Genomic DNA, 67,850 nt, shown 5'->3' on the forward strand with positions numbered 1-67,850 from the left:
GGACTTGATGTGTCTTGAGGCCGTGCGAAGCCTCGTTCTCTCCATTCTTGGTGCAGCCGGGCCCGTGTTCCGGAGCAGATTCCTGGTGCCCACCCCGCTGCTCATCCTGAGGGGGGGCTGTGGATGGGGCTCTGGGAGCCCCGCAGGAGCAGGTGTAGGGGCAGGTGTGGGGCCAGGGGCCGGGCCGGGCCAGGAGCCGGGCCAGGAGCACGGCCCGGCCCAATGCAAGAGCGGACACAGGGGCAGGAGCGGGAGCCAGGGGAGGGACAGAGTGGCAGGAGCGGCCGGTGCAGGATGCAGGGCTGGAGCTGGGTCAGGGACAGGAGCGGGAGTGCAGGCAGGGGCAGGGGAAAGGGCAGGAGCAAGGGGCAGGAGCTGGGTGTGGGGCAGGAACAGGGGCCCAGGCAGAGGCAGGGGAAGAGCCAGGGGCCCTGCGAGGGGCCAAGGGAGGGGCAGCGGTCCTCCTCGCAGAGGCAGGGGAAGGGGCTGGGGCTGGGTCTGGACCAGGAACAGGGGCCCAGGGAGGGACAGGGAAGACATAGTGGCCCTGGGATGGGCAAGGGAAGGGCCATTGGTCCTTGGAGGGGCAGGGGCAGGAGCAGGGGGAGGACATGGGTGTGGGGCAGGAACAAGGGCCCAGGCAGGGGCAGGGGCGGGGGCAGGATCCGGAGAAGAGCGGGAGCAGGAGCAGGGCCTGGGGCGGGCGCAGGCACCAGCTCTTCCTGGGCAGCGTCAGGCTCTCCGTGGCCCGGGTCCTGGTCGCCTGCTGGCTGCCGGTCCCCTGCTGAGGTGGCGGCAGCCACCGTCCCCCAATGCCCAGCTCCTGCTGACTTCGGGGCCAGCCCGAGCTCCTTGGATGGAGCAGCTGTGAGAGGAGAGAAGGTCACCCGAGGGCCTGCCTCTGCGTGTGCCTTGGCGCAGACGGGACCCAGCCCGGGGCCTCCCCGAGAAGCCGCAGCCGGGAAGGAAGCCTCAGCGGGACACCCCCCGCTGGGTGCTCTGAGCCCGGTCCTTGCTCCTGGCCCCACACCAGCCTGTGGGGCTCGTCCCCACACACCCCCAGGCCCCCAGCCCCGGCCTTCTCACCCTTGGGCTCGGCTTCCGCAGGTAGCCTGGGAGGTTCGGAAGCCTTTCCTGGGACTGCGGACTCCTGGGTCAGAGAGGAGGTCATGTCCGCCTGCCTCTTCTCCGCATCCGTGGCCTTCTGGGAAGACAGGGACCGGTCGCCGGCCCGGACGCATCACGGCCCTGCCCGGCCGACCCTGCTGTGCTCTTGCCCAGTCCCCTTGCTGCCCCCACATCAGACACAGACCTGTGTGTGCACAGCCTTGCACCCGGGACCCACACCTGCAGGGCTCTCGGGATCAACCCTGGCCAGGAGCTCGCATTCCCTACACCCCGTCCCACCCAGCCAGCCTTGACCTTGAACAGGACCTGCCCACCGGGCACCTGACCCCTCACCCACCTGCTCCTGCTCGGGAAGGCCCCACCCCATGTGAGCCCTCCTTCCACACACAAGCATGCACACGAACGTTCCCCCCACCACACACACACCGGCACACACTCACACACGCACACAAACACAGGGGATTAGGGGACCCGGGGCTGCGCCCGTCGATGAGAGCGTGCAGGGCTGGGTGGCCGGCTCTGGCCTCCTGGTGTCACCTTTCTCTCCTTTCGGCCGAATGGCCAGAGGCATCGGCAGCCCTGAAACGACCTCCCGAGCGAGGGGAAGTGTTGGCCGGGCGCGCAGTCCTCTGTCTCCAGCGTCCCGCGTTGGGGATGCAACATGCGAACATGTTGTTGGTTGGACGATGTCCAAAGCAATGAGCTGCGCAGGGGGGCGTCCCTGGATGTGGGGGCCTGGTGACGCGGGTTCCAATTCTGTTGGGCTCAGTGGTCAGGGAAGTGAGGTCACCACTTCCTGGGGACCCCTTCCCCGACTTCCTCTTCCCGGCAGAGCCCCCGAGGGCCCCCTCCCCCAGCTGCTCGGTGCTCACCCTCCACCCCATGCCCCGTCCATACAGTGGCACCCACACAGCCCTCCCACAGCCCCCAAAGACCTGGGTAAAGCCACTGGCCCTGCTGTGAGAACAGAGCTGGGTTCAGTCCGGGTTCCTGCTTCTGCCCGGGACTGTGACCCCGGACAGACCCTGTGCCTCCCAGGGCCTCCCCTGGCTCTCTCTCTGCGCAGTGGGGTTTTCTGTCTTCTACTTCTCGGGACGCCATCCGGGGAAGGACTCTACACACGTTCCGCTATCGCAGGAGCCTGGTGCACACATTTGGCAATGTGAGGGGGAGCGGGGGCTGGGCGGGGCATGGAACACAGCTCAGAGGGGTCCGGGTCTGCTCTGGGGTCCAGGCAAAGCCACTCCCCTGCTGCCTGTGTCCCAGCCCCTGTAGGAAGGCTGCCATTTACTTTCTGACCTAGTCCCCTGGTGTGTCTCTGTCTTTCCCAGGAGCAGAATTGGGAGTTCTTGGGGCGATGTGGCAAACCTCAGATGCCTCCCTTGTTCCCGTTTCCCTCTCCTGTGCTGGTGTTTGGTTCCCTCCTAAGGCCTCCTCACCCTGAGCAGAGCACAGAGTCTGGAACCCCTTCCGAATGGGGCCTCTGAGGCTGCAACATCAAGGGGCTGACCTTGGTTCCCAGACCAGTGGCTAAGTGCTTTGCTACTTACTTTCTAGAAGCCCACGTCCTCAGCCCCCCAAGCCCCCAGGCTGCCCTCTGGTCAGAAGCACCTTGAGGGAGTACCAAGCATTTTCCCAGGCCTGGGAGCACGGTGGGTCCTTGATGGAGATCCAAGGCCAACAGTCTCTTCTACAAGCCTGTGGGTCCCTAGGGACACCCCATCTCCTCAGCCCACTTGACAGCCGAGTGAGCTGAATCCCTTTGTGCTCTAGCCCCATCCGGACTGGGGGGTGTCTCTTCCTACTTCCAGGTGTCCAGGGTGGACACCAGACCCCAGACCCTGTCCTCTCCCAGTGCCCTGATAAACCCCCTGGGCCCCTCGGGAGCCCCTGATCATCAGCCCGTCCTGACTCTGCTCCCCATGCTATGGGTCTGGGTTATTGCCAGGGGTCCTGATGCCCCTGCCCCATGGCCCAGCTGTCTCTGACCTCTTTCTTCTTTCCCCTCGTCACCCACCTCCCTCCAGGGTGTCCTCTACTTTTGACCCCCAGCTGGGCAGAGTAGTGTATGTGTGTGTTTGTGTGTGTGTGCGTGCGCGCGTGTACATGCACGTGTGCACAGGTGAACATGTCTGGGGATGCCCAAGGTCATGTCCCCACATGGGACAGGGTGGGGAGCTACCCCGAGGATCTGAGGGGCTCTCACCCCCAAAGTGACCCTCATGGGAGGGTTGGAGCTGGCCTAGGACTGGAGAGCTTCCCCGCTCCTTGGACTCTGTACCCCTCATTTGTCCTGGGCCAGTCCCTGCCTCTCTAGACCCCAGGTTCCCAACTGTCTCTGAGGGTTGGGCATGGGAATGCTTGAACTTGGCTGCTCCTCCAGGGGTAGGTGGAGGACAGGCGCACCAGGCACACGGGTCTCCCTCCCGAGAGGGCCAGGTGTGCACAAGGGACCTGCACAGCACCTGCACCATGACCCAGCCCCACACTTCTGCACCCAACCTGTCCTCTGCATTCCCTCATCACCTGGGAGGCAGGGGCTCTCCTCCGTCCTAGGATCCCTCATCCTTCGGACAACGAGAGCACAGAGATCCATATGTAGAGAAGGCCAGCTGTGCGTCCCACGGAGTGTCCTGTCCCCACCGCTGCTTTTTAGTCTAGGGTTCCTGGTGGACCCCCACGTGGAACCGAGGCCCGCGGGGCAGGGAGACCTGTCTGCCCTGTTCCCTGACTTAGGCAGACTGTCCAGCTGGGGCTTCCTGTCCACGTGCGGAGCGAACGAAGCCCCACAGCATCTACAGGTCTCTGAGTGGGTCCGGGGCCCCACTGCCAGCCCCCAGGGACCCCTGCTCTGGCTACAGCCAGGATGGGACCCCCAGATGGAATGTGAAACCCCCTCACAGCGGGGAAAGCGGCTTTTGCCGAGACACAGGATACCGAGGCTTGGGGCAGAGAGCTTGTTGGTGGCGGAGAGGAGCCCTCTCCACGGGCTGGCCAGGGGGTCGGGAACCTGTCGCAACAGGCCCGACAGCAACCCCATGTGTGGGGTCGGGCCTCGGGGCACACGGGGTCCACACGGGACACCTGAGGCTCAGAGAGGGGAAGCGCCCGGCCCGAGACACACAGCCTGCAGGTGAAGGGGAGCCGCTGTGCAGGGCGGGGGGCCCTGCTCACCTTTTGGGAGCAGCAGGTGCGGGACCGGTGGCGGGGGTCGCTCTGGTGGGAGGTGCAGGTGCACTGGGAGAGGGGACACAGGAGAGGGCGCCACCCTGGCTCCACCAGATTCCTCGGGGTGTCGGCGTGGGCCGTCCGCATCTCCAGCTCCCGTCCCCAGTCAGGGCACACTCATTTTCACAACGGGGCTAAGCTTTGGACAAAGGCGGGACGGTCCCACAACAGAAATTGCACGAATATTCCCATCCTTACCCTGAGGGGCAACAGAGTACGTGGCCGTGTCGTCTTACACAGATGTGAAGGATGATCGTGCACCTGCCGAGGCCGGGGCTGGAGCGGGGGCAGGGGGTGAGGGGAGCAGCCCAGACTAGGGTTGAGACTATGGTTACTTAAGGGGCAAAGCCCTTGTGAAACCCCGTGTGGTGAGGCTCCTGGATGGCTTGGGGGCAGGAGCCCCTCCAGCGCTCCCCACGCCCGGTCCTGGAGACCCCTTGTACCCACATTCCCTGTGCTTCCTGTCCCTCATTGGTGGCATGGCACTCAACCTCGCTGTGGTCACGAATCCATGATCTTGGCTCTCCCAGGCTCTCGCTCTGGTGGCTGCCATCAGCACCAAGAGAGCCGCTGGTCGGGACGGTGCCCTGCCAGGGCCCAGGGAGGTCCGGTCTAGGGACAGGTCAGACACTGCAGCAGCCTGGGGGGTGGGGAGGGTGGAGGCCCCCCTTTCTCTACTCATGGGGAGGCCAGTCCCCTGCCTCTCCCAGGCTTTGCACACACTCACCAACTCCTTTGGGCTCTCCTGGGGTTCATTACCAGGGTAGCAAGCTTGGAGGTCCCCCCACCACCAGGGTCACCCCTATAGGTCAGTTTAGAAGTGGCCCAGGGGCCTCCCTGATCTTCCTAGAGTGGCCGCACTGTCTGTCCCAGAAGCCTGCTCCGCGCCTTTGGGTCCCCAATGCCCTGAAGGTGTCTCGCTCACTTGTGTCTCCCCGTCCCGTTAGGTCTTCACTCAGCAGGGGCCGCCCTGCCTGCCCGGCTGCGCCCCCAGTACTCCCAGGAGCAGCACACGGCGGTAACCAGTAACAACCGGTGTTACCCCTGCTGGTGTCCACCAGCTTTCAGCATGCAGCTTCCGGGGACCCTCAGAGGACAGAGGAGGGCCGGGGCCAGGCCAGCCGTTAGCACATTCCCCTGGTGGTACAGGATAGGGACCATCGCACCTACCCCAGCCCCTAAACCAGGACGGGACGGGGGCCGATCCCACCTCCCATGCGTTTTGCCTCCTGCTGTGTCGCTCACTGTCCTACCCAGATCTGAGCCGCTTGGGGGCCAGCCTGGGACACCCCTCCTTCCACAGGCTGCTTCTGAAGCCTGGCATGGGTCTCTGTCCCCCTTGGGCGGGGGTCTTGCACAGGCCCCAGAACTGCCATTCACAGGATGGTTTCGCATCGCGTTTGGGTTTCAAGGGGTCTTGGCTCTTTAGAACCAGCCTCTTGGGAGCTCGGAGGGACGGGGGCCAAGCACCTCATTCCAGGAGCGGCAGGTGGTGCAGCGAACGCCCCAGAAATCCCTGGGCATCGCCAAGTGCCGAGCGGCCTGTACACACGAAGCTCTAGAGTCCTGTGGGCTTTGTGGGCCCTGCGGGGGTGTCACCAATGCCATATCCACGAGCAAAAGCATGTAAGCCACGCCGTGGAAGCCACAGGTGCAGAGACACGTTCGTCCAGACATAAGCTTTATTTCTATGACTCTGTTGCTTGGCCTGGCCTGTCCCAGCCCAGAGGAGATTCTCTGGGGGCCTCGCCCTGAGGCCTCACGTGACAAAGCAGCCCGGCCCTGGCGTCCACTGGCGGGGAACGAAAAGCGAAGAGGACCAAATGCAAGGTGCGAGTGAGGCTTTTCAGACTCCACGACAAGCACGTTTCCTGACGGGTCCTCTCGGGACCGGCTGCCTGCTCTGTGTGCCTCCGCCGGGCCCCGCAGGTCTGGAGCGGGGCCCTGGGGTGGGGGTGGGGGGCAGCTGCCGGGAACGGTTACCAACAGCAGGGACCCAAGCGATGCCTTGAGCCACACGGAACCTGCTAGAGACCAGGGCCAGGGAAGGGGCGTAGCGGCAGGCTGGGCTGCGGCTCTCCCTCAGGTGAGGAGTGGGTGTGTGGAGGGACCCAGGTCCAGCCCGGCCTAGGCTCCCAGAGGAGGTGCAGCCGGCCCCTGGCCCCCGGCCCCCTGCTCCACCGGGCCCTGCAGACGATACAGGGCCTCCATCTGCCTCCGCTTCTCCTTGGCGCGGTGGATCGTGGTCTGGAAGAGCCTGCAGAAAAGCTGGATGGCTGGGGGCGAGTCGTCGTTGCCCGGGACGGGGTAGGTGATGAGGCAGGGGTTACAGTTGGTGTCCACGATGCCCACCGTGGGGATGTGCATCTTGGCCGCATCTCTCACAGCGACGTGAGGCTCAAAGACGTTGTTGAGCGTGTGCAGGAAGATGATGAGGTCCGGCAGGCGGACCCCGGGACCCAGGAGGAGCGGGGCGTTGGTCAGCAGGCCGCCCTTGAAGTAGCGCGTGTGCGCGTACTCGCCGCAGGCCCGGGCTGTGGTCTCAATCAGGTGCGAGAACTGCCGGTTGCGGCCCACGAACAAGATGATGCCCTTGCGATAGGCCACGTGGGCCGTGAAGTTCAAGGCCAGCTGCAGGAGCACGGCTGTCTGTTCCAGGTCGATGATGTCCTGGCCGAGGCGGCTCCCAAAGACGTAGGGCTCCATAAACCTGCCGGAGACCCCACCCACGCAAGAGTGGGCGACGTGTGCACGGCCAACCCCGGCCAGTGGCCCCAGGGGCCCTCTGTGGCCAACCCTGGGGCTGAGAGGCCCGTGCCCTCCGGGATCCGCTAAACCCGGAACTGGCACAATCTGCAAACCCGCCACCTTGCCAGCGGTGCAGACCCCTGTCCAGGGACAGCCAAGAGGCAGTGGGGGTGGGATGGGGGTTGGGTCGAGCTCCTCTGCCCCGGGGAGCTGGGTCCCATCACCGTCCCCCTAGATGTCTCTGAGTACCTCCCTCCCTGGCCTCCCCAACCCTCCAAAACATCCTCAACGCGTCCATCCCAGTGAGACTCTTCTCTGCAACCCTGGAGCCCCCCTGTCCCCTGACCCCTGCTCCCAGGAGCTGCCAGCAATGGGTCTGCTCTGCTAGGGCCGGGAGCCTCAGAGGTACGAAGTCTGGCACGGGGACCAGAGCGGAGTCGGAGGATGAACACTTCTCCCCGGGGCTCGGCGACCCATCAACGGGACGGCGCTCAGCCCGCTCCATGCCACCGGAACGGGGACTGTGGACCCCAAGGATCCCGAGGCGGGAGGGCCTCCTGCTGTGCCGCTCACCGTCCTGCCCAGATCCGTGGGCTCCGCCATACCCGGCCTGGGGAGTCCGCTACCTGTGCCGACAGCCTGCTTTGTGGCCCAGGTGCACGCGGGCGTCGAAGAGACTTCTCACAGAGAACAACTCCTTGACGTTGAAGAAGTCAGAGTGCTTGAGGGGCTCACTGAGGATCCTGTCGCTGACATCTGGGGTGGGGGGAGAGGATGCCGTGGCCTGTGGGCCCCCAACTCCCCAGGCAGAGCGGAGCAACATGGGGGTGGGGAGGGGCAGTGGAGCCCGGCAGATGGGTCCTCTGGGGAGACCGGCCCGGAGCCAGGGTCTGACCCTCGCTTTGCTCCTGGGGAATCCCGGTCCAGTCTCCACCCAGAAAGGAGGGGCCCCGCTGGTTTCCGAGGTCCTTCCGACTCCCCCCAGCCACCAGAGGACGGTCCCCCCATCAGAAGTCAGGGAGGACTCAGCGGTCACCTCCCAAGGACCCAAGCCACGTGGTAATGTCTCCCTCCTCCCACCCACCCCAGGGGTGCCACCCAGCAGGGTGCGGGGGGGCAGGGCAGCGCCGCTTCGGTGCGGGTGACCCCCGCGCGGACCATGCGGGGCTGCCGGGCCAAGAGAGGGAGGCCGGCTGCCCCTTCTTTCCGGCCCGCACCGCTCCCCGGGGCGTCACGACGAAAGCCGGGGCCCCGGGCCTCCCGCTGGCGGACGGTTTCCCCGAGTTCGGGGCGGGGCCGGCATTACCGGTGCTGCCGTCGGGCGCGCTGACGGCGGAGGTCGCGGCGCTCGCCAGGGTCCTGCCGCCCGGCCGGGGTCGCCCCGGGGTCGCGCTCGGCAGCAGGCGCGGCCGCAGCGGCCGGAACCAGACACCTGGGGAGAGAGCGGGCTGGAGGCGCGCGCCCGGCCGGGGTCCCCGCGGGTCCCGCCGCCCCCCTGCCGCGGGGACGCCCGCGCCGCCCCGGGACCCCCGCCCGGCCTCCCGCCCGCGCCCGCGGGGCCCGCGCGCACTCACCCGCGCCGAGCAGCCGAGGAGCCGCGGGCGCCATGGCGCGGAGGGCGGACGGGCCGGGACGCGCCTTCGTCGCCGCCGCTCCCCGGCTGCTCGGCGCAGCGCCGCCTGCCGTCCCGGAGGAGCCCCTGCAGCTCGGCCGCGCGCCGGCCGCCGCGCCCTCGCACCTCCGGACCGTCCGGCACGGCCGGCCGCTGCCCCGGGGAGCGTCCCGTGGGACGGGGCGCGCCCGGAGTCCGCATGAAGACTCCGGGCCCGCGGCGCCCAGGCGCGCAGTGAGCGGCCGCGCGGAGCTGGCGCTGGGCCTTTCGCGGGTGAAGCGCGAGGCCCGGGGCCCCCCTGCAGAGAGGGGACGGCAAGGAACGCGGGCGTCGCCCCCACCCCCCACCGCCTCCCGGCGCGGCGCCTTTAAGGCCGGGCCGCCGGGGTCACGTGACCCAGCCGTCGCCTGGCAACGGGACGCCGCACCGCCTCCCGACGTCTCCCGCCGCAGCCCCGAGCGCAGGCGCATGGCCCAGGCGAGCCCGCGAGCGTGCGCGGCGGCGGCGGAGCCCCCGGCCCCGGCCCCCCCGGCCCTCCCGACCCCGGCCCCGGGCCCCCCCGCCCCCACGCCCCCGCAGAGGACCAGCGACTGCTACCGCGTGGACGACGACCTGCCGGCCAGGTTCAACAACCCGGCGTGGTTTCGGGGCTACGGGTGAGGACGGGGTCCCGTCAGGGCCCGCCTGACCTCGCAGGGGCTCGGGCGGACGCTCCGCTCGCCAGCCTGGACGCGGGCGTCCCCAGGTCCCCAGCCTGTCCTGGAGCCCAAGTCACAGGGGGCTCAGCTGTTAGCACCCAGTGAGCGAGAAAGTGCCCGAAGCTGCGGCCGCCCCAGCGGGGTCGGGGTGGGGGCGCCCCGGGGCAAGGGTGGCCGCAAGCCCCGCCCCCCGCGACTGGGCCCAGCGCCGCGCTTTTGTGCGGGGATCGGCCGCCTGCGTCTAGACCGCCGGAGCCTCTGCGGACGGGGACTCGGCGGCCCCCCGCTGTCCCCTGCAAACCTCAGACCGCGCGGCGGTGAGCCGCCCCGCCCCCGCCCTGCGCTCCCGCACCCAGTCCCCTCCTCATCCGTGTTTTCCGAGAGAGGCCGCTGGGGCGCGGAAGGACAGCGTCTCGCCCAAGGGCCGGTGGCCTAAGGCGGAGCTGACCCGGGACTCAGCCCCTCCGGTAAACTCTGTGGGCGTGAGAGGCCGTGGGCGCGATTCCCCAGACGCTCGGAAGTGGACGGCCGCAGGGTCGGGGGCTGCGCTTTCCTTCCGGGAGGTCTCTGGGGCTTTGGCCCCCTGGGGAAGAGCTGGGGTGGCCTCGAGCAGGGGAGGCTGAGCCGAGCCCCGCGGGAGCCCACGTGCACAGCCGCAGGGCCGCCCTGTGGCCCGCCCAGCAGAGCTCCGGTCTGGGCGTCGCTAGCGCGACCGAAACAGGCTGTTTCTCACCCACCAGGACCAAGAAGGCCGTCTCGGTGTACAGGACCAGTAACGACGCCTACGGGAGCAGAGCCCCCACCGTGCACGAGATGCCGGTTCGTGGGAAGCCTGTGGGTCCCCGGAGCCTCGCCAGGAGGAGGCTGCCCCCCCCCCCGGATTTCTGGGGAGGGCAACACACCATGAAGGGGGGGTGGGAAGGGGCCCCACGTCCCAGCATCCCAAAGAGGGAGGGGCACATCCCATCCTTTCCAAGCAGGGCAGGGGAGAAATAAGTGAGCAAGTGGCTTCGGCAGTGAAAGCTTTTAAGGATCAAAAAGGTGCGTGCAGACTGGTGAAGCCGTCCCAGGAGACTGGCCCTGGTCACACTCAGGCACCACGACCTCTGGCACCTTAGGGCAGTGAGTTCTGAGGTCAAGAAGAGAAAAGCTGCTTTCTTTCTGGAATAATACTTGATTTTAATTAACCTGTGACCTTAAGAGGCAGTACTGGCCCATATCCCTGGTTGCACAAGCCCAAGGCACATGGTGGACGTGGGGACCTGTGCACCTTTGCGGACTCCCCGTCCCCCTTTTTGAGGTCGACTTCACAGTCTGGAGGTCTAGAACCCCCTTCTAAAATCCTCCTGAGGCCCCTCCTGGGCCAGGTGGAGGGCCAGTGGACGGGCATGGGCATCCCCTGGACACCCAGGACAGTAGCGACTCCCATTTTGGGGCCTCAGTCCACAAGGGCAGTGCCTCTCCAGGCCCCTGGGCTGGTGGGGTAGGGGCATCAGAGATGTTTTAAAGCCCTAAAGGGATTCGACCCTGCAGTCAGGGTTGAGACTCGCGGGTGGCTCTTACAGAAGAGAACACTGACGTTCAGAGAAGTCCGGTCACTTCTCTGGTTGGTAGGAGCAGGACCCTGGGGGTCACGTGGGGCAGGGCATCCTTCTGTCTGCCCAGGGGGAACACAGGCACTGTCAGTGATTATTCCCAGACCTCCGGTATAAACCAGGATGGTCCGGGGTGAACTAGGCCACGCCCCCTGACCCTGGCTTCTCTGCTTCCTAGGAACAGAGATGACATTTTCTTGCAGATTCTTACTTCCAGAAATGCCTGTTGGCTGACTACTCAGGGGTTCCAACACCCCGTTAATCCGAGTGTCCCTTTTCACTTCCAGAAAGTATTTTATCCAAATTCGAATAAATTTTCCAGACAACTTGCAGCTGGTGGAATGTTCCGGAACAATACGTTCAATGTCTACATGGAGAAGAGCATTGTGACGGGTCCTGACAACTATATCACCCCCTTTGACCGGTTCAACTTCCATCCCAGTTACAACGTCAACAAGCCGTCCATCTGCGACTGGCCGGCCTCCTGACCCCGGCGGGGGGTCGGAAGTGTCACCCCTGCTCTCTCATCATCTGCCCAGTTGTAGAAGGACAGACTTCACTGCTTTCCCTGAAAACGTTTTTTCTCTTTAGATTAGAAAAACATGTAGACGGGGCTGTCAGGCCCTGTTTGTTCTGTTTTGTGTCTAAGTTGGAAAAGATGCTAATGGCTTGACTTTTCATTAAAAATGTTGCCACATCCTGAATTCCTGACTCACCGGTAATCAGGGAGCAGGACCGTCGGCGTCCTGGGCCCCGCGTGGCCTGATGCCGGGAAGGCCTGGGTAGCCCTCCCTGTGTCTTTCCTGGGAGCCGTCTTATACTCATGACAAATGATGGAGTGGGTTTCGGTTCCAAAGCTCCCTGGCAGAAATCCGCACCAACTCTGGGAGGCTACAGCGGGAGGGTTGGGTGCCCCGCTTGGGGGCCTGGGGCGAGGACAGAGACTGCGTGGGGAAGACCCACAGGAGTGCCGTCACTGTCCCCGACCCAGGGTGGCCAGCTTGGAGTCCTGGCGAATGCCCCGCAGCCACTGAGGGGCAGGCCTGGGAGGCCAGATCCGTGGAGGTGGTGATGTGTACGTGGGACTTCTCTCTGGGGGTTCACTTCCAGTTTTCAGTACAAAGTTAAAAAACCAGCAGGCAGGGAACACACTTCTCTCCTTGGTTCCTGACCCACGTTTGCTAGGATGTAGGGAGCGGGTTCTCCAGGAGGAGAGTTTTTCTGGGCCGGTGTCTTACGTTTCAGACCCCGCTCCCTCCCTTCCTGAGAGTGGGGTGTGTTCGTCGTGGGAAGCCTGGGAAGCACGGGCTCCTGGTGATGTCATTGTTCCCTACCACGGATGACAACCCATCCACGAAAATTTTTGTCCCATGAAAGTGGGAAGAGATTAAACCTTGTGCCTGCTTATTTTTTTCATTAAAATCTTTTTATTATTAACATGCAAACATAAACATTTCGGCAATACTCTTAATGTCCAATTTGGGATGGAAATGGTTTCCACAGAAAAGCAAACACTCTTTTTTTAAAAAACATTTTATTTTTTTGACGGGGAGAGACACACTGAGAGAGGGAACACAAGCAGAGGGAGTGGGAGAGGGAGAAACAGGCTTCCTACCGACCAGGGAGCCCGATGCAGGACTCGATCCCAGCACCCCTGCTAAGGAGGTAAAGCCCGATTCTGGTGTCCTTTTTTTTTTTTTTTTTTTAAATTTGAGAGAGAGAGAGAGCATGAGCAGGGAGGGCAGAGGGAGAGGGAGAAATAGGCTCCCTTCTGAGCAGGGAGCCCCATGTGGGGCTCGATCCCAGGACGCCAGGATCATGACCTGAGCCAAAGGCAGGCGCTTAACCATCTGAGCCACTCAGGTGCCCCCTATTCTGGTGTCCTTAACGGGATCCTCTACATAGAACAAATGTCTGGGTATGGAAAACAGAAGTACCTTTGATAGAACATACATGCCTGTCTTCCCGAAGGACCAGGAGCGTCTCCAGCTCGGGCTCCCAGTGTCCGCGTCCTGCGGCCGAGGCAGTGGCCCTGATCCCATCTGCCCACTAGGGTTTTGGAGGATTTTGACATCATCCTCTAGGGCGAGCCCCAGCCCTGCAGCCCCTGGGTTGGAGCCCACCTGGGATGTGCCCCGGGAGGTGCGGCTGCGGGCTTTGGACCCTGGCCATTTTAGCATGTTTTCCGCCTGGAATCTTGATGCGTGGAGCGGGAAGAAGGGTGTGTGGGTGGGCGGGCTCGTGGAGGGTGGCAGGAAGGCGCCCTGGGTTCCCGGTCAGCTTAACTCCCCGGGGGGTGCTGCGGGGGGAGGGACCCCGCCACTCTGATGTGGGTCCTGATGTCTCGAAGTTCTCGCCGCGGTCAGAACAGTTAGCAGAGCGGGGGGCACAGCATCTGCCGATGGCGCGGCCAGGAGAGGCGGTCTCAACCCCCGAGGAGGCCTGGCCGTGCGGGGCCGATTTTTCCCACCACGAGATGAAACCCCGAGAAACAGGGCTTCTGAAGGCCTCACTGACCGGTCCCCCGGTGCGGCCGTGGGTGGGTGGAAACGGTGACTCGGGACACCGGACGCGTGTTCGTACGGACACTGTAGACTCGTCCCCAGCGGCTTTCCGCCTTTCAGTTAAAGTCACTCGGAATAAGCGGTTCCAAAGAGATAAGAAATTTGTCAACACTGGGGAGCATCTCTCTGTCGAGAGCATGGAGAAGCGGAAGCCCCACAGATCCTGCAGATAAACTGCCCCCCCCCCCCCCCCGTCGGCCTTGCCCAGAGCAGCGGTGGCTGTGGTTTGCAGACGTCCACGGTGGGGCCCCGAGCCAGGCCCTTCCATTCATTGGGAGGGACGGGGAATCGAGGCGCGGTGACCTTCCTGTCTTCGCAGGGGCACGGAAGGGGCTAGCGACTTAAACGCCTGGCTCCCCTGCGCAGGTGTGTTTCAGCTTGGGAAAACCTGCTGACAAGTCAGATCCGGCGCCTTGTCTGTTTAAGACCCTCCCCCGGCAGGTGCACATCCCACCTTAACCGCCAGGGCCCCCTCCCCTCCCGCCTCCCAGCCACCTGTGCCCATTCTTTCCGGAAAGACGGAAAGACGGAAAGACGCAGTGAGTCCCAGGATGCCCTACAGGAAAATCAGGCCTTTCCCCTTCTTTGCATTAAATGAAGGAACCTGTAGCCCCGGACTCACAGACGACTCCTCCTTCCCGGGAGGGGGGTGGGGGGTTTGACTTGGTAACGCATCATCCCTCGGACTGCGTGGGAGGGCGAGCCCCTGGGGTCGGAAGTTGCAGCTCCCTGGAGCCGTGGCGCCAGGCTCCCCTTGCTCCCCCTGCCGCAGCCCTCCTTCCAGAGGCTGCGGGGCACCCCTGGGCTGAACCCAGCATGCGCCAGAGGTGATCTGGGGTGGGGGCGCAGAAGCAGGAGTGTGTGGGGGGTCCCGGGGATGGGCCCGCACTGCCCAGGAACTACGTAGCATGGGGGTCGGCCCCGTGGGGGTCACGGGAACCCAGGAGGCAGGAAGGAGGCAACTGCAAAGGGGGCCAGGTCTGGGGGAGACCCAGCAGGGGCGAGGAGCGCCCAGGGCTAATGCACAGGTGGGCCCCCTTGACATCACCCCACAAAGGCCAGTCCAGGGAAGACAAGCTTCGAAAGCCGATTCGTGAGCAGTGTTTGATTTATTAGCGTTTTTAAAAACCCGGTTCTTATGTACAAAACAAGTGGATTTTTGTTTTGAAGTGTGAAGACCACTCTTTAAAAATTAAATTTAAAGCATGGATTACACAAATTGAAGTGTTTTCCCCCAGAAGCACCTAAGTGAGTAAGAACCGGACAGGCGCTGGCAAAGGCGCCCGCACGCGTCCCGGGCAGGCGTGGTGCGGGGGTGCCGTGCGGCTAAATCCCAGGAGAGTCACTCGTGTGTTCAACGCCGGCTAAACCGAGCTGCAAAGTCAACCTTGCTCCAAGTCCATCACAGCCAAACGGCAGTGGAGAGCCGTGAAGACCAGGGTCACTGCCGGGAAGTTTGCTGGACGGCTGCACGGCACCGCCGTGACCGCTGAGCGCGCGCCCCGTGGGTTGCCTCTGAGCAGAAGGCAGGGGGAGCCCCGCTCCTCTCCACCCAGCAAGGCAACGCAGCTTGGCTCAAACACACCCTGAGGCCGGTGCCCTGCTCGTGACCACGCACCGCGCAGGGCCAGGCCCTGGTCACCCTCCACCCCCCCACCCCCGGGAAGGTTGGCCCTGGGAAAGCCACCAGGCATGTCTGCTGGGTGGTGTGAGCCCACCTTGATGAGGCCCCGATCCCGGGAGGGTGCCGGGCCTTGTGCCGGGCGCTTGCAGGGTTGGGCACCAGAACCAGCCGAGTGGCTCGAGCCTTGTGTGTTCCAGTGCCGGGGCCAAGAGGAGGACATTGAGACACACGTTGTCTATTACCCTTCGGAGCTGTGACTAAGACTGGAGAACAGTGGCTCCCATAGAAAAAGAGCTTTATTGAGCTGCTAGAATCACGCAGGGGTCGCACAGGGCTGGGCGTGAAACACCACGGGCTCGGGTGTGGACCACGTGTGCCGCCGAGGCCTCACGTGGCATTTCCACATGCAACAGGGGACGGCCAGTCGTGCGCTCACTGGCCTTTGTGCTTTGACATGTTTTCCAATCGAGGCCACAGGCGTAGAGTCCAGAGGCCTCACTCTGGCCTCGTGGGCCCAGGGGCCCTCATGTCACAAGTGCTGTCCAGCAGCTTCCCGGCGGAGACTTCTGCGGGCGCCTTTGTGACTCTCAGGGCGGGCCGGGGGCGACTGCTACCTTCCCGGGTGCAGCCAGCCCTTCCCAGCCGCAACTGCCCTGAACTATCAGAGTCAGGGCGCGTCACCCCTGGCTACGATGGTTCCACGTCCGCTCGTCCCATGCTCGCCCGGACGTCATGGAAAGCCGCGGCGAGGCCCGCCCTACAAAATCGAACAACGGTTATTTTCCAAAAATATTTTTTACAGCACTTTAAATAATTTACAAAAAAGCTACAAAAATCATATATTCCAGGACACATCCGTTAAATAACACCATCGCTCCCAGTGGACGGAGTATGTACAGGGTGGCGCAGAGCGGCCTCCGGGTTCCGTCCCGGGGTGGTGAGTGTCACACGCACACGCACGGGCACAAGCGGGTCTGTCTGCTTCCCGGGAAGACGGAGCCAGCGAGCGGCCTCATGGCTGGAGGGCTTTGCTCTTGGCCCCTGGGCCACCGCCCTCCTCCACGGAGGTGTCACTGAGCTCGCTAGAGTCACTCCCCAAGGCCTCCTGGGCCTCGCTGCCTCCACCGACGGCCCCCCGCCTGTACCTCAGGTCTAGAACGTCCTCCTCAGAGCCCGAGTCCCTCCTGGCGTGCAGACCGCACGCCGCCTGGGACTTCCGGCCGGGCCAGTGTCCCCCCTCTTTCTTTGAGAGCAGGGGCGAGCTTCCAAACACGGGGCTGTGGCCGGCTGGGGTCTCTCTGAAGGCTGAGAAGGCCGGGCCCTGCAGGGGCAGACTCAGGGACGGGCTGAAGACGCCGGCCTGCTTGCCGCCCCAGGAGACGCTCTTTCCAAAGTGGAACAGCTGTGTGGACAGCAGCGAGGAGAAGCCGGTGAAAGGCAGGCCTTTCTTGGGGTCCTGGCCCTCCGGCCCCTGCTCTCTCTGGCCGCCGAGGCCCCCTCTCCACACAGCCTCTCTGCCTTCTGGGCTCAGCGCCCAAGTGCTCTGCAGCCGACTCTGGTGGGCGAAGTTGGCCCACGGGAGGGCGAGGCTGGCCTGCGGGCTCCCTAGCACATCTGCTCCCGGCTTCCGAGTCCGTGGGCTCTGGCCCTGGGTCGTCAGAGCAAAGGCCACACCGGGGCTTTCTGCCCGGGTGCCCGCTTCAGCTCGAGCAGGCAGTGAGCCGAGAGCACGTTCCCTGGCACGCTCGGTCCCCCTCGGGCTCTGATCTTTGTGGGTGCAAACCAGTCGCCGGCCAGCAGCCGACCCTTTGGCAGACAGGGCCCCCGCCGTGCTGGTGTGCCTGGCCACGGCTCTGGGGAGGCAGGCCTGCTCTGTTCGAGGGCCGCTCCTCCCGCCTGGAACGAAGGCTCTCCCCGCACCCGCCGGGCCTCCGGCCGGTTGAGAACCGCCCCTGCCCCGCTGGCTCCGCGTGCACACACCGGGATGAGGGGCCAGGGCGGGCGCCGGCCCCTTCCTGCACGGCAGCTCCGGCCTGGGCACACTCCCCGTCCCTGGGGCGGCTGGGCCCCCTCCTGGGGCTTCTGAGCCACTCCCGGACTCCTTGGCCTTTTCGGCCAAGAACTTCCTGATCTCCAGCTCGATGCTGTCATCACTGTCCACAGAGCTGCTGTCCTCGGGCAGAGGCTGGGGGCCGGGGGCTGCATCTTGAAGTTCGCAGGTGGCGGCTTCACGGAAGAACAGATTCCCTTCAGACGCCTTTCTCCGGAGCGGGAGGGCCGGGGGCACATCGCCGGGGCCCGCGCCGTCTGCCCCGGTTCTCTCCGGGTCTCTGCAGGAGACGCTCAGAGCCTTTTTCCCCAGGTTCTCCCTGCTGTCTCTTTTGGGCTTCGAGAGGCAGCTTTGCAGCAGATGGGGGCTCCTGTCTGTCCAGTCTCTCCGGAAGCCGCCGAGTTCATGCAAGGACCGGGGCTCGGTGGCGCTGAACCTAACCTTTCTCTTGCGTGCCGCCCTGGGGTCCCTCCACCTCTTCCTGAGCCTCCGCCTGGACCGCAGGAGGTCCTTGATGGCGGAGTCCAGGTCCTCGTCACTGTCCAGGGAGCTGCTCTTGTCCTCAGAGCTGCCCCGCTCACCAGCGCTCCTCGCTGGGGCCTCGTTCCCGTGGCCGGGCCACACGCTGCCCCCGGCGTCGGGGCTACCGTGCTGGTCGCCCAGCTCACGCGGCCTGCAGGGCAGGGGCTGACCCTTGGTCTGGCCTTCTGCCCTGGGGGCCTGGCCGGGCCGTGCGCTCACTGGGCCGTGGTCGGGATCCAGGGCGCCCTCCTGTGCCATCTCTCTTGCTTTCTTGGGTGTGGACAGTGGCCCGGCGTGGCTGCCTCCTCTGCGTTTCCTTTTGCAGCTCAGCGACAGGCCCAGCGTTTGAGAGCTGGGGACCCTAGGGCCAGGCGGCGGTGCTGGGCCCACAGTGGTCAGCGGGCAGCTCCCCGCTCGGGCCAGCCACGCTCCCGACCGTGCCTTCAGGGCCAGGAACGTCCGGATTTCCTGCTCTATGCTGTCATTGCTGTCCACGGAGCTGCTGTCCCCATCACAGCGGGAAGGCACGGTCAGGGGGCAGGAGAGTGGGCTGGCGGGCAGGGGTCTCTCACTGCCCGCCGCGGGGGCCGGCAGGATGGTTTTGGAAATGTCCAAGATTGCTTCGGCACACATCAGCTCAGCGGACGTGTCTGCCCGGCATGGCGGCCGTTCCGCAAGCTCGGTTTCAGCAGCTCTGGGATCTCTGGGTGGCTTGGAGGTGTGGGCAGGGTCAGGGCCCCCTGGGCTGAGGTCCACGGCCTTTGGGGCCATGGGCTTCTTCCTGCCTGGTGATTTCCTGCGGGTTTCAGGCAAGGCACCTTTTGTGGCGTGGCCTGTGCTGCGTGCGGGAGGGTCGGGCTCCTTCCCCTGCCCAACCAGCAGGGGGTCTCCGCCCGCCTCCTTCCTCTTCTCCAGCTGGTACAGCTGGATGGCCTCCTCAATGCCATCATCGCTGCTGGAGCCGGACGCCTTGGACACCAGGGCTGCGCTCTTGGCTCGCTTGGGCCTCCGCCCAGGGCCGGCGCTCCTCCTGACCGCACCTTTACTCTGGGCTGCTTCTGCAGGGCGGGGGTCCGCGCTCTCTGGCTCGGCAGTGGCCTTGGACCTGAGGCCTCGGGGCCGTGCGCTCACCTTGGCCAGCCTGGGAGGTTTCCGGAAGAGAAAGTCCTTGCAGGCCCCCATCACTTCCTGCCGATGCGTCTTGACCGTCGGCTCCTTGCCGGATCTAAATGCTGATCTGACCGCATTATTGCTGGGGTCTGGTTTTGCGTCCACAGAAACATCACATCTTGGGGTCTCGTGTTGTCTTTTCTCGATCAGAAACTGTTCGATCTCTGCCTGGATGCTCTGCTCGAAGGAGTCGTCGCTGCTAACGCTAACCGGGGAGGCGGAGCCCCGGTCTCGGTCGGCTCCCGCGCGGCTGCCAGGGGTGCCTCCTGGGCTGGGTGCCAACTTCGGGGGACACGGGGCAATCAGGGTGCTACTCAGAGGAACTTCTGGTTTGGGCCGCCTGCCCCCCTCCGTGGCCCCGGGCGGCTGGGCGGCCCCGCTCTTGGCCTTCAGGTACTCCTGGATCGCTTCCTCGATGTCCCGGTCCACAGAGTCGTCGCTGTCCGATTCCAGCACCAAGGGGCCAAAGTCCGCGGCTTCCTCCTCCCTCAAAGGAACAAAATCAGTGCCGAGACCACAGGCAGCAAATGTGGGGGTGGCGGCCAGCCTGGCGTCCTGGCCTTTCTCTGCCCTCTGGCTTCTGTGCACAGCAAGCTCATCGCTCATGCCCAGAGCAGCCTGGTCGCCCTGGAGCGTGCTGATGACCATCTGCACTTGGGCACTCACCGAAGCTCTCGAGACGCCCTCCTTCGGCTCCGAGAAGCACCCAGGAAACCTAAAGCTTCCTGGTGTGCCGAAGGCCTCCCATTTGGACTGGAGAGCGACCACAGGAGGGGCGTTCATGAGAAACATTCTAGCAGACGGGGAGGGGCGTGCGGAGTGGTGGGTCTTTATTTTTCTGCCCCTTTCACAACCTGGGTGGAAAGAGAGGACGCTGGTAGGATGCCATTCTGCTGGGCCACGCGGCCACAGGGGAACTGCCCGCCGGGCCAGAGTCCAGAGGGCCGGGTCAGAGGCCGACGCCAGGCGAGCTGAGGGTGCCGGGTGGGTCACTCATGCTTCCTGGCCTGGATGTGCTCTGCGGCGGGGGGAGGCCGGCTATGGAGACTGAGTGCGGGACCGCTCTGAGCCACGGGCGCCGTGTTCACGCAGGACGGCACGCCAGTGTCCCCTCCAGGCCCGTGCTCCTGCTCGGGCCATCCATCTTCTCTGTAAGGGAAATGGGGTCTGGTACAGCCGAGGCCGTTGGGAGGTGCCGCACGATCAGGTCCGCACGTGCTCCTTCTCGGGTCACAAAGAAGGGCCACAAGACTCGAAGCGCAGCGAGGCTTCGTGGGGTTGTTCCATTCTTGACGCGACAAACAAGCTCCTGAAACAAAAAGTGACGTGAGGTGAGCCATTAAAAAACGATTGCCCCGAACGTCCCGAGTCACTCGCGTTAAAGCCTTTTTATTTAAAAAGTCAGACATGTATCTGTCAGGCAGTCTCATGGGCCCGGACTGCTGTGCCTGGCTAATCAGCAGAGAAGCGACCCCGGACACGGTCCTGTGCCCTTTTCCATCCTGTCTGGGTACTCCGGGCCCCGCACCTCGGGCCGAAGGTGGCTTTGGGCTGGTCCTGGGAACATTGGCAAGGCGTGCTCGCACACAGCCTTTCCGTTAGAGGTCAGGGACCGCCGCTGCAGAGGGGAGCGCCGCGTGCTCGGTGAAGGGTCACTTAGAAAGTACGAGGCGTCACATCACCATTCCTTCCTAACCTGTTGCTCCTGCCTCTCCTGAGCACCCGCACCCCCTCCCCAAAATGGGAACGTGGAGCAGGTGGGATGCAGGAGACCAGCTCTGAAGCCCCTGCAGGCACAGGGAAACGATCGCCACCCCATAACAGTGCCACGCTGGGCTGCCACCGCCCTTGCAACCTCACCGGGTGGGCTGGAGCGGGCCTGCCCATCGGCTTTGCTTTCGACACGGGTCCTCCTCCTCCGGGAGCTTCTGTCCCAACGAGCACATCATCTTGTATCTACACACTCGGTCCTTTCCGAGAGAGCGTGGCCGGCCACCTGGGCACAGACATGCCCACGCAGGTGCCACCGGCGATTAGCCAGAGGGCACTGAGAATCCAGACGCACGCTCTTTGCTGCCGTGGATTCAGGGCAAAGAGCGACACGGTCATGTAAAAGCATTTATGGCAATTCCTTGAAATTCTCAAGGCCCCTTTTAGGGGGACGACATCGCAGCCAACGTTTGCAAAGCATTTCAGGGATTTTATCGTCTTCATTCTCCCTAACCCCCAGCATCCTTTGCCCACTTTTGAAATAGACTTCGGACTGCCAGGGTCCAGAAAGCCAGAATCATCTGCTTCAGAGGCTGACGGTTCAGCTAATAAAGATTTTTTTTTTTTGGAAAGAAAGAGCATGAATTTAAGGGTTTGAAATTCAAGTTTGGAAAAACTTAATCCTCAGACCAAAGACCTTTAATCGTCGCGAATTCACAACTATCGGGGACCACAGCTCGGGTGCCGGAGGAAGCACGTGAAGGTGCCTGCCCACTGTGAGACTCGGGGTCCCACCGCGGCCCATGGCCTCTCCTGGGACGTCACTCTCCGGGGAGGTCCCCCAGTCACAGAGCAGCGGGGATGACAAGGGTCAGGAGAGGGTCTCTGCACTGGCCCGGGGGACCTGTGCCCAAGCTGCTGCGCTCATCGTTCGAGCTGCCTTGGCAGAATGACCGAGATTCCGAGACGTTCGCGTCGGCCTTGGTCTGTGAAGTCTAAACCAAGAATGTTAACTCCTTAAGTAGGAATAACACGATTTAAAAAAAAAAACGGGCCCAGGGATGAACGGAAAGGCGCTGGTCTGCTGCAAGTCCTATACTAGCAGCAAAGTCGCGGGGTGGGAGGGGAGAAGGCTGGTCTCCACTAACCATGTTCCCCGAACTCCCCCGGGGCTCCCAGTGAGCAAAGTTCTGAATTGTCAAATCCCCTTGTGCAAGACTGAGGTGAAAAATTCAGAGGGAATCTCCAGCGACAGCTTGTGGCTTTAAAACAATCAACTACGTAAGATGAATCATTCTGAAAAACTCCCCAAAACTATACTTGGAGAGAACTGTGAGCTGCGGCTCGGGGCTCCGGCTTTGTCAAGGGCCGCCCTGTACCCCCAGACCCCCGGACCAGGTGTGCACGGAGGCTGTGGGGGCACCCAGCCCTGCACTCCAAAGCCTGGTGGTGCCGACGTTGAAAAAGCAGTGGAGGGCACCCGGACACCTCCTGAGTCTCCACACCAAACCCCAGGGAGGACCGACTCTCGCCTGGGCTCGTCACCCGCACAGGCTGGATCCCTGCACCGAATGTCCTCAGATGCATCTCTCGGCTCACCCAAAAGCGGTTCAGCTCCTGGTCTTCCCTCTCGGGCGGCAGCTCCCTACCCCCGGGTGCGGGAGAGGACGGGCAGGGTACCAGGCCCCAAGGGATGGCCAGAGCCCGAAGTGGGCGTGGGCCTGCCGGGAGCTGAGGCTCCACAGGGTCGCCTCGACCCCTCCCCGGGCGAAGCTGCCAGGCCTCCGCTTGTGACTGGGGGCGCGGGGGAGACCTCCCTGCCGGCCCGGCCCTCCCACCACCCCCCCCGTCCCCGGGGCGCCCGGCCAGGTGCGCTCGGCGCCGGGGATGCGCGGGGACCCGGGCGCCGGGGGCCGCAGGGGCCAGAGGCCGGCCGGGGGCCCGCGACCCTCCCGGAAGCCGCGGCCGGGCGCGGGGCGGAGCCGCCTTTCCGCCGGAGGGACGGGCCGGCGGCCGCGCTCGGGGTGGGGAGCCGGGCCAGGCCGGAAGCGCCGGCCGCCGGGCCTCACCTGCGCGCACCTGGGCTCGCCCGCCCCGCGCCGCGGCCTCCGAGGGACGCGGGGCCGCCTGGGGGGCGCTCCCCCCGCCCCGGCCAGGCGGCGGCCCCGGCGCGCCCGCCCCCCGGCCCGGCCGCGCTCGCCCCGCCCCGGCCCGCCGCCGCCCCCGGCCCGCCGCTCGCGCGCGCGCGCCCCGGGGAGGGAGGGGAGGGCGGAGTGGGGAGGGGAGGGGAGGGCCGGGCCGGCGGCGGGCGGGCGGGCGCGGGGCCGGGGGGCGGGGCGGGCGGCGGCGGCGGCGGCGCCCCCTCCCCGGACCTACCGGCGGCCGCGCTCCGGAAGCCGTGCCCGGTGGCTGGGCATCATGGGAATGGCACGGCCGAGTTCCGGGGGAGGCGCGCGGCCCGCCGGACCCCCGCCCGCGAGCGCGCGCCCACCTGCCGGCCGGCTGCGGGGCGCCCCCGCCCTCGCCCCCGCCCTCGCCCCCGCCCCCCGCGCGGCGTCCGGCCCCGCGCGCCCCCCGCTCCCCCCACTGCGTCCCGCCCCGCGCGCCCACGCTCGCTCGGGCCCGGGACGCCCCCGCGCCGGGAGTTCGGGGTGGCTGACGTGTGGCCCCCCGCCCGCCCTGCCGGAGGCGGGGCCGGCGCTGGGGGCCGCCCTGTCCCTGGGGTGCCGGCGCGGCGCGGGGCGGGGGTGTGCGCGCGCCCAGTGAGTGCTGGAAGGTGGGGACCCGGAGGGGCGGTCCGTCCTGACGTCGGTGCTGCGATGACCCGCTGCGGTGTTACTAGAAGTTCCTCCGCGAGTGGCCACTGTGTGCCTGGCGCCGAGCCCGCCGCGCGGCCCTCCTGCCCCCCCGCGCCGGAGTGTGCCCTGAGCTCCGGGCTGAGCCTGCCGGGGCCCTGGAAGCCGCCCCACCTCGGCCCCCCCAAGCCCACGTCGCCCAGGCTGCCTGCTCCAGGGCCGGCTTTCTCTGCAGCGAAGCTGCCCAGGCCGCCAGCCGCCTGTGCCCTTAGCTGTGGCGCCTGCTCTCACCCGAAAGAGATCGGGAACCCCAGAAAGCTGAGGCCGGGCCAGTAACCCGCCCAGGGAAGCGGGGCAGGTAGGAGTCCGCAAGGCAAGCATGGCTCAGCCCCTCCGGAGCCGGTCTCTGAGCACCTGGGAGTGCGAGCCCTGGGCCTGGCCTGTGGGGCTGGGGTTCTGGCCTTGGGGCGGGGGGTGGGCAGTGCGTGGCTGGGTTTGTGCAGAGACCAGCAGCTGTTTCAAAAGGGCAAAGGCATGTGGAAGAGACATCGCTGATGGTCCGTTTGCAGACGGGAGGGGAGCTGGTCTTCAGAAGCGCCCCCGGGGGTAGGTCAGGTTCTGCTCCCGCTCTCTTCCCAGGCCACAGGACCTCCTGGCTCAGATGCCCCTGCTCACAGCCTGAGTGTTGTGGGGGCTGCTGGGGGTCCCAGGGCCCGAGCGCTGGAGCCCGGCTGGTGACAGAAGCAGATGAAAAGAAGGCATGGTGACTGTCTGTCTGGATGTCCCCACTGGCCTCCTTGGCCTCCGCCCAGATGCCTCTGGTGGGGGGTGCTGGGGTTCCTTTCCTGTCTAGTGAGTTCCATAGGTTTGACAGGATGAGAACCAGAGGCTTTTTCTCACAGGTAGTAAGAAGGAGGGGGGCAGTTCTAATCTTGCAGGTCTGGGGAGTTTGGGGGCCATGAAAGCATTGTTGTCATGCTTCCGTGAGTTCCTTTAATAAACCACAGTTTTCACCGTGAGAGCAATAGACGTTCATCACGAGGAGTTTGAGAAGACGCATCTCATTAATAACCTAGCAGAGATACGGACCGGAACTACTGTGCCATGTTTCTTTACGGTTTTTAACGGCACCGTGATGAACATCTCCGATGATAAGGTAGCCCTGCCCCCCCGCCCCTTATCCGTGGGGGATCCGTTCCAAGACCCCCAGCGACCGCCTCAAACCATGGAGAGTGCCAAGCCCTATACGGACTCCGTCCTCTCCCGCACGGCCATAGCCGCGGTCGAGGCCAGCTTGCACACGAGGCACAGGAAGGGGATGAGGACGCAGCTAATAGTAAAATAGGGCCACAGTAACCGCGCCCCATGATAAAGTCACCTGGCTGTGGTCTCACTCTCCAGATGCCACATTACCCTGGGCTCACCCTTCTTGGAGGCCATGCGAGGACGAGAGGCCCACATGGTGGGAGGAGGGAGGTGAGGGGCGCAGGTGCATGGCGCAGCGGGAGGCCACTGTGGGGCCCGGGCATCCGTCCGAAGGAGGGTCACTTGCGTCCGGACCGGGGCCGCCACGGGAAGTGAGGTGGCGGCTGCTGTGTGTCATTGGAAGTTGCCTGAATAAATTCCAGAAACAAGACACTGTGGGGTGACTACCGTGCATTTTGCCAAGGTGCCCTCCAGAGGCGCCAACTGGTGCCGTGTCCCCCACTGTGTCCCCGCAGCCCCTTGTCTCCTCCTGGCCACACTGCATGTTCCGTGTGATCTCCGAGAACAGGCCTTTTGTTGCTTTGATTCCGTGCCTTTGGCTGCTGGAGACGTTGAGCATCTCGACTTCACTCGTGGCTGTTGGGAAGCTTGCCCGTACACGTCCCTGTGCGTGTTGTGTTTTCCTCCTGGGCTCTGTGTCGTCCTCTGACCCCAGAGCTCTGTCCGTGAAGGGCTTTAGCCCATCTCTCCCGGGCACTCGCGTGCATCACATTGATGTTTCATTTCATCTTTTAACTTTGGAATTAAGCTCCTGCTTGTGACGCACCAGTTGTGAATGTGTGTGCGGCCAGATCCACAGGGTTTCCCAGTACGGGCTCTGGCTCTGGGACGAGGCCCGGGGCGGCTTTCACCACGCCAGGATTTCATCAGCGCTCACCTGTCGATGGCTAAGTTTCAAAATATGGGAACTGCGTAAGGCACGAGGGGGACGGGAGTCCATTGGAGGAAATCAGAAGCCAACCGTGTGGTGGGAAGAGACAGTCTCTTCAAAGGGAGAGCATTTCTCCATGTCTGTCTGGAGCACAGCCTTCAAATACGCAGGGATCTTCCCCACGTGCGCACGCCCAGCAGGCACACAGCCAGCCACACACGCATGCCTGCATGCTTCTGCACCCCCACGTGCATGCACACCCGCACACCTCCATACAACCAGCCACGCACATGCATGCACACACCCACGCATGCACATACGTGCACACACACACCAATGCATGCAGGCACACACAACACACGTACATGCACATACACCCCCACACATACACGCACGCATGCCCCCGCATGCACACACCCACAGATGCATACATGCACCCACACCCCCACATGCATGCACGTGTACACCCCGCAATATGTGCACGCACCAACGCATGCACACACATGTACTCCCACCCACACGCATGTGTGCACCAACACACACATGCATACACACGCACACACCCACATGAACAAACAGGTATGCACACCCTCACACATGCACGTACATGCACGCACGCACCCCCCCACACCCACACGCATGCATGCATGCACCCACACACACATGCACACCCACACGCGCACATTCATGTATGCACACACTAACACGCATACACATGTACAACCCCCAACTTGTACGTCTACCCCATGCACATAACACACATGTATGCACCCACACGCAATACCCACCCACACATGCATGCCCACACACATGCATAGCCCCCGCATACATGCATGCACACGTGTGCACACCCCCACATGCATATACACACGCACTTGCGTGCACTACGTGTATCTTCAGCTTCTGGAAGCTGTGCCTCTTGTGCACGGCAGCTTCTTCATGGGAAGGATGAGAAGACGCATCTGTTTTTTATCGAAACCGTCCTGGTGGGGCGCCCAGGGGGCTCAGTCAGCTCAACGACCAACTCTTGGTTTCAGCTCAGGTCCTGACGTTAGGGCGGGATCCGGCCCCACGTCGGGCTCCGTGAGCAGCTTGGAGGCTGCTGGAGCGTCTCTCTTCCTCTCCGTCCGCCCCTTCTCCCCTTGCACCCGCTCTCTCAAATCAATCAATCAGTCTTTAAAAACAAACAAACAAACAAACAAACATCCTCTCCTGTCCTGAGAGGGTCTGTTTCCCTTCACAGAGTTCTGATGCTCTCGTAAACGCAAATGAGAGGCGCCCCCGACTCAAGGAAGCTGGACCGTCCCCGGAGACCCCGGAGACCCCGTCACCCTGCTGCGTCCCCATCTGTGCGAAGCTGAGAATCTGACTGGAGGTCGCGCTCACACAATGCCTCCAGGGGCATCTCTACCAAGACTGTTCCTGGCTCGTCAACACAAAGGACCGTCCGGGACCGCCAGCAGGGTCCGTGACGTCGCTGTGGGCACGCGGCTTGCTGGGAAGAATGAGGTCGGCCCGTGTGTCCCCTGGGGAGCGGGTGGGGGTGGCAGCAGGTGGCCAGACGGACTCCCGTTCTCAGGCTGTGGGGAGCCGTGGGGACGTGCCCGGCTGTCTTACCGTTCCCGCTGACCTCTCTCATGCCCTTCTCATTCCGAGGTCATGGGCGTTTTGGCTTTCCTATGCACAGAACTTGGGTGACGTATTTAGTGTGCGGGGTGACGGATGTGGCACGCAGGTCCCTCCCCGAGCCAGGGATGGGGGCTTGGCCCGCTGCAGCCCATCTTTGGAAATCCTCTTTCTCCCAGACAACTGTAAAAAGCCGTCACCTCGGGAATGGCTTTAATGGCTTCGTTCAGTTTTACTTCTTGAGTGTCAGGTTCTTAGAATCGGCATGAATTTTTCCCAGCGTGTCACTTGCCATTTCAGGGGCCGGCATGACACCGGGATGGCCTGTTTACAAGGTGGCCTCCGACCCGAGAGCCCAGCAAAAGCCCCCTGAGATGCCGTGGTTCCGGAGGACCCTGTGCGTCCGTCCTATGTTGTGAGACGAGAACACGTCACCTCACATTTATTCGAGAGGGATCGGGATGGTTTCCAAATCAAGAGTGGAGGGGAACGTGGTTTTCTCGCTCTGATTCCTGGGAGAAGACGGGTGGCTGAAGCCCCTTAGTGGGTGCTGTTGGCAAGTTGGCTCCTGTCCTCTGCCCGGGAGGCCTGCTGGCACGTGGGGGTGGCGCTGGGCGGTGGTGGGACTGGGGGCACGGGGCCAGGATGGGTGGGGGGGCCCTTCCAAGGTGGGAAAAATGTTGAGAAAAGGCAAAAGGGACAAAGGCCAGTAGCAGTCAGACGCCCCCGACCCGAGGAGCCCCGGGACAGGAGGCGTCCCTCCACACAAGAAGGGTGTGTGGGGGCTCCGTGCGGGGCCCTCCGAGATGCAGGGCTGGTTGGGGGGACGTGCTGTGGACACAATGGGCATTGCCCCAGGGGAGGTGAGTGGCCCAGCTTCCGCAGCCCTGCCTAGGGGCCACTTTGCGTGGGCTGCCCCCATGCAGGGCATGACTGCGGCCCGGGAGTGTCCTTCGGGCTGGGGCTCGGCCCGTGGGCGTCCGGGCAGCTGCCTGTGTCTGCCACAGCCTCTCTGGGACTTCATCTTGGGAAGCAGCTACTGGATGCTGTGGGGCTGCCCGCCGCCGCGTCCACGGCCCAGGCCTGGGCTGGTCCGCGTGCTCGGTCTTCCTCACACATCTTATCCAAACCACACTCGGTGGAAGAGGGTGCAGAAAATGGGTCAAGAAATTTTAAGATTTATGTAGATCTAGCTTCGCGATAAAGACTTGAACTGGAATTTTAACGGTCCGGATTCTCACGTGACGGCAAATGTGACGCGAGAAACAAATTCTGGCGAAACTCGTCCCGAGGGGGCTCCATGCTCCTGGCCACCAGCAAGGAGCGAACGTGAGACAGTCGTCATTCGGGGCTCAAAATATTTCCCCTGTCCGCAGAAAACATTCTGTTTCGCTGATCCTTTGGCAGAAAGGAGAGGTGATCTGCCGCACGCTCTCTGAGGTTTGGAAAGGCGATGTAGAGATTGTTGGATCTAAAATTTATATATTTTTTATATTTTATATGCTTTTAAAATTTTGTGTCTGTAAAGAAGTCTACTTATGTCCCTAAACATGTATTCCCTTTCTGAGACGTGGGATGGTCAGGAGTATCCTGCAGGCTTGGTAAGGGGGCCGCGGGGGGGCAGGAGGGTCCGCGAGGGGAGCTCTACCCTCCACGTCCCCAGAGGCCCGTCCAGGACCTGAAGCTCGTGGAAAGCTGGCCATCCAGGAGAGGGAAGCGAGGGGCGCCCGAGGCGCTCAGTCGGTGAAGCGTCTGCCTTCGGCTCGGGTCATGATCCCAGGGTCCTGGGATCGAACCCCACATTGGGCTCTCTGCTCAGCAGGAAGCCTGCTTCTCCCTCTGCCTCTGCTGCTCCCTCTGCTTGTACTTTCTCTCTCTCAAATAAATAAATATTATCTAAAAAAAAAAAAAAAAAGGAGAGAGAAGTGAGTCCAGGCCCCTCCTGGTTCCCAAAGGCCCTAACTTCAAACTCACGCCACCTTCAGAAATATTTCCACCACAGCACATTTTGGGAGAATGTGGGAATATTCCTATTCCGAGAATTGTCATTCACGTGTAGACACGGGCTCAAGAGGTCTGCGCTGCAGGTGGGGCTGTGCGGTTAGGAGGGGACACAGTGGGAGCTCTCAGCGTGCGGGTGTAGACGGAGCTCTGGGTGGACTGACTTGCACGCGCCCTGGCCCGGACCCCATCTTCCCCACCATGAGGGGACGCGTGTCACATTTCTGCTGCTCATGCCCGGCAGACAGGAGAGAGATTGCCCCCCCCCCGGGAAGCTTTGCCCCCCCACACCCCAGGAAACCCTCAGGGGGCCAAGCACTGGGCCGGTGCGAAGCCGAGGGTGAGGAGGAGCGGGGCAGGTACAGAGCCGGGGGCAGCGCGGGGCAGCGTGGGGCAGGGCTCCTCTCGCGGGGTTGCCCTGGGCGTCGTGGTCCCTTCCAGGTGGGGCAACGTTCCACCTGCTTGAGTGTGACCGGAGAGCGCGGTCGTTCTTCACACCGGCGACCCGGGCTCCGCTGTGCTCGTCCGCCCGCCCGCGCCCCCTCGCTGCCGGACGGGGACGGAGCTGCAGGGGCCGGGCCGCTGCGGAGGTGGCGCGAGCGTGGTCACACACGGCTGGCACCTTCTGCCCCGTGTCCGTAGCGGACGAGCCCCGTTACGAGAGCCAAGTGCGGAGCTGGGCATTCCAGACCCGTAGTCTGCGGGCTCCTTGGAGGAGGGGTTCTGCCGCCGTATGACCTGACGGCCAGGGAGCCCGGCGGAGAGGAGCCCCAGCCTGGCCGTGCATGACCAGCCGCTGAGTGACGAGCTGTTCGCTCGGCGACTTGGGCCGAGGTGACTTCTGCGCTCCCCACCCCCTCCCGAGTGCTGCCCACCTGCACACGGCCCAGGCGGGATACCCCCTTCTATCCCCGACACCCTGTGCCACAGGAAGTCACCCTGAGACAGGGGCTCACCACGGACGCAGGCTCGGAAGCAGGTCACCCAGCTGGGGGGGAGGCGGCAGCGCCTGGTGGGGCCCTGTTGGATCCCAGGCCACTGCTGTCCCCAAGGACTAAAGGGGAGGGGAGGGCTGGGCAGACTTCGTGACTAAGAAGCTACTCCTGGTGGGAGGGTGGGAACTGCCACACTCCCCGAGGTCCTCGGGGCCGAGGGGGCCGCTGGGAGCGCCTCCGTCGCAGCTGAGACGCTCCCCACGCGTGGTCCCGCTCTGGCAGCCGCCCCGATGCTGGCCTCATGCGGACGGGACTCTACCTGGCACCTCACGGAAGCCCAGGGTCCCGAAAGCTGGGGCGACACGGAGAAGGGCGGCTGGACAGCCGGCGTCTGCTTCCCCCCGCACCTTGGCCAAAGGGTTGGACTTCAGACCCGAGAAGTCCGCTGGGCCTTCCCACGGCGTCCACGCTGCTGTCTGCGTCCCGCCACGGTCACCTCCAACGCCCTCGGGGACCCCGCCTCGGCCCCCAGGACTGGGGAAGCCAAGGAACCGGGAACGGAGTGTTTGTGACGGCGGGAGAGACCGGCTTCTCGGACCGTCCCCCAGGGATCCAGCGCGGCCCGAGGCCTTTCCCGAGAAACATCTGGGCCCACCTGTGCTTGCCGGAGACAGAGCTGGTGCTGGGCTCCCCGTCCTCGGGGGCCCGGAGACCCCGGGCTTTAAGGGCAGGCTGACGGCGGACAGACCTCTGTTCAGTGTGTCCCGCTGTGACCAGGATTCTCATCCTGTCCAGAGAAAAAGGTAGAAACTTAGTGTACGGCCGTGTCCGCCCCGACGGGAGCTTCTGGCTGCCGAGGCAGGGCTTGGTCCCTGGAGAGGAGCCGCAGCCGCCTCCCGCTGGCCGAGGAGGCCCGCACAGGCCAGAGACCGGACGACCTGAGCTGCGGTAGAGACCGTCACAAGGGACAAAAGCACGCAAGGAGTTTAAAGCTATGAATTCACTGTAATATCTTTTTTAAAAAGCCGACTTGGTCAGCTCCGGGGGATAACGGGATTGGGGTCCTCATCTGGAAGACAGGCGAGCCACGAGAAGAGTCCCGCGTTTTTCCTGCCTTTCCCATGAGAACCGGGGCGGGGGTGTGGGGTTGCTGGCATCGCGGGCTGGGCTCTCTTTACTCAGGAACCCAACCACCAAGTGTGAGCGGAACGATGGCATGAGACCATCGCCGTCTTGTCACTCGCGGGTTACTGAGTACAGGGAACATCAAGCAGCCCCCGGCCCGGAGAAAAGGGATCATCAGATTTTCCGTGTCCTGATGGAGAACGTGGCAGTCCCAAGGCGTGGCCAAGGGATGGGCTGGAAGGTGACAGAGCCCCTGGCCCCAACTGCCACCTTGGGGGAAGGCCACCGGCCAGGCCACGGGGAGCTGCACACTGAGGGGGCGGCTAGCAGCGCCCAGCCCGTGGGGACCGGGAAGGACAGCCGGGCCCCCGCCGGAGCAGCTGCAGTGGAATGGGGCTGGAGAAGGCTCTGGGTGTCCCCTCCTCACTGCCAGGGATGTGCGGGTCCTCCCGTGCCTTGCACCTGCAGGGGCTCCCGGAGGGGATGCCCTTGGAACTGTGGGTCCCCAGACGGCAGCCCAGGATGTCCCGGCTCCTTGCCCCACAGGCGGCCTGCAGCCTGCAGAATCCCGTCTTCATCGTGCTCTTGGTTTGCGTGTGGGGACCCCGTGGGTCCCCCTCTGCCCCTTCTGGATTGGGTCTCTCTACTTTTCCTGTTTCTCTCCTGCTTTCCATCTATGTGTCATGGCCTTTCTTCTACCCCCTTGGGTCGGCTGGCTCTTCCTTGCTTACTTCTAAGAATGAATGGGGCTCTGACCCCGTGCGCCGCCCACCGTGCCCGTTGCCCGTTGCCCAGACTCCGTGGCTGGGAGGAGTCTGGAAGGAGCCAGGAGCGTCGTCACGCCCATCGAGGTGTGGTGTGGGTCTTGCCGATGTATGAAGGGGCGTCTTAAATCCTGGCAAGGGCTTTGCAGACCATCTGGAAGCCCCCTCCCCTTACAAGGAAGGATCTTAGCTGTGGAGTCGGTGTCCTAAGTCAGGCCCGTGCTCATAACCACGGTCACTATGCACAACATTTGGACTTAGATTTAACAAGTGCGAGTTTATGGAGCTGGGACCTACTTGGGTTTCCTTTAAAGGCGGTAAAAGAAGCAGCAGCCAAGGAAATCTGACGTCTAATGGGGCGAATGCTCTTACGCGGAGGGTCTCTCCTGCAGGGCCCGGGTGCCCGACACGGAGAGGTGGGGCTTCCCATAGACAGGAGCTCCCTGCCGGTCCCTCCCGAGCCCACGGTGCCAGCCCCAGCCTCCCTGCCCGGTCCATCGGCACCATTGGCCTCTGTCATATCGTGATTTGTCCTGTCTCAGCTCTGGCTGGGGTGTCGACCGTCTAGCTACAAAAGCTCCTGAGACGCCATCAGTGTGTCCCCGGGGGCCAGGTTGGCGCAGGCTCCCGAGGCCCGTTGCCCTCAGTTCTCCCTCCACCTGACTTCCAAGGCTGGGTTGACAGACAATAGTCAGGAAGGTGTGTCTTGGAAGGACACACCCAGCAGGCGTCGACCCCCCCTTTGCCCTCCCCTGGGATTTGGAACGGAAACCCGCCGCTCACGCAGGACCACGGGGAAGCGCGTCCGTGGGCTCCGAGGGGCCGGCCTCCCCCGGCACCCGGGAGGGTCCATGGTGAGCGGGGCCGAGCCCGGGCTCTCATTCAGGCAAGCAGCCCGTCATCTTCAGGGATGTCTTAGAGCCCGAGTGTAGACTCGTCGTCACCAGGGGCTGGGGTGGGTGGTGGAGGACTCAGGGCCGCTGGCCAGCGGGCGTGGGGTCTCTCTTTGCGGGGAGGAAGCTGTTCTGGATCGGTCGGCGGTGGCGGGCTTGCACGTTTGGTGAACACGCTAGAAGTCACGGGCCTGCTCGCGCGCAGGGAGGTGACCGGGCAGCTGTCTGTGTTGGATCGCACACAATAAAGCTGTTAGGCAAACAGCTCCCATCCACCCTGCACTTTGCCCAGGGGCCCGGGGCCTCAGAAAGGGCTGGGCAAGATCTCCACTCCTTCCCCGGCCTGCCTGCCGCACAAAGTGCTGGGGAGTGGGGGTGGCGGGGAGGCCCGAGGCGGTGCCAGGCGCTCCCTGAGGCCGAGATGTGTGGCTCCAGCGTCGCCTCGGTTCAGGGGTTCATCCCAGGCGAAGGCTTCCCGCAGCCTGGCGCCTTCCTTCCCGGCATGCACTACAACCGGCACTTGGCTGTGTGCGGGATTCTCGAAGTCCCACCTGGGGGAGGCCCGTGAAGGTGCAGCGCGATCTCCGAGCCTGGTGTGGGCTAGATACTAACAGAAAGTGAAAGTGGACTCGGGAGACACTTGCTTCGTGCCTTCTGGGTGCCAGACCACGGCAGTGCAGAGAAAGCAGGAGTCCAGCCCTGCCCCCCAAGAGCCACAGTGGTCGGGTGATCAGGGTGGTGAGAATCGGCCAGTACAGTGTGAAGTGAGGCTGGGGGAGCTTGGGCCAGGCACACTCAGGCTTGAGTCAGAATGCAGTGAGGAGCCGCAGATGAGCTTCAAGCAGTAGAGGCGCAGGATCAGAGTTCCTCTCCCCTCCTGGGCTGCTGAATGGGGCAGGGTGGCCATGTTCAGTTATGTAGGTTGCACACTGCACAAGGAAGGCTAATTCACACAAAGGTTCTATATGGGCAAATGGTGGCCCTGCTGGTTAGAAGGAAGGAGAGGCACAGGCTAGCAGAGAGATTGGCCCCTCATGAGATAATGGCAGGGTAGGGGGGTTCCCAGAGGGAAAGTGCAGGGGGAGGGCCACGCACAAGGGTGGCCTAAGAGGGAGGAGATGGGGGTGACGAGGAATGAATAAGTACAATCTGGGGAGAGATCACGTTCTTCTGAGGGGAAGCAGGCTATGAAGTCAAACCGGGCAGCAAGGCAGGAGGGACAGAGCTGCTGGGGGAGGGTGACGTCAGAATGGACACCAGAACCATTCCTGGGACTGAGCAATTCCGACGTGTGAGGGAAAGCTTTCCCTGTAGGGGAACAGTAAGTGCAAAGGCACTGAGGCAGGAATGGGTTTGGTGGCTTTGGGACACAGAAAGGAGGTCAGGGCACGTAAGGAGAGAGTGAGGAGGCAGGAGGCAGGAGGCAGGAGGCAGGAGGCTGGAGGCTGGAGGCTGGAGGCTGGAGGCAGGAGGCTGGAGGCAGGAGGCAGGAGGCTGGAGGCTGGAGGCAGGAGGCAGGAGGCAGGAGGCTGGAGGCTGGAGGCTGGAGGCAGGAGGCAGGAGGCAGGAGGCTGGAGGCAGGAGGCAGGAGGCTGGAGGCTGGAGGCAGGAGGCTGGAGGCTGGAGGCAAGAATCTGGAGGAGGAAGGACGGCCAGTGCCCGAATCGAGCAGGCCTTGATAGTCTCCTGTGAGCCATATGTTGCTGCTTGAAGGTTTTATTTTAATAAACCTTTTATTTTGAAATGATTTTAGATATAGAGAGAAGTTACAAAAACAGCACACATTTGTCCTAACCTAGACTTACCCGTATTAACCTCGCAGCACACCTGTGCTTCTGCCTCTCGTCCTCTCTTACTACGGTTTTCGCGCGGAGTTGAGAGTAAGCTGCAGACCCAGACGCTCACACGACCCCACAGGTCTTCCCTGAACACAAGGACTGTCTCGGGGCAAGCACAGCCCAGTGACAGGAATCGGGAAATTCACACCGAGGCGGGACGTTTATCCGCCATGCAGACGGCGCTCGGATCGCACCAGCTGTCCCAGCTGTGTCCTCTGGGGCGAGCAGGAGCCGACTGTGTGGCCCGGGACGCTCTGAGGCCTCGGGTCTCCTTGACTCCGCGCGGCTTCCCTCCCACGCTGACCCGCTCATTTCCTGGTCTTTGTCTTCAGGACCTCGACGGTGCCGGAGGGTTCTGCTGGAGCAAGCTCTCGCTCTCGACCGTTCGCTTGTTTTTCTCTCTCCGAAGTTCCCTTGTGATGAGAGAAGCATCATGGAAGTGAGCCTGCGTCCTCGTCCGTGTGTCCCGCCCGCAGGCACAGGTGTTCATCTGTCCCGTTCCTGGGGTGAACGTCGACCCGTGGGCCAGGGTGGTGACAGGCAGAATTCTTCTGCATGTCACGCTTTTGCCCCCTGGTGTTGGCATCCACTGATGATTCTTGCTGGGAAAAAAAAAAAAAAAAAGACTGTGATAATTGTCAGACGGTGGTTCTCCCGTTTCCACCATCTGTCCTTATCAGTTGTCGTCCTGGACAAGACAGGCTTCCCTGCTCCCTTCCATGGTCTACGCAAGCGTGGACGCATGACCGCTATTTTATGTCATACTTTGTTACTGTCATCTTTGCTGTTGTTCGAATCGTCCCAGCGTTGGCCAGAAGGATTCTGGGGAGTTTCTGATGAGGGGCATCTCAGTCAGGTGCAGGTTTTGAAAGGATCCCTGTGAACATTTGGGCTCAGCCACGCTGGGGAACAGGGGTGACGACAGGGACGGCCACGGCAGGAGCCGGTGCAGCCCTCCGACGCGGCCGTGGGAACGGTGGGAGCGCGCGAGGTGCTGCGGCCACTCTGGAGAACGGGGGGCCCTTCCTTATGGAGTCACACGGCCCCCGACGGCTCGCGTCGTTCTGCAGCTTCGAGAAGCTCGTATAAATAGGCTCGCACGGTGCTGTTCTCTGACGCCCGGCTCCTTGGCCTCGGCGTGATGCTTCTGAGACCCGCCCACGCTGTGTGTGTCAGACGTGGGTTCCTCTGTCTCCAGCATCTTCCAGTGCACGGAAATGTCCGAGTTTTCGAACCCACCCGGCTGCCCGGAGACAGGCTGTTTCCCACTTGGGACTCTCCCCCACGCTGTGGCCCCAAGGGCCGCGGAGTCACAGGAACAGTGAGGAAGGGGCTGGGGCGGAAGGCCTGGAGGCGGCCAGGAATGCTAAAGCCCCTCCCTGCCTGAGCTCCGACTCCGGCAACCCCGCCGGGGCCCCTGTCCAGACCGCCCTAGAGGGACAGGTGCACTCGGGCTTGGGGGACTGTGATTCCCAGATGTCGCTGCTGTCCCCAGGGTTCTGGTGTGCAGACCTGTTTGAGAATCTCTCCCAGGGTCAGCTCTGCCCCCAGCCAGGCTTGCCGTGAGAGCAATGACGTTGGAAGCTCTGAGGGCAGGTCGTGGGGCTTCCTGGCAGTTCGGATGCTGGGACAGCTGGAGACCCACCCGGTTTGGGGCTGCCAACTAGGAGCTGGCCCCAGGAGATGCGGCTCCTCTGAGCCAGACCCCGAGAGGCTGCTCTACCAGCACGTTCCAGAGTGCCTGGTGACTTCTGGGAGGGCAAGGGGGGCTGGCTTTCCTGAGAATTTAGGTTGTGGGCTGGTGAAGGCCATAGGCAGAAAGGGGGTTGTTACCATTCAAGCGAAGTCAGTACCCTTTCCGCTGTGGGGCAACAGGCTAGGTTTGATTTCTTTTCTTTTCTTTTTGGAAGAGTTTATTTATTTATTTGACATAGCGGGAGACACAGCGAGAGAGGGAACACAAGCAGGGGGAGTGGGAGAGGGAGAAGCAGGCTCCCCGCTGAGCAGGGAGCCCGATGTGGGCTCAATCCTAGGACCCTGGGATCATGACCTGAGCTGAAGGTAGAAGCTTAATGACTGAGCCAGCCAGGTGCCCCTAGGTTTGATTTCTAATATGGAAGGTAGCCAGGTGAGGAGCAAGCTTCCCCTGCGTGGTCTTACAGAACGGCCCTGGGGGTCAGAAGCAGGGAGCAGAGCCGCCCACCCTCTTGGAAGCTGTCCGAGTCATTCCGCTCTTTTGCGCGCTCATCAGATGAGCGATGGACACTGCAGTGGGCTCCCTCTTAGCTCCAGGACACCCAAGGTGGACAGACCGGCTGGATGGTGCAGCCCACTTCCTGTACGCTCAGCCCGCCCTCCCCACCCCTCCGTGCAACAGCTCGATGTCGATGGTACTCCATTATGAGTCTGTGGGCTCCCGCCGCTCCCTGCAGACCAGACCCCGCGTACGTAGCCTCCCACTCCTGTTCCCACGGTGGAGAACAGCCATCACGGCCCACTCCAGAAAACGAGTCCTGGGGTGATTTTGTCAAGCCCCACAACCGACCAGACACCCACAACCCTCCTGGTGACTCACACCGTTCTCCCGAATTCCCCCTGGATGACGTTTCCTATTTGCAAATGTGCGATCCAGCCGTACAGCATGGCCGTGTGCTGTCTTACCGGTCGGAGGACCGTCCTCCAGAGTGGGCCTCTTTCTCTGGGGAAGAGGACTTAATCTCCAGTCCGCTAAAACATCTGAATTGCATTCCTCAACTAATAAAAGTAATAGTGCTTGTTTGCCTTCTAGAAAGGTCAGCCGGCTGGCTGTTTGGAGATTATACCCGGGTGTTGGGAGTGAGGACCTGGACAGTCGGGAGGCCACCAGCGTCATTCAGGACGGTGACGTAGCACAATGTTGTTCCAGCAGGCTCCGAGGACAGGGAGTTTGTCTTTAGGGGGGAAGGCTCTCTCCTGAACGGAGCCCGAGGGCTGGCTGTGTAGGTGCAGGGAGCTGAGGTCTGCAGGAGCACGGGGCTCTATCCCTAGGCGGCTCTGTGTCCTCTCTGGGCCAGTGTCCCAGGTCAGGACTCCTCTTGAGCAGCTTCTCTCGAGGACACCTGTCCAGCATGGCTGTACCAGCCTTTGCTGTACCCAGACGCTTGGCCCCCGGCCCACCCCGAGCCGGCAGCTCTGTCCTTGGTGCTGCAGGACGGTTCTGAGGGAAGGAGTCTGGCTGGCAGGGCTCATCTCTCCAACCCAGACTTCTGGTCACGGGTCACAGACCACTCTGTGGGTTGCTTGTCCCTAGGGCAGGTGTCTACTCCAATCAATTGTGCTTAGAGGGTGAATGGCCTTGGGCGGGGGAGGCTGATCCCCAGAAGGAATGCCGGGTAAAGAAGGGGCAGCCGCTTGGGAATTGGGAGTCGTGTGTTGGGCATTAGATGCCCAGGAGGCACCTGGGACTGAAAATGACCCCGAAGGGACGAGCTCCTTGTCCGCCATTCATGGTTCCCATTGCCGTATGGCCGTCCACACCGTCCCCTTCGCCAGCCCCCTGGGATGCTGGATTGCAAGCAGGGGCGGGAGTTGCTTCTACGCCACACAGCTGCCCCTTCCAAGGTGACTTTGCTGCTCCTCCTGCCCCGAGCTGCAGTCGATTTCCGCCCCTTAGTCCTGCGTTCGGGCACGCGGCTTGCTTGGGCTGGTGGGGCTCGGCAGAGGCGATGTGCGCAGGGGCCTGAATGCCCTTGCACATTGGGGCTCGCTGATCACGCCGATGTGGGAGCCCCCAGACCCCAGTGGGAAGAAGCCTAGCCTGGCAGAATGAGGCGTTCCTGACCCCAGAGCGGGAAGGAGCTTTCCCAGCTGAGGACAGGGCGATCATCCGGGCGCCGGCCAAGCCACCACAGGCCGCGGAGGCATGACAGCAGCTGAGACCAACAGACGAGCCCCCAGCTGAGCCCGGATCGCAGCGCCACCGACTCGAGCACGGAACGCGGCGGCTGTCCGGCAGGCAGCGAAAGCTGGCTGAAAGGGGAGCTGGGATCCAGAAGTGGGGGGCCGAAAGCAGGTGGGTCCAGGCGGCAGGCAGAGAGGGGAAGGAGGCAAGCAGACGGTCAGCAAAGGCTGGGAAATGGCAGGCCGTTGGCGCAGTCCGGAAAGGTGGCGGAAGGGCTTCGGCTGGAGGGAAGACGGTGGCAGGGGGCTCAGCCGCCGGCCTGACGCCGTCCGCTGCGACGCGGAGGATGGGACGTGTACCTGGCCGACTCGCGGATCTGGCTCACAGGATGTCAGGGAGCTCCCGCCAGCCGTGTGAGAGCCGGGCAGACACGAGCCAAAATGAGAGCTGCTGGTCTGCACGCAGAACGTGGGGGACACAGAGAGCAGCCTGGACGGCGGGACCGAAAAGAGCCCCGCTTTCCGTCTCCATCTCTCCCTCTGGCAGAGGATGACAAAGGTAAGAAATGACCACGTGAAGATCAGATTCGACAGGGAGCTTAGGCTCCCGGAAAGACGGCGGGCGGTGACCAGTAGACCCTCCCTGCAGACCAGAGAGTTTCTGAGTCTTTAGGGCCCTGCCCAAGCTGGAGAGGCCCGTCTAGAAAAGAACTGATGGTGGGACCGCAGTGGAATGAGCTGAAGTTGTATTCGTAGGAAATCCATACAGTTTTTTTGTTTAAAAATTTTTTATTTTATAATTTTTTAAAAGATTTTATTGATTTATTTGACAGACATAGAGAGCACAAGTAGGCAGAGAGGCAGAGGGAGAGGGGGAAGCAGACTCCCCGCTGAGCAGAGAGCCTGACGTGGGGCTCGATCCCAGGACCCTGGGATCATGACCTGAGCTGAGGGCAGAGGCTTAATTGACCGAGCCACCCAGGCGCCCTGAAATCCACAGTTTTAAAGGTGGTTCAACTGCTGGAGACACCAGAGTGTGACCCGAGATGGCTCGAGCTGCAGGAAGGCTTCTAGGGGCGCGGCTTTCTCTGAACAGAAACCCGAGCGAGGAAGCCGGTCAGCGGCCAAGGGACCCCTGCTTGTGGAAGTGAGGACCCCTCAGAGGGCGGAGCTCTGAGGACGGTGGCTGCAGCCTGTCCTGTGTAAGGAAGCACACTGTCCTCACTTCCCCCCCACACTTGTGCTTCCTGAGATGACCATCGAGGAAAAGCCCACCTCCAAGGGGTTTCTCCCTGAGTATGATGCTGGGTGACTTCTCCCCAGGGTGAAGTGCCCACACAGCTGACCAGAGGAGACCCGCACAGGGAGAAGCCGAGGAGGATGGGGGTCCCGGAGAGCAGGGGAGGTTGTGGGGGATCGTGGGGGTCACGGCCAGGGAGAGGGTCCGTGTAGGAAATAGTGCTGTTTCAGGGTAGCGATGTCTGATGGTGAACCTCTAGTTTCCCTGTCTTGCGTGGTCACCCGCTGTCCGTAAGAAGAAGGTACGACGTTAGAAGGTACGTGTGCTGCATTTCGCTATCTTTAATCAGGTCATTTATGGGTTGGGTGTTGAATTCTGTCCAGTCCCAGTTTACACACGTCATAATCATCCACTCTCCTCCCGCCGGATGAGTATGACTGCTCCGGCTCGCGTCCCCGCCAGGCGTGCTCGCACACTTTGGGGGGCAAGCGCAGCCCGTGCCTCTTCACCGCGAGCAGCCCCGCCAGCGTTCCAAAGGGGCCGCCCGGCTCCTGCTCGCGCTGGCAGCTGGGGTCCCGGCCGCGGAGTCCCTGCCGACACGTGTTGCTTCGGTGCCCCTCGTGGACAGGAGGGCTCCCGGCAGCTGCAGTGTCCCCTTCGGCGCCTCCCGAAAATGTCCCGTACGGCCTCAGGTGGGTCCGTGGTCATCGCGAGCGCTCTTCCCCGTTCGAGTCTCTTGTCCGTGCTTTCATTGTGGTAATGATCCTTTTCTCCTTAATTTATAATGTTTCTTTGAGTAACCAGGATGACTATGTTTGGCGACACACTGTAACTACTTCTCCCTCGCTCTCCCGCTTGCTGCTTCGTTCCCAAGGGCAGCTTTTTGTGACTAGAAGCTCTTGGTTTTAATGTCGAAATTTTCAGTATTTCCCTGTATGATTGACTCCCTTTGCCTTTACCCACTCGGGGGTGAAAAGTTGTTTTTTCCAAATATCCTTTAAGATCTTTATATTTTTATCTTTCACGTTTAGTGCTACACGCCAGGCGGGACTGATTCCTGTGCATACCGTGAGCGCTACGGATTACATGCATTTGAAAAATGTGTGTATTTCTTTTTTTAAAGTTTTTTTTTTTGGAGAGAGGGAGAGAGAGACACGCAGACTCCCCGCCTACCGGAGAGTCGGACGCGGGGCTCCATCCCAGGGCACAGAGATCATGACCTGAGTCGAAATCAAGGGTCAGACGCTAACTGACTGAGCCACCCAGGCACCCCCCAAAATATGAATATTTCTTTCCTTGAAGAAGGACGTCCTTCCCCAGTGCTCTGCCGTGGCACCTTTGTCATAAATCAACTACCCACTTTCGCCAAGATCTGTTTCTGGGATCCGTAGTCTATTGCCACACCATGCTCTCTCAGTTACTTAATTGCTGTCTTAATTACTCATTCAGCAGCTGATGGACAGTCTAATTTGAGGCAATTACGTGGTCATTTGAGTATGGCGTCTTTTGCTCAGCACAATACATCAGAAATTCATCCGTGATTCTGCATGCCACGAGATCGTTCCGTGGAAGTGCTGGATGATAAGTTGTCGGTGTTCCCTGGTTCGTTTGTCCTTTGCCGGCTGGAGGACGTTGGGGTTGCTTTCAGTTTGAGGCTATTACGAGTATCACACCCGTATTTCCCCTTTTCTTGGGTGGATATCAAAGAGTGAAATTATTAGGTCATATGGTGCATTTTCACGAAATCGCCAAATTGCCTGCTAGGGTAGCTGCCTTCCCGCAGTGAGGGAGAGTTCCAGTCGCCCCACGCCCTCCTCTGACCTCCGTGCGCACGGGTCTCAGTGATTCGGAGGCGGGCCATAGCCTCTCGCCGTGGTTTCGCTCTGTGTCTCCTAATGACAAAAGACGGCGAGTCTCATTTCACGTGCTTTTTTGTCATCCACCTGTCTTCTTCAGTGAGTCTCCCCCCGGCGTTAAGGTTAACAGACTGTTCTGTTTTCATTCTTACTTTGAAGCTCTTTTATATTCTGGATACTCAGGTCGTTCATCCGCTATGCATTTTGCAAAAAACGTCCCCCCAGCCTCTGGCTTCTCTTTTCACTTGCTGAACGGTGGGTTTAGAAGAGCTGACATTTTTCATTTTTTAAAAAAGATTTTATTTATTTATTTAACAGAAAGAAGCAGTGAGAGAAGGAACACCAGCAGGGGGAGCGGGAGAGGGGGAAGCAGGCTCCTTGCAGAGCAGAGAGCCAGATGCAGGGGTCGATCCCAGGACCCTGGGATCATGACCTGAGCTGAAGGGAGATGCTTAAGGGCTGAGCCCCCTGGGCGCCCTGACATTTTTCAGTTTTGGTGAAGTATAATTTGTAATATTTTTCTTTTATGATTTATACTTTTGATGTCACACCTGAGAAATCCATTAAGAGACATTAAGATTTTTCTCCTGTTTTCTTGAGGAAATTGGAGTTTAAAGTTGGATGTTAGGCTTATGATCCATTCCAAATTAGCTTCCGTGCATGGTTCAAGATACGGGGCAAGATTCTTTCTTTCAGCATATGGGTAGAGCTAACGGTCCTAGCACCACGAAGCACCCGTCTCTGTGAAACCGCCTTGACACTTCGGCTGGAGAGCAGTTGATCGTGTGTGTTCTACGCCTGTGTCTGGATTCTCTACGTCATTCCGTGGACGGATGTGTCTGCCCATCCGCCAGGTCGTCTTGTTCGCTGTCCTGACATCAAGGATGAGCAGTCCTCCCCCTTCATGTTCCTCGTCTGTCTTCAAAACAGCTTGTGGATTTTTTTAACCTTTTTTTCTTTTTAAAGGAATTTTAGGAATATTTAGAATGTTTTTTGTATCAGTTTTGGCAAGATGCATTTTTCTTAGAATCTGCCCATTTAATGTAGTTTTCGAACCTTGTGGACTAAAGGTGGGTGTAAGATCCCTGTAAGTCTTTGGCACGTGGACGAGACTTGAAGTGATGACCCCTTTCCATTTTCGGTGTTGGTTACCTCGTGCCTGGTGCCTTCTCTCTGTTTTCAATATCGATCCCACCACGGATGTGTCACTTACATTCATTTTTTGGAAGAACCAAATATTTGACTTTGTCCACTTTCTTAGAAGTGGTTTTCTAGTTCATTCATTTCCACTATTATTTCCATTATTCCTTCCTTTTGCTTTGGGCTTAGTTTACTCTTCTTTTTTTTAAATGAACATTAGTCATCAATTTTTAACATTTCTTATTTATTTTTACATACTTCCTAGGGCTATAAATTTCTAGGCATGACCTAAGCTGCACCTCAAGTTTTTTTTTTTTTTTATTTAAGGATGCCTTATTTATTTGTTTGAGAGAGAGAGAGCAAGAGAGAGTGAGCGAGAGAGAGTGCGCACAAGCAGGGGGAGTGGCAGAAGCAGGGGGAGTGGCAGAAGCAGGCTCCCCGCTGAGCAGTGAGCCCAACTTGGGGCTTGGGCCCAGGACCCTGTGATCATGACCTGAGCAGAAGGCAGGTGCTTAACCTACTGAGCCACCCAGGCGCCCCTGCATCTCCAGTTTTGATATATTAGGTCTTTATTATCATTCAGTTAAAAATATTTTTCTAGTAATTTTATAGTAATTTCTGAGCATGGGAATTTCTGAAATTAAAAATAAAATAAAATAAAAGGATTCCATCTTAATTTCACTGTTTTGGTTACATGTCGCTTTTGACAAATTATCCCAAAACAGTGGTTTAAAATGACAACAGCAAATTGTATTCACTTTGCTCAGGACTAGAAGTTTGGGGGCAGCTCAGTGGGTGGGACTCAGAGGTTGGGGTGCATCCTCTCATGGGTCTATCCTGTCCCCTGTCCAGCCATTGAGGGGCCGCTGCTGGGGGTCCACGGCAGAACATCTTCAAAGGTGTTCTCAAGTGTCCTCATGAGTCCTTCGCTTCCTCACGGAACCAGGCTGGTTTGACAGGAAGATCTTTCTGAGAGAGAGCCAGCACGAAGCGGGGTCACCTTTTTTTTTTTTTTTAATTTATTTATTTGTTAGAGAGCAAGCGAGCACAGGCAGACAGAATGGTAGGCAGAGGCAGAGGGAGAAGCAGGCTCCCCGCCGAGCAAGGAGCCCGATGTGGGATTCGATCCCAGGATGCTGGGATCATGACCTGAGCCGAAGGCAGCTGCTCAACCAACTGAGCCACCCAGGCGTCCCTGGGGTCACCTTTTAAACTCTGCCTCGAGTGTCCCCTAGCATCAGTTCCACTGGATGCCGGTCCTCGAGGCAGCCGCAATGACCCATCAGGCTCAAAACCAGGGAATTAGGCTCCTCTCTTAATAGGAAGTGCCAAGGTTCTGGAAAACTCTGGAAAAGAAGTAGCATTGTAGCCATTTTTGGAAAATACGATCTGTTGCACTCGTTGTAGTCAGAGAACGTACTCTGCACGATCTCAATCACATTCTTTTTGAGACTTTATGATTCATTTTTGGAAGCATTTGAGAGGCATATGTACTCTGTAGTCAAGAGAAGTAATAAGGTGTCAGTCAATTTTGTTTGCACGTTGATCAATGTCCACACATTTTCTGTCTGATTGTTCTATTTACTGAGAGAATATGTTAAAATTTCCCGTTATGATTGCAGATTTGTCTCTTTTCCTTTGTTTATTTGGAAGTTTTTGCTTTATGTATTTTGAAGCTATTTTATTAGGAACATAAAAATTTAGAATTGTTCCATATCCCTGATCGATGGCTTGTCTCATCAGTTCAAAGTGCTTCTCCTTATCTCTAGTGATGCTTTTGGCTTTTTTAGAGTTTATTTTCCTAATGTCACTAGAGCTGCGCGGATGTCCTTTGGTTAGCATCCTGCGCTACCCTTTCCCGTCCCTGTAACTGCGTCCTTCCAGATGCTTGTGTCTGGGGGTATTTCCTGCCTAGACTCTGTGCTTCCCCAGCCCCACCCCGGCCTCGCCCCCCACCGGCACCCCCAGCGCCCCCCCCAGCCCTGTTGATAATTCCAGGTCGACTCTGACTTACACCTTATTAAGTTAATTAAGTGCAAATACTTTAAACGAATCCATCCGGTACCGTGCACGGAGAGGACACATTTTATTCGATTTTTATTTTTAAAAAGAAGAAAGAACCGGGCCCGTCTCCTCCTTCCTGGCTGCTTTGGTATTAACTCGTTCCTCAGGAATGAGGCAGGGTCCTGGGGCGTCCCTCCCGCACAGCCCGGCCCAGGCCTCCTCTGCTCCTCCGTTTCCAGGGAGCCTCTCCGACGGGAGCGCTCCTTCGAGGGTCCGCTGGACACGGAAGGCCCCGGCTTCAGATCTCCGCGCTCCCCCCGACTGGCCACTTGACCCAAACCTGCCGAGTGAAAGAGGCTGTCGAAAATGTGTCCGGAGTGACAAAGCTTGGCCCAGAATGGGAACCCGAGTGACTTCTCCTGCGCCGATGGAGAAAATGAGGGAAATGGGGGCATGAACGCGATGGGGAGATGCCGGTCCAACGTGCACCCCCCACGGTCTGTCCCGTGGGACCCCTCCCTGTGGGACATGCGCTTTGTAAAGGTGATTTACAAACACCTGCCCCGTGCTGAGCGCACGGTCCCTCCAACCAGGCTCAGAAAAGATCCACCATCTAGGAAAAGAATTCCCGCCAAACCAGCAGTTCTCACTGGAGGCCCCCCGGGGACCCCAAGGCGGGAAACCACGCAGCCCCCAGGGTGAGGAGGGCCGCGGCTGGGGACCCTGCTTTCCGTGACTCTCTCAGGAAAAGCAGAGCGGCCGTCTGAAGTTTGGCAGGAAGACATAGAAGAGGTTTTATAGTTTTGTGCAAAAATGTGTTTATTACTGAGGGAAGAGCTCCCCTCGCCCCGAACTCCCGCCTCGCAGAGCCTCCTGGAATCGGGAAGGGTGGCTGCTCGTCTTTCCTGATTGATTTATGGCAACAGGAGAATTAATTGGTTTAAATGTTCCAACCCGAAGGCGTGTTTCGGCTGATGGGTGCGATCTGCCATAGAGAAGGTGCTCCACAACTCTTTGCAGAATAAACGAGGGCACACAGGCCTGGCGGGTGCGGCGAGGAGGCAGGGCACGAGCCCCGACTCCCAGCAGGGGACTGGCGACCCTGCTCTCACAGCTGGACCAGTGGGGCGCGGGCCCTCAGGGGCCGTCCCGCAGGAGGACGGGCGGGCGAGGAAAACGCTCTCTAACCCCACACCTCCCAACAGCGGCGCAGCAAGTGAAAACGGTCCGCAGTAGGGCTTTGCATGTTTTGGTGCAAATGCTTCCCTCTGTTAAGTGTCTTTTTTTTTTTTTTTAAAAGATTTTATTTATTCATTTGACACAGAGAGAGAGATCACAAGTAAGCAGGGAGGCAGGCAGAGAGTGGGGGGAAGCAGGCTCCCCACTCCCCACATCAGAGCCTGATGCAGGGCTCGATCCCAGGACCCCGAGATCATGACCTGAGGCGAAGGCAGAGGCTTAACCCACTGAGCCACCCAGGTGCCCCACTGTTAAGTGTTTTTTAAAAAGGCACGTCATCCTTCCTCCTAGAGGCTGTCCTGAGAACCCAGTCGCTAGCCCTCTGCCTGGGCTCGTAAGACCTCACCGACCAGCTGGGACCCAGTGCCCTGGCAGGGAGAGGAGGCTGAGAGGCGAGTGTGGTTAGTGCACTTGTGCGTGTGTGTGCACGTGTGAAGGGGAGGGCTTCCCTTCCAGGAGGTGACGTGGGACAGTGTCATCCTGGAACCCTGTGGCCACGTGGAGAAGGTTCATTTGCAGAGGGAGGGAAGAGAGAAGGAGGGAGGCAGAAACGCCCCAGAACCTCTGCTTGGTCTCTGAACCCGGCCGAGGCTGCCTCCCGGCTGCTGGAAGCTTCCCTCCGGGTGAGCTGGCGAGCCTGGTCTCTGCCTCCTGTGGAGGATAGAGCTTTTCCAGCAGGTTCTGCACTTCCTGTGGATATCGCTGTTCACGAGGTCTTTACACGGGGCAGCTCAGACATTTGCAAGACCTGAGTGTTTCGATAGGAAGCGAACCAGTTTTGGGTTGTTCAAAAGGGAAGCGATGGGACAGCCGTTGGTCGTGATGAGCTGATGTGACTGTCTCCCAGCCTTTGCGTGGGGGATGGTTTTGCCATGACGTCCGGAGGGTGGGGGAGCACCTGCTCTCCGCCGCTCCCCTGGGCTGGGGCCTCTCCCGGCCGGGGCCAGGTTCAGGGAGGGACCGTTCCCAGAAGGACCGTCCCCAGAGCTGGTGCTCCAGGAGCATCTGGTGAGGGCTTCCCATGTCTTGGGGCTCCGCTGCCCGTCCTCTGTGGGGGGAAGCAGCCTCAGCCTACCCCGCTCTGGGGAGAGGGACAGAGACCCTGCTGCTCAAAGGAAAGAGGGTCACAGACTTCGGGGCCACGTTTTTTTGCCACCACGTGTGTGTCCCTAAGATGTCTTCAAGCCTGGAACGTAGCTTCATGGAAAAATTCCTAGTGAGAGAACACACGCTGTCCTTCGTGTCGGGGGGATGGGAAGGATCATAGATCTGGAGCACTGGGAATGAATGGTGACATCCAGAGCGCACCCCAAAACCGGGAGCTCTCGGGTCTTTAAATCACCCCCAGCCTTCGAAGCTGGGTCCCTGTTGCCGCTCAGGGCACCCTCCAAGAGTGAAAGCACTTAAAAAAAGTTTGAGGCGAAATTCATGAAACATAAAAGGAATCTTCTTACAGAACACAATTCCATGACATTTTACAACTCACACTTTTTGCAACCATGTTCTGTCTCTGGCTCTGGGACATCCCATCGTCCTCCTTCCCTCCCCGGGAGCACCCGTGTATCTTCTCTGGGGACTGGCTTGTTCTGGACACACCTCAGGGGCAGGGGTCCTAGAACACGTGGCCTCCGTGTCCCCCTGCTGCCCCTAGCGTGGTGCTTGAGGACTGTCCATGGCTGAGTGACGCTCCGCTGTTTGGTTTATCCGTCTCCCCGCGGAGGGACATTTGGGCTGTTTTCATATTTTGGCTGTTGTGAATAGTGCTGCTCCAAAGGTTGGTGGGGAGGTTTTTGTCTGAATGTCTATTTTCAGTCATTTTGGGAAAGCACTTGAGAGAGAGAGAGAGAGAGAGAGAGAGACATAGAAGAGCTGGCGGGGCCCACGCTTCACCCACAACTTTGCCGAAGGGTGCTGGGTGCCAGGCAACTGCTGGGCCGGCGTCCCCGGGTTGGAGCCCTAAGCCCCGGAGTGACTGTGGCTGGGCCTTGAGCGGGCACCTAAGCGTACACGAGGTCCTGAGGTGGGGCCTTGATGCCACGGGGCTGGTGTCCTTACGAGAGAGAGACGGCAGACCCCGTCTGCGAGCCTGCTGCGAGGGAGGGCCACGGGAGGCCACGGCCAGGAGGCGGCATCCCTACGCCAGCAAGCCAGGCTTCACCAGAAACCAAATTCACCGGCCCCTGATCCGGGACTTTTGGCCTCTGGAACTGAGAAAATCAAGCTGTGAGTTCCAGGCGCCCCGTGTGTGGGATCCACCCAGATTAACGCGCCCCTTCTCCTGGAAACACCTCTGGTGCTGGGTGAACCCAGGGCGATCTCCTGGGACTGAGAAGGGCTTCACCCCCACCCCGCCCCGCCGGGCGCCCGTCCGTATTTACTTAATATTTCATATTTTGCCCACTGTGATCCTTTCGCATCAACTTTGGTTTAAAAATTACATTAAATATATTTACAAAATCCCGATTGGTGAGTTTTTGGTGTTTTCACTTATCCTGTGCTCAAGGCAAGTGCCTCACTGGCCTTCCCTTCCCAGCCCCCTTCGGGTGTTTCTCATCCCTCGGCCCCAGGAGGCTCCCTTTATTTTTTTTTTTTACAAGATTAGAGCTGTAATTGGCATATGACAGGATGTTAATGTCAGGTGTCCGCACGCAATGGTTCCGTATCGGTACAGACGGCAGTGTGACCGCCACACTGTCCAGTGACCACCCGTCACTTCGCATCATTGCAGGACACTCAGCGGCTTTCAAATAAGTGGTGTGGCCCGATGACCGGTGACACCCCCGGACCTGCTTGTTGTAGGGCCACACCTCTGACCCCTGCCCCCCCGACGGGGGCCGAGGGCACCTGTCGGAGCCCCGGGAGTGGCCTTGGGCAGAAATGCCGGCTCTACCCGCTGGGGCCCAGGATGTCTGGCGGAAGAGGTCCGGGTGCGGGAGGCACAGGGCTGTTGGCTTCAGAGCCTGAGAAATCCGGCTCCGGGACCAGGAGCAAGTCCTTCCCGCATTTCCTGGCACCGATCAGGTGCTTCTCTTTTCAAAAAGGACCTCTTTGGCTTTTCTGGTTCCTGTCCTCGCCCCTGGCAGGTGTGGGAGGAGGGATCTTTGGTCCGTCCTGCCCCCTCCGTGGGACGACTGAGCGGGGACTGTGGGTGTAAGCGTCCCACACACCCCGGCCTCTCCACTTAGGGAAAATGCAAAGTCGCTCACATAGATGGGGTCACGCGGGCGAGAACGGGGTGTCCTGGCTGACGGGAATCTGTTTCTGGAACTCACGTCCCTTGTTCTCGCCTTTTTAAATGCGGCACAGCACTGCCCCGGGAGCGGGGGCTGGGGAGACTGTTCTGTCTGCCCCTCGGAGGCGGTGCTGCTGCCAACACCCCGATGTTGGAGGGGAGGGCTGCACCCCAAGGCCCCATGGGGGCGGCCTGCTCTCGGACTGGGGCGGGACCCCTCTCCCAACGCAGGAGGGCGTGGGGGCAGGAGGGCGTGGGGGCAGGACGACGCCTTGACGGGTCCCCTGCAGTGGAGGGAGCTCCCAGAACCCATTCTCTGACCCCTGCTCCCCGAGGCAGCCCTCCCTCCAGGTCTGACGGCACCTGGCAGCCGGGCGCCCTGAGGACAGCCAGATTGAGCTGCTGACTCTGCGGGCCCGTGCCGGGCTCTGGGTGAGCGCCCAGTCCAGCAGAGGACCCGGTGACCCAGGATGATGTGGGGGCAGAGCAGGGGGGCACCTGACAGCCTAGAGGCCGGCGAGAGGGCCAGTGCGGGACTCATAGAGGAGGTGATGCCCAGAGGGAGCTTTTAGGTGGGCGGAAAGGGTGGGAGGCGGGGCTTCCGGGTAGAAGGAGCCCCAGGGTGTCAGGTGTGCGGTGGGGGGGGGGGGGGCACCACCTCATCGGGCCCGCGGTGGGCGGGTTGGGACCGAGGCCCATGAGGATTTCTCCCTCAGCTGACACTTGCTGCACACGCCCACCATGCCGGACCCGGGTCGCCTCCACCGCCGGCACCTCCACCAGGCCTTAGCTTGGGGGCAGGTGGCAGCTGGACATCGGGGGGCTTGGGTGGCATGCTGAGGGGGGCCGGTAGGAGCCGTGGAGGGAGGTCCCATGGGCAGCAGATGCCCACGCAGGACCTTTCAGCCGCGGGGACATGGTACAGCGAAGAGAAGAGGACCAGGATCGCAGACCCGGCGTGGACCCAGACTCTGCCCCGAGACCCCCCAGAGCTCCCACCGCACCTGCGGCCGAGCTGACGGATAAAGCTCCCTCCCTCCCAGCTCTGCTGACCCCGCAGAAGCCCACGTGGGCAGGTTTGGGCGAAGGAAATCCTGGGGAGGGGGAGAGACAGGGGCTGGAGACAGGGTGACCTGCGACACTGTCTTTGCGGCTTTCCAGGGGCTTGGGACGAGCTGGGCCCTGCTCGGCCGTGGGGGAACAGAGCGCCGAGTCCTTGGAGTCCTCGTCAGGAGGGCGCAGTCAGGGGCTGCCCGCGGCCCAAACGCTTCCTTCAGCACCCGGGAGGGGAGCACCCAGTCCCCAGGGATCTGCCTTGTCTGACCCCAGGCCCATTTCCAGAACTTTCTCAGCAATGGGAAGAAACGCCTGAGCTTTGCCGAGACCTCCCAGGGCGCAGGCGTCCCTAGAAAGCAGCGGGAGGGGAGGCCCATCCAGACGGTCGTTTGTCTGCTGGGGCAGTGGTCGCGTTGCCCCACAGAGGACGGCTCAGACAGCACGAGGCTGGCCTCAGCTCCCGGAGGCTGCAGTTCTAGGAGGTGTGGGCAGGGCTGGCTCCTCCCGAGGCCTCCCTCCTGGGCTTGCAGATGGCCGTGTCCTCCCTGTGCCCGCACGCGGTCATCCCTCTGCACGTCTCTGTCCTAGTCTCTGTCCTAGCAGGCCCCCAGTCAGGCTGAATGAGGTCACCTTCATGACCTCATTTCACCTTGACCACGTCTGTAAAGACCGTGTCTCCACACCCAGTCGCGTCCTAACGTGCTGGGAGTCAGGACTCCCACAAAAATATGGGGCGGCACAGATGGGCCCACAACAGGAGGTGTGGGTCCAGGCCAGCAAGCGTGGACCAGGAGGACAGGGACGCAGGGCACGTGGGGTGCAGCCGGTCCGTGAGCGGCCACACGAGGTGTGGGGAGGGAAGCCCAGCTTCGGAGCTGTCCGTCGGGGGTGGAAGGGAAGGATGCCGTCCCCTGGCGGGCTCCTGTGTCCTGTGTCTTATTGGTCAAAGCCTGTCCCTCTTCCTGCTTGGCCTGGGTCGGCCCCGAGCCCCCTGGAAGCTGATTCCGTGCCCTGCAGTGTGGCTCTTCGCCAGTCTGGGCAGGGCGGGAGGCTTGTGAGCGCGGCCCGGGGAGAGCTAGGCAGCTGCGGCCCTGGGTCCGGTGTGGTGGCGTCCTCGAGCCTCCCCTCCGGCGACTTGGCTGGTTGCCGGGATCTGCCCAGGCCCGGGCGTGCGGGTGGGCCTGCGGCTCCCGGCTCTGAGCCTGGGGACACCAGCTCTGCCCTGGCCTCTGCTGCGTGTGGGGTGTGCACTCCGCCTCCCGCAGCTGGTTCCTTCCCGCCGCAGAGGGGGCAGCGGGCCCCGAGGGAGGGTGTCCCACGCGGGGCGTCCCAGCATGCTGGCCTCTGACACCCGACGGGGACTCCTGGTGCGCCCCCAGGAAGCCCCTCCCTCTGCGGCAGCATCAACAGCGGTGACAACAGTGGGGGGGACCGCGTGCCCTTCCAGGTGCCACGGCCCGAAGCTGGAGCAGGGGCGTGTGTCAGCAGGGAGAGGGCGAACCTCTTCCCCTGTAGACAGCCTGGGCTCTGAGGTCCCGTCCCCGCCCATGGGGGAACCTGCATCGTGCAGGAGCACGTGACTGCGTCCCTACAGGGCTTCTCCCGGCCCCTTTCGGGAGCCATCGACGCCCTTCCTTCCACGTCACGCTTGTGCTTCTCCTGGGGCTCAAAGGTTCTGGGGGCCCGGCGGCACCCGGGTCTTGGTAGTGGGCGAGGTCAGTCCTCAGCTGTCCCCCCACCAGCCCTCTGCCAGGGCGCAGCCCGTCTGCTGTCCCCTCTGGCTCTGGGCACCTGCCAAGTTCTCCATGGAGAGTATGTTCCTTGCGTCCAAGTGTGAGTCTGGACGGCACACGGACGCGCGTACCATCCGCCCGGAACCTGATGCCTGCTTGGGGCTAAAACGTGGGACCAACCGTTCACGGGCTGCCCCATTGGGCGTCCACTCGTTCTGTGTGTGTTCTCAGGTTTTCCCAGAGTCTAGCTTGGTGTCTGCGGATGAGGACCAGGGCACGATGGGGAGGCTGGCCTGAGGCCACAGGGTGACCCTGTAGCTGGTCCCTTCAGACACCTGTTTACACGCGGACACGCCTTCACAGGCGTCCCTCCACCCGGAGGGAAAGTCAGGGGCTCTGGGGCCTCCCGTCTGTCTGTCAGTTGTGCTCTGTCCCCCTCCGGCTTGTGGGAAGACTGCCTGCCGGTCTCTGTTTCTGGAAGGTCCATTTGGTGGCGCGTCTGGCTCTGACCCACTTGTACATGGGTGTGAGCAGCTCCGCTGGGCTGAAGGTTCCCTGTCCCCGCATGGGCCTTCCAGAATGGAGGTCCCGCGGACGGACATGGCCCCACTCAGCTCTTTCTTGTGCTGAGCGTGGGCCGGCGGGGGCCCCGGTGGGGACACCAGGACGGCAGAGGATAGCTCGGGGTGCAGACTAGCTCTGAGACCCCGTCTGCAGACCCTCCCGAGTGCCCTGCTCAGGGTGCCTGCTCTGGGATGCGCGTAGGCAAGCCGTGGAGGAAAGGGTTCAAGTCGGATCTGGGGATTGGTGTCCCCCCTGCTTCCCGGCCACTTCGGGACTTGCTGTGGGGGCCCAGCATGGACTTTCAGGTGTCCCTGCCCCAAGGGAGGTTTCCTGGGAAGACACCAGAAGGATCCCACTCTGGAAACGCCATCCTTGGCGGAGCTCGCCCACCCTCCGTCTCCAGAGGACATCGTTCGTCAGAACGGGACCCCACCCCCCAGACGGAGGGGAGGGGTTTGGCCTAGGGGAGTGGGGTGGGTGACCCTGGGTCATGGCCAGTGTTCTCAGAGAGTCCTGGCCGCCTTCCACAGGCACCTCTGCCCTGGGCTGGCCCCTCGGTCACCTCTCGGCCAGGGTCTGAGCACACACTGGGAATGTGGGGGACCTCACCACCCCGGTCTCCAGAGGGGGCACGCAGGCCCAGGCTGGGGCAGGCCTGGGCGAACGGAGTCTGTCCCAGTCACACAGGGAGTGGCCTAGGAAGGTGGTCGGTTCTATTCAGCTCCAAACAGCACACTTTTCCCTTCGGTCCAGGGTAACTTGATGTGACGCAAGTCCGATCCCCAGAGTGGGGCCTGTTTGGGTCACGTGCATCCCAGTGTGGAGGGACCCGGCTGTGGGCACAGGGAGCCACAGGGCCGAAGGCTGGGGACGAGGCTGCCGTGTGCAGGGTTCGGGGTCTGGGCCCTGGGGCCTGTGGAGAGCCATGCCTGGCCCTCGGCCAAGCCTGGAACAGGACCCACCGCTCCCCGTTACTAGTCAGCAAGCTTGTGTGTCCGGCGGTGGGCTGTGTGGAGCGCCGGTGGCTGGATACGGCTCCTCTGGGGATAGGGAGCGGGAGCCTGGGCAGTGACCTGTCTTGGGCTCAGGGCCGGCTGTCACCTGCGTGAGTCCTAGCAACGGCGGCTTTGGAGGGCCCTGGAGTGTCACTGGGGTCACTCCTCCTGGATGAGGTCAGGGTGGGCCGTGAGTTTGGGGACCGGCTTGTGTCCTGCCAAGGGGTTGGGTGAGGGGCCCTGTACCCTGGTTGTCATGTGGAAGGCTCTCGGCCCAGGTGCCTGCCACCGCCCCCCCACCCCCGGCTTGCGGAGAGGCTGCCTCCCTTCCAGCCTCTGCGCCCGAGTCCAGCCCAGAGCAGCCTGGCCTGTGGAGAATGACTGGTAGGCCGGGGCAGTCCCAGCATCGGGACCAAGTCCTCCGGGCCTGAGCTGGGCAGGCCTGGTGGCAGGCAGCGTCCCATCTAATGCCTGAGGGGGCGAGGCGGTCACAGGAGGCCGGAGCACCTAGGACCGCCCTGGAGAAGAGCCAGGACAGATCCCGGAGGAGGTGCTGGTGATAAAAGCAGGGATGTACCCCATCCTCGGTCCTAGGCCCTGTGGGTACGGCTCCGGTGGAGGCTGAGGACAGGGGCCTCAGTGCAGGCGGGGAGGCTTGGCCTGATTCCCAGCTGCCCCCGCCCCGTGGCTTCTCCCCTTACCCTGTGGCTGCTCCCTTCCCCGTGTCTTTTCCCTTCCTTGTGACTGCCCCTTGCCGGTGGTGGCCCCTTCCCCACAGCGGCCCAGAGGGACTCCTGCTCCTGCTCGGGGACTTGAGGAAGGTCCCTTCTGTCCCTCCTCCTGGGTGAGGGAGCCCTGCCGCTGCTGTCCCTCGGGACACACGGAAATTGGGCAACAGAGTTTAGGGGAGCCGTACCACCGGGGGGTCCTCTCCCACCACAGCAGCTGGACGCCCACAGGAATAGATCCGACCGGTCCAGGCAGGGGGGCCCCTCCTCGACGGTGTCCCGGCAGAGCCCCGCTCCCACATTCCACCGGGTGCGCTCCCGGGGGGCTGGCTCAGGCCAACCACAGCTGCTCGCATGGTTTGGGTACACGACGCCTCCTCCGCGTTCCTGCCGGGGTGCGGAGGCAGGTGCTGGGGCCGCAGCGTGTGGACCGCAGAGCTGAGCCCTCGCCCTCGGGGTCTCTGCTTCGAGTCAGAGAGAGTGACAGCAGCAGGCGGTGGGGTTGTGAGGCCACACTGGCCCCAAGCCGGCGCCCCAGGGTTCCGGGTCTCTCCCCCGGCCACCAGAATGACCCCAACCCTTCCTCCCTGAGAGCTCACCTGCGGGGTCTCTGCCCTGGCCGGGGTCCCCACTGCTGTTCCCCCATCCCTGCCCCTGCCCGGTCACAGCTATGCCCGCCCTATTGCCCCAGGTTGTGCCCCACCAGCCGTGGGTGCCATGACAGTCCCCTCCCCCACGGTGAGCCTCCCCAGGCCACCAGAGTCCTCTCCCTAACTCCTCAGTCTGGCCTCCTCTGTCTCTGCTCAGAACCCTGCAGCTGCCCACCCCCGAGCCTCCCGGAGTGAGTGTCCCTCCCTGCTCACTCCCATGATGCTGACCACCTGTCCTGCCCCCGATCCCTGCAGCCCCCCAAGGCCCGTGTGTCCCCTCCCCACCCCACGAAGCTGGCTTGGATGGGGTGGACTCCTCCCATGGGGGCTCCCGTGGGCCCCCGTGAGCCTCTCGGCCAGGGTGACCGCACAGCTCAGCTCACACCTCTGTCTCCCCCAGACTGGTGTTTCATGAGCGAGGCCACTGAGCCTGGTCCCCGGTGGAGGTCTCGGGCACCGTGGGTTCTCAGTAAAACGCGGCTTGAATGAACATGTGAACAATGACCCGGGGACCCCCGGGCCCTAAAATGCCAGAATCATGGCTGCTGTGGGTGGGAGCCTCGGGGGTCAGCCCCCACTCAGGACTCCCAACCTCCTCTACCTGTGAGCTCCTCCCCCCCCCCGCGACCGTCCCCTCCTTCCCTCAGTCTCCTGGGGCCCCCTCCCTGTGTGGGGCAGCCTGGGCGCACAGCCAGCCGTGGCCCAGAATGGCTGGCGACCGGTCAGCCCGCGTCTGCCCACGAGGGGGCGCTGAGAGCCCACCCACGGAGGCCGCGTGGCCTGGGGAGGGTGCGGGGAGGAGGGCGCGGGGGAGCAGGAGGCCCAAGTGGGAGTGTGCAGGTGTGCGCTTGTCCACACGGATATGGGGGCCTGGGGGCAGTGGGCCAGGGCAGCCGAAGTGACCCTGATGGGAGCAGGTCAGGAGTGGGGTGGGCCCAGGGCAGGCGGCCAGCTCTGCCCTGCCCTCCCCGTGCCTTTTAGTCTGGGACCCCACTGGCCTCCATGGGCCTGGGTCCCCCGGGGCTCTGCCCTCTGTCCCGTGTCCCTCAGCCCTGGCTCTTGTGGGTGTGAGCAGGTGCTCGGTGAAACCCCCCCGTTCCTGGGCCCTCGGGAGCCTGTGTCTGTGTTTGCGGCTCAGCCGGGAAGCCTTGGGGCCACTCCCAGAGGTCCCGCCCGGCCCCTCGGCCATCTGTTTTCTTTGCAGGGGTCAGGGCGGGGGAGACAGGTGTCAGGGCGGGGGAGACGGGTGGGACCAGGGCCGAGGTTCACGGGGTGGGGGGTGGTGGTTGAGATGGGGCACAGAGAGCGGTGCCTGGAGGTGGTCCCGGCCAGGGAGCTGTGGCTGGGAGTGGTGGTGGGGGTGGGATGGAGGCGGCAAGGTGGCCCCAGCCCGGTCCTAAGTCCTCTAGGAGAAAAAGAAGCCCCAGGGGTCCAGAGGAGGCCGCTCCTCCCACCTGAGAGGGGGCCCAAGGCGTGAGTCGGAGCAGGTCCGTGGGTGGGGCGGACAGCGGGGTCCTCCTGGAAGCAGGTGGGGGGCACGCCGGGAGACGGGCCTGGGTCACAGACCCTGGGGCAGCCCAGGGCCATCCCTTGCAGGAGGAGGCCAATGATGGACTGTGGGGGGAGCCTGAGCAGCTCGGGGGGCCCCATCTTGTCCGAGGGGGTGGTGGTGCGGGGGGGTCCTTGTTCTCCTCCCCCAACCCACCCCCAGGGTGCACCCCAGCACATCTGCCCCCTCATCTCTAGCCACGTGGTCACTCCAGCCCGGGTCCAGGGTGTCTCTGTCTCACACTCCTGGTCCCTTCCTGGTGCAGCAGCCGCCAGGACTCCCCTTCCTGGCTGCGGGGAGCTCTGAGACTCCACCCTGGCCGTCACCGCCCGGTGTCCCCCTGCCCTATCTCCGTGTCCCTCCGCCTTCCCCATGGCTGCTGGCCTCTCTGGCCTTCGGGGCTCCTGCGATCTATCCCTCGCTTCCCCAGGGCGGTTTCTCGGCCCCAGGACGGGCTTAGATCCAGGCCCGTCTGCTTTGCCCACACCCGGCCTTACTCCCTGTGGCCTCGAGGTAGTAACAGAGCTGCGTGTGCACGTCCCATGCTGCCTGCCCCCGATGCAGCCCACCGGGGTGGGAGCCGTCTGCTCTACCCAGCCCCCGGCCCCCGGCCCCCAGCCCCCAGCCCGGACAGGGCTTGCAGGCACACAAAAAGGTCTGATGAATGAGTGAATGGAGAACCTCCTGGAGTGGTCGGGCCTCTGAGCCTCAGTGTCGCACCTGCGAAGCTGGCGGGAGCAGTGTTCGTTGTGAGGGTCCAATGTGCCCTCGGCGTGGCCTCTGCCAAGGTCAGCTCATCCACCACGGGCACAAGCTCAGACCACGGCCAGAACGCGTCGTGCTGGCCCTGTGCCAGCAACTCACCGGGCTGTCCCCCGGTCGGCAGCAGGCACCTCGAGGAGGCAGGGGGTGCCATCCCCAAGCTTGGGTCACCATGGCCACGGGCAGAGCGTGGACAAGATTTCCAAGAGGCACAGTGGCCAGGGCCCAGTCCGGGCTGCGGGCTCCCGCCTGGGACCGGCCACAGCCCCGCCCTGAGCGTCCGCGGCTCTGTCCTCCAGCCAGAAGTGTGTCGCTCCCTGTAAATTGACTTGGCACTGGGCATGCTGGAATAAGACAGCGCCTTGCTTCCCCGCTGGGCTGGATTCCTTCCGAATGGAAGACAAATGCGTTTTAATTTGTTCTAACTTGACACAACTCCCATCCCCACCCCCCACCTTGAGAAATTGGGTCACCAAGCAAAGAAGTCCTTAGCTGGCTCAAACTCACAATTTTTTCCCATGAAGTGGCTCTTGTGGCTTTGATCACACTGGAGGCTCCCGCGGAGTTGACCCTCGGCACGCCTGGTCCTGCACTCCGAGAGTTCCAGAAACGGGCAGGCTTTGGGGAGCTGCACGCAGCTCAAGGACGGAGCTCTCCACCCCCAGAGCTGGAAGAGGCCTCGGACAGGGTTTGGCCTCCAGCCTCTCCCTTCAGGGGAGCTGAGGTCGGGGTGCAGAGCTCAGGTTGGCCCCGGGTCCCATGGGGCGTGGTGTGGCCCCAGGGCTGTGGGGAGACAGTGCGTCAGGCCACGGTGCCAGGGCCCAGAGCGGCTTACACCTCGCTCCCTGTTCTCGGGAGATCTTCCGCATCACACGTTAATGAAGGCAGGGCTGCTGGGGCTTCGGGGCTGAGCACGCAGGCTTAATTACTCCTGGCTCCCCGCCCTGCCTCCCTGGGCCTGCCGTCCTCCAGCCTCGGGCCTCGGCTCCAGGTCTGGGCCCTGCCCCTGTCCACCTCCCACTTTGCAGCATCAGCCCTCCACCGTGGGCTCAGCTTGCGGGCTCATGCACCCGTCTGTCCATGCACCGGTCCGCCGTTTACCTTTCCACCCAGTTCCCCGCCCAATCATCTATCCTTCTGTCCATGGTTCTGTCTGTCGGTCCGCCCGCCCACGGCCCGTCCAGCCATGTGCTCATGCAGCCGTCGCCCGCCCACTCACCCGCCCGTCCGTCCATCCACCACTCCTCTGCGCAGCTGTCCGCCATCCCCTCATTCTATAAATGTTCTGCTCGGGCGAGTCACGATGCCACTCCCGGGCCGCGAGTGGGGAGGGACAGACCCGGAGGGAGACAACCAGGTACCTGTGCTCACAGAGCCAGAGGCTGGTGGTGTCCCCGCGGCAGGGGTCCCGGCGGGGGGGGGGGTGGGGGGGGAGGGCAGTGCAGGGGCTGGCGCGGCTGGAGGGCGGAGGGCTTCCTGGAGGACGGATGGCTTAGCTGAGACCCTGGAGACGCCTCTCCTGGGCCGAGCCGGTTCTCCCCGTGGCGTCTCCCAATACGTGCGGAGGAGGCAACACGGAGAAGTCTGCGTCGCCCGCCCGCACGGGTGGCGCGACCAGCTTGCCCACGAGCCATCTGCCTCTTTTCGTTCCCTGAGCGGGCGCGCCGGAGCCCGTGGGCTGCCCGGCTCCCAGCACAGTTGTCAGCGGCACACGTGGGCCCCGGACTCCTGCCCCGCGGAGCCTGGGAGTCGGGGGGGAGGGTCTCCCGTCCTGATGGAGACGGGGCTGGGCCTGGAGAGCGCAAAGGCCCGGGAGGGAGGCTCCCCCTGGGGACACCGCGCTGGACAGTTTATGAGGTTTGTTTCTGTGGCTGTCCTGGGAGGCCACAAGGAGGCGACCACGGCTGCCTCATGGAAGTGGAAACCCATCTAGGGAGCGGGCGGCTTGTCCCTGGCACAGAGGGCCCAGGGATCGGCCTCAGGCTTCTGCCCCGCGGCACGTGGGATCTGCGCAGCCGGGGCTGGGGGGTGGAAGACCGGCGGTGGGTGGGGCTCGGGGAGGGCTCGGGGTGCAGGGAGAGGTGGGAGAGGCTTAGGAGCAATGAGCCCTGCGGCCTTCTTACGCGCGCGTGTGCGCATGGGCACGCGCTCCTGAGACGCACACGGGCCCTGCCTGCCCCTGGGACGGGCTCACCCGCGCTCGCTCGCTATCTGCAGGACCGTTCCGCCGTTCACGGGTTGAGCTCCTGCTCGGGGCTGGACCTGTCCCCGTGGCCCGTCTCCAGCGGATTTCTCCCCCTGTGGGGCTGCGTTCTTGGTCGTGGGTCCTGTGTATCGTAGGGTGTGTGGCAGCAGCCCTGGATCGCAGGGACACGTCCCCACCTACAACATCAAGCTGTCTGCAGACGTTGCTGAGTGTCCCCTAGAGGGGCACAATGCCCATCGAGAACGGCTGGTTTATGGCTGTGGACAGTGTCCCCCCTGCCTTCCTGGAGCTCACAGTCCGCGAAGGGGACAGTCTGCTTGAGTCACAGAGAGGCGGCAGGAAGGGCAAGAGGAGGCCCCTTGGGGACTGGGCTCACGGGCTAGCGGGTGGGGGGAAGGGAGACCTGGAGATGGGGTCCTGGGCATCTGGGGGAGAACGGAGCCCCCGTTGAGCCGGGGAGGCCGGGAGACGGGCCCAGGGAGTCAGGCACAGTGTCCTGCCCGTGGAGGGACCCTCGGTCTGGAGGGCGGCGGCTTGCCTTTCCACCTCCTGCCGGCTTTGCCTCCGCACTCAGACGCACCTGCCCCATCTGCCGTAGGCCGGGGGCCATGGGGGAGGCAGACGACTGTCCCCAGATCACTGCTGGTGGTGATTAAAGGCTCAGACCCAGAGCGTCATTAGAAAGGACACAGAGCAGAAAGGCCTTGGAATTAGCAGCTGCTTCCCTGCCCGGCCCTGGGGGAGGGGAACTGCCATGGCGGGAGGGCAGTGGGCAGGCTAGTCTGCTGGGCTGGGGCCGGTCAGGCCTCAGGGGCACCTCGATACCTCGGGTGTCTCCGCAGGGGAGCGTGGAGGGCTGCAGGGAGGAGGCGCCCCACCTCCCAGTGTGGAGACGTGCAGCCAGGCCCCAGCTGAGGTTGGGGGCTGGGCCGCAGGTCCTGGAGACATTGCTGGGCTCTTCTGGTCCCCGGTGGTGCTGATGTCCCCTTCTGAGCCGTCCCATCCCTCAGGGCTGCCCAGGGGAGCTAGGACTCCGGGGGACCGCCAAGAATCAGTGTTGTCCACCGCGGTGGGGAGCAGATCTCCTCGTCTGGCCTCCCGTCTTCCCTCCCAGGAGCGCACAGGGGTTTGCCCAGGAGGGCTGCTCCGGGCCTGACGGCCTGGGCCCTGCGTGGGGAGGCAAGGGTGGGGCACGGGTGCCTGAAGGACAAGGACAGGCGGGCAGGTGGCAGAGGAACAGGACGGCGAGGTGACGTGGTCCAGGCGCCAGGAGGGTGAGGGGCCCGCGGACTCCGGGAGGGGACGTGTTTGGGGCACCACTCTCTGGAGCCCCGGCGGCGGGGGAGGGGTTGTGGGAGGAAACTGCTTTGGGTCAGTTCAGTCTTTTATACAACGCATAAATAAAGGCCCGAATTTCTTTTATTAATTAATTTTGGCTGTTGGACTGTGAGTCTTTGAACGTGACTCTGGCCGATACCTGCCGCCTGGGTCTCGTAAGGAGTGCCGAGCGGAGAGAAAGCCCCGGAGGGAGAGGCCAGCCGGTCCCGCGTCTCCCGGGGGCCTCTGCCAGGCGAGGGCCGGCTTCGTTTGGTGGGAGTGAGTGTCTCCTGGCTGGAGGCGGGTGTCTGGGGTCTCTGGGAGGCCCCTACATGTGGAAGGAGCTCAGAATCGGGGTCCACCGAGCTGGGCCCAGCACTGTACGGACTTGACCCCTAAGGGGGGCCCTGTGCCCCCTGAGCCCCAGGTCAGAGGGGGGGGTCTCCCGCTAAGACCACCCTCTGCACTCAGACGCACCTGCCCCGTCTGCCGCAGGCGGGTCTGATTTGAGCCCGGTGCGGCCACACGTGCCTTGCCCTCCACCTGCGGCCCCGACAGAGCTGTGGGCCGGCCCCCCCATTCCTACCCTGACAGCTGTCCTCCAGGAGTCCCGCTGTCTGCCTCTGCTAGAGCTCAGACTCCCCACTGTAGCAGCCACTGCTCCCCGTGCTCCCTGAACGCTCTGTGTCCCCGCGTGGGTCACCCCTAGCCCCCTGCCCCCAACCTTTTCTCCACCTGCCCTTGCGGCTGGGGAGGGGCTGAAACCCTTCTAGAGACCTTCCTTGCCGAGCGCCGGGACGAGGCCCCGGTGCAGGAGGAAAGCAAGGCCTTTTGTCCAAAGTTGTTAAGGAGTTTGGCACGCGAGAGCAGAACATGGCCGCGAGTGCGGGGACATGTGGCCGCCAGCCCCCAGAGCCCTCCCTGTCCTGGGCCCTCGTCCTTAACTCACCTCCGGGGCCTCTTCCAGGGGCAGGAGGGCAGCAGCAGACCCGTCCCGCGGCCGGCGTGGGCCCTGCTGCTCTTGAAACCAAGCACAAAGGATTTGGACCAGCGGCCATGAGGGCGATGCTCGGTGGACACACAGACGGGAAGGAGGGTGGGGCCCGGCGTTTCCTCAGCCTCACTCACATTGTTGGGGGTCTCCGTGGTGTTGACACGGGGGCTGAGGCACGGGAGGCAGGAGCGGGGTTTGGGTTCACACGGGCTCAAGACCATCTTGGCCACAGAGAGCCGTGGGGCCGTGAGCAGGGCACGGGAGCCCTTCGGAACTCAGGATCTTCATCAGGGAACCGGAGGCTTGACCGGTCCTTGTGTCGGGAGGGCTGAGCACAACACTCGGAGCCGAGGCTGGGTTCCGGCTGGCTGTCCGGAGCCGAGTCTGCACTGGGAGGGCCCAAGGTCTGGGCTGCCTCTCCCTCAGGCCTGTGCTCCCCTCATGGCCCCAGACCCACAGGAGCTCTAGCCTGGACAGGACCTCCCGCTCCTTACAGCTCGATGGTCGTATTTATTTTATTCTACGGCTTTGATCTATAAAATGCCTCTGTGTACCCAGGAAAATCCTCCAGAAGGGGTCGGCTTCTCTCAAGTTTTAGTAGTGAAATATGGCGTTCACACCTTTCATGGGCCGGCGGTAACATTTTCCTAGAGAAACCCATTGGCTAGAGGTCAGTGGCTCGGTGTGTCTCTCCTAGGACATGGGGAGAGGCACGGCCAGGGGCCCATGCCTGGCCCTGTGTCCGGAGACGGCCGCCAAAGGCTCCAGCCTGCAGACCTGGCCAGGGCAGGGACGGGTGGGGCAGGGTGGGGAAGGACCGGCTGGGGTAGGCTGCACGAGGTGGTGCCCGTGATGGAAATGACACCACGCAGGCCTGGCTTTCTCAAGCATCCTCTCTGCGCCAGGGCAGACACCCCCCTCCCTTCTCTTCGGGGCTTCCAGACCCTCCTCCCGGCCCCTGGTCTAGCAGGTGCTGGGCACGGGATGGATGTCCAGCTCCACCATGGACCTCTGTCCTCGTGGTGCGACCACGCACTTCCACGCTCTGAGCCTGCCTGGCTGTCGCTCCTTCCTCTGAGCGGCCTCGGAAACATGCGAGCGGTCCCCTGGTTCACACTCAGGCTCAGCAGACCCTGAGCCGTTCACCCTCTCCGGAGCCCCAGGAGAGGTGAGGGTGGGTGAGGACGAGGCCAGTGGCACTATCTCCCCTGGGATAGAATGACGAGGGCAGCTTTGGCCCAGATGCGGGCGGGCCCGGCACCATGGTCTCCACGGCCCCGTGCTTGGGACTCTGGACCAACTTGTGGTCCCAGGAGGAACCTGCTCAGAGCTTCAGCAACTTCCCTCCCCCTCCCCAAAGCCAGACATCATTGGGGAAGGCACAGTTTTTAGGACCTCGGATGCCGGGCAGCAAAGGACGGTGACTTCTGGGGAGTGGAAGCAAATGAGGGAGCCCCCGACCATGCTCGCTCGTGTCCTGGATGGAGCTCCCAGGCCATGGGCCCAGGGAGACCAGGGCACCTGGCACAGAGAAGAGAAGGGAGAAGCACCTGTTCCCACCAGCCAGAGGGGAGGCCTCGTGGTTCGCGGGTCACTGGGCGACCTCAGAAGGGTCTCTCCTCGGTCAAGGGGAGTTACCGACCTGATTAAGCACTTCTTGGTCCTGCGTACTAAAGCTGGAAAGCAAGAGCGAAGGGTTCCAAGTGTTTCAAAGTAAGTGCGTCCCGAAACAAAGCTCAGGTCGATTGATAGGAATAAAAAAGCTTCAGCACCCAGAAAGGGGGACTTCACGATGCTGGGCATTCAACAAGAACCGGCCGCCTAGGCACTCCAGAGGCAGGGAAGTAGGAGCCCCGAGGAGGAGAAACCCAGTCTGCGATACCAACCCAGGACCGCCCCAGGCGTTAGAGTTGGCGGGCGGGGTGTGAAATCCGCGGCCAGGACGGTGGGTGTTCCAGGCGTCCCCAGAGCCAGGGGGAGGCAGCATCACAAGCCAGGGAAGCTACGAAAGGCCGGGTCAGACTCCGTGCACAGTGCAGTGTCTGGGATGAGGACGTCGATGGGACTCCACATCGCAGAGCAAGGATGAGTGAACTCGAAGACACAGCGGCAGCATCGAGATGGGACGGGACAGGGAAGAGCCGTCGGAAATAGCAGCTGCCCATCGGGCAGTTGGGGTTCCACGTCGGGTACCCAGGTACATGCCAAGGGGTCCCCGAGGGAGAGGGAGGGACGGGAACGGGAGACGTCGGGAGAAATCATGGCCCGTAAGTGTCCAAGTCTGACGCAGCCGTGACCCCACGGATTCGGGATGCCCAGCGAGCCCCAGGCACTGGAGCTTGACGAAACCCCAGCCGGACACATCACAAGCCTGTCACTTAAGCCTGTGACACCAGGGCAAGTCAGACTGATGGACTGAAGGGCAGCCGATGTGGAGAAGGGATTTGCCACGGAAACCAGGAGGGAGAGCGGAAGCAGCTCTGAGGGGGGGACAGAAGTCATGGCCCGGAGTCTAAACGCAGGGAGGCTCTGTCAGAGACGAAGGCGCCAGGAAGGCCATCCAGGTGCACAGAGCAGAAGGGGCCGGTCGCCAAGAGGCTGACTGCAAGGAGCCCTGAGGCGTCATTCGGGAAGAGGACCGGTGTCCGGTGGGACCACGAGCCGCAGACCGTGGGGGCACGCACAGCGCGTGTGTCTACTCTCCTCATGGCTCAGATCACCACTAGGTGCTGCCGGGGGCCCGGCCCTCCCCTTCCGTTTCCACAAACCCGATGGGGCAGGCGCCTTCCTGTCTCCGTTCTAGAGATAAGGAAACTGAGGCTGGAGGGCCAGAGTGGGCCCCGGGGCAGGGTTGAATCCAGCCCCTTCCGCTCCCGAGTCGCACTGCTCTGCTCTCCTCCGGCATCAAACGCATCTCTTCCGTCCCTGGCCCCCCATCTCGGGCAGCGTCCCCCCCTCCCCTTGCGCTCACAGCCCCCTGGGTCTGGCTGGAGCAAAGGCGAATGACCAGGCCCCTTCCCTCTGCCCCGCCCTTCGTGGCTCCCCCAGAGCCGGAACCTCCAGGAGATGAAGGATGGGCGGGGTTGTTGCCGAGGCAACCACTCATCCTTTATCCATGGTCCCAGGACACACTTGCTCCGGCTGGTGGAGAGCCATTCGCAGGTGTCGGTTCCTTCTGGGCGGCTCCGCTGAACGCAGGCTCTGCCCACAGGCCCTTCCGGGCTCCGGGCGGGGACTGGGCAGCTGGAGGGCTGGGGAAGGTCGGCGTCCCTGCTCCTCGCTCCTCGCCTCCCAGTGCTTTAGTCACACACCGGTCCCGGCGGGGGGGGGGGGGCAGGTCAGACCCCTGCCTGCGGGCCCGGGCGTGCTCGGTGCCCCGGGGTCCGGTCTCTGAGTCCCCGCGACCGTCTGGCCGCCTGTGCCCGTTCCGCAGGACGGACTGGCCTGCGCGTGGGCTTGTTGCCAGCCTCGAGCGCGTGTGTTCACGTGGAAAACCGAGGCACAGGCGACTGGGCTGGAGGGGGAGAGTGGCCAGCCGTCAGCGCCCGGCCAGAAATAAGCGTGCCCTCATTCGGCACACATGCTTCCAGGGACGTTCTGATAAAAATAAACACGTGTGGAATGGGTTTATATAAGTTTAAAGTTGTGGTGGGATGCAGATTACACCAAGTCTACCATTCTGGCTATTTTTAAGTGCGGTTCCGTGGCATTGGGCTCATTCGCCCGGTTGTGTGAGCCCCCTGTCGGGCTCCAGGACTCCCCATCTTCCCAGACTGAACCCCGTCCCCGATCCACTCGGCCCTCGCCTCCCCCGGCCCCCAGCTGCCCGCCCCCGCCCTCCTGCGTCCGCGGCTCCCACTCCTCCGGCTAACGGGACCCTACAGGGTTGGCCCTCTGGGGACGGGCTTGCTTCGCTGAACACAGTGTCCTCCGGGCTTGTCCATGTTTTGTCAGGATTTCCTTCCTTTTAGAGGTGCCGTCCTATTCCGTTGTACGGACCTATCAAGTGCATGTATCCATCGTCCCTGGGTGGGCGTGTGGACTCCTCATGGTCTCACGGAAAGAGCCGGGCAGGGGAGGGCGGGCCTTTCGTGCCTTCTCAGCCTTCCTGGCCAAGCTCTTCCCCACCTGCCCTGTCCATGCCCTGGACTTCTCTCGTGACGTCTGGCCCCATAGTCGCACACTTCTGGACACTCATCTGACGTCAAGCCCTTGGTTCTGGGCCCCTCTGGATGGGAGGCAGGGGCTTCTGGGGGGCCGTCGTGGATGCTCTAAGCCCTGCCCGGTCTTCCCAGGACCCGGCTGCAGCAGAGACTGGGAGAAGCAAGGAACAGAGAGGTGCCCTGGATGGGCGCCTTGCACCTGTTGCTGGGGGCCCCCATATGGGTGTGGGAGATCCCAACTCCGAGGATCTCTCATGTGTGTGGCATCTCCCCTTGACATGGGGAAGCCTGCCAGCTGGCCGCCTACCATTGTCCCTTCTCCTGAGGTCACCTGGCCACTTCAAGTAGTCCTCATGGGAAGGGTCTCTTTCAAGATGACCCAAGCCCGGATCCCCTCCTAGAGAAGGCCACTCGAGTCCTTAAGCCCAAACGGGGTGCTGCAACCCTGCTGCACGCAATGTGACTCCTTACTCTCCATCACAGGGTTTCCAGCCACAGCCGCCAGCCTTGGACAGCTCAGGCATGGGTGTTCAGCCCTGGGGTCCCCTGGCTTGACTCAGGGTGACAGGAGGAGCACCCACGTCCTTGCCCATTCTGGGGGATCCAGGACACAACACATGGCAACGTTTTCTTCAGGGAAAGGCTAGTCCTGCTCTCCCAACCCATGGCAGACTCCCAGTGTCCTCTTACAGGAGGTGCGAGAGGGCAGGTTGGCACCCGGCTGGAGGGTGTGCAGACCACTTGGAGACTGTCATACCGGGTCCCAGATAAACACTCAGCTGACAGTTCTCAGCTCCAGGCGCACATCGGAAGAGGCGACATCCCGCCAGGAAAGGGGTCCTGGCACTAGCCTGCCTCAGAGGGAGCCTCACCCAAGAGTGGACAGGTGCCACGTGCCCGGGGGCCACGGCAGAGACTGCGTTCGGGACATGGCAAGGGCCAGACAGCAGTCACCACGCAGGGAGAGCAGAAGGGGGAGTATGTCAGGAGCAGCCAAGCCCCCGCGAGGCTACACGCGGCTCCAGGGTCAGCAGATCAAACGGGGACGCCGGCCACTCGGACATGGGCCTTGGCTCTGCCTTTGGCGCCATTTTCCTGCACGGGACTGGTTGTTGTGGAGCACCGGGTGTTGGGGAGCGGGGGACAGTGGGGGACAGCCTGTGTCCTCGGCCGTGGCGAGGCTGCAGCTGAGCTCGGCAGGCTCCCTGGCCAGCCCCGGGGCGGGGAAGCAGGCGGCCACGCTGTGCTGTGCTCAGCGAGGTGACGAATGGAGATGCAGGAAGGAAGTTAGGGGTCTCCAGGGAGCCCAGCAGATTTTTTTGCAGGGAAAGAGCTATAAATCGAGGCTGTATTTAGAGCTATTAGCGCCTCACTCATGCCCCAGTTGGCGTGCGTGTGCGTGCTGGGGCTGCGGGGGGCGGGGCGGCGGAAGGGCGGCGGCTGTGAGCCCTAACGGGGGATGGAAATTCTGTGCGGAGTCGGGCTGCACGCCCTCGCGCCCTGTGCAGAGCTGAAGGGGAATATCGGGGTCGCTGTCCAAAGGTGACGGTGGCCAGGAGAAGGGGGGCGGGGATCCCAGACACAGATATGTGCACAGAGCCACACAGGGAAGCCGTGGGGACCCCCACCCCCCGCCCCTGCAGGGTCCTCCGCAGACCCACAGAGGCCCACGACCAGGGGCTGACATCCTGGGAGTGAGGACGGGGGCTGGCAGCCTGCAGCCCCAGGGCCTGGGGGTCCTTCTGGCTCACGGGGGCGTGACAGGCGGGGGCCCTGGCCT

General features: G+C 62.4%; 3 protein-coding genes and 1 long non-coding RNA gene across 5 annotated transcripts; 2 read left to right on the forward strand and 2 right to left on the reverse strand.

Moving 5' to 3' along the window:
- Positions 1-6,024: 6,024 nt before the first annotated feature.
- MRPS2 (mitochondrial ribosomal protein S2) lies at positions 6,025-8,795 on the reverse strand. Its single transcript, XM_080820062.1, has 4 exons — positions 8,679-8,795; positions 8,411-8,536; positions 7,731-7,860; positions 6,025-7,066 (listed from the first exon to the last, which is right to left on the reverse strand). Exons 1-4 carry the CDS (start codon positions 8,710-8,712, stop codon positions 6,484-6,486), a joined length of 873 nt encoding a protein of 290 aa, XP_080676188.1. The 5' UTR covers positions 8,713-8,795; the 3' UTR covers positions 6,025-6,483.
- A 389-nt stretch (positions 8,796-9,184) lies between these two features.
- PIERCE1 (piercer of microtubule wall 1) lies at positions 9,185-11,711 on the forward strand (the record flags this gene model as incomplete). Its single annotated transcript, XM_080820063.1, has 3 exons — positions 9,185-9,372; positions 10,155-10,233; positions 11,297-11,711. The coding sequence occupies 3 exons, from the start codon at positions 9,185-9,187 to the stop codon at positions 11,495-11,497; spliced, it is 468 nt and encodes a 155-aa protein (XP_080676189.1). The 3' UTR covers positions 11,498-11,711.
- A 2,954-nt stretch (positions 11,712-14,665) lies between these two features.
- Positions 14,666-22,394, reverse strand: PPP1R26 (protein phosphatase 1 regulatory subunit 26). 2 transcript variants are annotated; one of them, XM_080820758.1, is made up of 3 exons: positions 20,800-22,394; positions 16,343-20,248; positions 14,666-15,954 (listed from the first exon to the last, which is right to left on the reverse strand). In XM_080820758.1, the coding sequence occupies exons 2-3, from the start codon at positions 19,729-19,731 to the stop codon at positions 15,885-15,887; spliced, it is 3,459 nt and encodes a 1,152-aa protein (XP_080676884.1). In that variant the 5' UTR covers positions 19,732-20,248; positions 20,800-22,394; the 3' UTR covers positions 14,666-15,884. The 2 variants fall into 2 exon arrangements, with proteins under 2 accessions (XP_080676884.1, XP_080676883.1); XM_080820757.1 differs by having other exon boundaries at positions 14,666-20,248.
- Positions 22,395-23,448: 1,054 nt separating this feature from the next.
- On the forward strand, positions 23,449-29,104 carry LOC308353449. The gene is made up of 3 exons (XR_013967779.1): positions 23,449-23,802; positions 26,825-27,090; positions 27,508-29,104. It is a non-coding gene; the product is annotated as an uncharacterized lncRNA (long non-coding RNA).
- Positions 29,105-67,850: the final 38,746 nt, after the last annotated feature.

This window comes from Martes martes, assembly GCF_963455335.1.
Source record: "Martes martes genome assembly, chromosome: 12".
Taxonomy (NCBI): domain Eukaryota; kingdom Metazoa; phylum Chordata; class Mammalia; order Carnivora; family Mustelidae; genus Martes; species Martes martes.

Excerpts from the sequence above, each read along its gene's own strand:
- PPP1R26 (XM_080820757.1), bottom strand. The coding sequence starts at position 19,731 with ATGTTTCTCATGAACGCCCCTCCTGTGGTCGCTCTCCAGTCCAAATGG.
- MRPS2 (XM_080820062.1), bottom strand. The coding sequence starts at position 8,712 with ATGGCGCCCGCGGCTCCTCGGCTGCTCGGCGCGG. Across the intron at positions 8,537-8,678 it reads TCCTCGGCTGCTCGGCGCGG|GTGTCTGGTTCCGGCCGCTG; the intron begins GTGAGTGCGCGC and ends CTCTCTCCCCAG. Across the intron at positions 7,861-8,410 it reads CGCGCCCGACGGCAGCACCG|ATGTCAGCGACAGGATCCTC; the intron begins GTAATGCCGGCC and ends CCCCCACCCCAG.